This window comes from Rutidosis leptorrhynchoides, chromosome 1, assembly GCF_046630445.1.
Source record: "Rutidosis leptorrhynchoides isolate AG116_Rl617_1_P2 chromosome 1, CSIRO_AGI_Rlap_v1, whole genome shotgun sequence".
Taxonomy (NCBI): Eukaryota; Viridiplantae; Streptophyta; class Magnoliopsida; order Asterales; family Asteraceae; genus Rutidosis; species Rutidosis leptorrhynchoides.
The window spans coordinates 5,334,917-5,407,005 of record NC_092333.1 but is presented as its reverse complement, the minus strand read 5'-3'; the positions used below and the strand labels follow the sequence as shown (position 1 = coordinate 5,407,005).

Below are 72,089 nucleotides of genomic sequence, written 5' to 3'. Positions count from 1 at the left end.
CCATTTTTCAATTTCAATTAAAATTGTATGGTAGAGGTAGTAGTTTATTGGTACTAATGGTACATGTTTGTTTAACATTTATGTTTTCATGTGTGAATTGAGTCTGATCCGATCAATAAAGATGTGTGACTAAGAGCTTTCTTCAGAGGTGGTTAGTTTGATTATAACATTTTGTGTGTTTGTTATGTTATATATGCAGTAGCTTTGTTAGTAGCTTTGTTAAGGATTGGCATATATTCAGTGATAATCATGGTGTTTTGAATGTCACTCAGGCCTCCTTCATCTTACATATTATGCAGGTAGTGAACTCCCTGGTTTCAACATAATAAGGTTTTTAAGTAGATCATTAAAAAGTATGCCAGGGAAATGGGTCAGGTTGGGTCGGTTTGGGTAACCAGTCAAAATGGTTTTAGGTTGAATTGGGTCATAGGTCAAATGGGTCAATTTCTTAAATGGGTCAGGTTGGGTACGTTTAGGTTACGGGTCAAAACGGGTCACATGTCAATTGGGTCAAATGGGTCAAATGTATTTATATTTATAAGTTATACATTTTGGTGAGTTTAGTGATGATATACATCTTTTTAAACCAATAACATATCGAAGTACTTTTTTGACCTTTTATCATAGTTTTAGAGTCACGAGCCATGGAGATGTAGCTTGAAAGCTTCCAATGCATAATAATGTATCATGTACATGTAAATTCAAGCTTAAATGATGGAAAGTCAGACAAATCAGATATTGTTTTTAGATATTAGCCTGTTGGAGAGCTCAAGCTATATCTTATGAATTGGTAGTTTTGGAATGTCTTTTAACTATAATGGGTCAAATGCCATTTATAATGAACTTAACTAAAAGTGTAATGGGTCAAGTGGGTTGTACCTCAGCTTCATACAGTGCTTGCTATTGACAGATATCGATATCCCAAACATAGTTTGCTTATACCGGGATTCTTTATTTGAACTTGTTAACATGGTGGAGTGACCAAAAGTGTAGTAATTATTATAGGGTGATAGCTTTGTACCATAAGTAAATGTATGGTTTTTATATCTTTGTTACTATGGCATAGGTTTTATTTCGCATGCACACAAATTTAGAGGAATCATTAGAAAATAGTTGTTATGAGGAGAAAAAGCTTCAGATAACTACATGGTAATGTACCAACAAATTTTTTTTTAAAAATGTTATTGTATTTTAAGTTGTATGAATTAAATCCAAAGGTTTTGAGAGAATTTGTTATTGGAGCCTAATGTGTGCCTAATTAAATGGATTTCATGTTTAGTCGCATCGTTGGCCAATATGTGGTGAAGGCATGATCCGGAAAGGAACCCTACCACTTCTTCAGATTGGTTTACACTTTATTGTTCTCTATTTAATAATTACAATTGTTGTAAGCATCCTTGTGTCTGCTTATTTATCCATGTGTAAAAACTTAGTTTTCATTATCAATATGTCTTTATGTATAAAGCTACTGACGTATAAAGCTACTTACTTAAATCATCACACTTTCTATAACACTCATAGCATAGTGCTCGCGAAATCGCGGGCAATAATATATAATTTATAAAGCATGTTTAGACTTGCATTTACGGATTTATTTTTTATCATTTGCTCAACAACTATATAACAATATTCTATGATTGTGTTTGTTACTAAAAACCACGCAAATAATATAATGTTTCACATTAAGTACTTTCTAACTAATACTTGTTTGGTCCCATAAAGTAGCCCCGCGAATTCGTGGGAATTAAACTAGTAAATAATTATACCTTAATAAAAATGGGGTGTTACAACTCTTCCCCACTTAAATCGGATCGCGTTGTTGAGATCCAAGCTAAGTGACTAGACGGAAAGTGCTTGATCATAAATTCCTCCGTTTCCCATGTATACTCCGTATCTTTCCCGTACTTTCATTTTACTTTACACAATTTGATAGGATTATTACAAATCTTTCTTATTTGTTCATCAGCAATATCAACCGATTCCTCGATATATCCCAATTTATCATTCACCTCAACTTCTTCTAAGGGCACAATTATAGATTGTGCGGTTAAACACTTCCTTAGATGATAAACATGAAAAGTATTATGAACTACCGATAACTTTTTGGGCAATTCCAAATGATAAGCTATTTCTCCAACCCGCTCTATGATTTTAAAAGGCCCGATGTAACGAGGACCAAGTTTCCCTCGGTTTCTAAACCAAATAATACCTTTCCACGGAGACACATTTAAGATCACCATGTCACCTTCCTTAAACTCAATTGGTCTCCTACGTCTATCCGCATATGATTTTGTCTATCCTGGGCTTCTTTCAAACGTTCTCGAATAACTTCAATCTTTTCATTCGTTTTCAACACAAGGTCGGATCCACCCAATTCTTTTTCACCTATTTCACCCAACAAATCAGAGTGCAACACTTTCTCCTATAAAGCATCTCGTATGGAGGCATTCCAATACTAGTGTGATATCTATTGTTGTATGTGAACTCCACCAATGGTAGATGTGTATCCTAACTTCTGCCAAATTCAATTGCACAAACCCGTAACATATCCTCAAGAGTTTGAATGGTCCTCTCACTTTGACCATCGGTTTGCTGGTGAAAAGCAGTACTTAACCTTAATTGCGTTCCCATATCCTCATGAAATTTTCTCCAAAATCGAGAAGTAAATCGAGTATCCCAGTCCGATACAATAGATATAGGGACACCATGTCTAGCTACAACCTCTTTGATAAAGAGATTAGCTAAGATCTCGGATGTTGATGTCTCTCAAATTGTGTGACAACCCGAAAATTTCTGACCAAATTTAAACTTTATCTTTAAATGATTTAATGTTTCCGACATGATAAGCAAAGTCTGTAATTTTGATTCTCAAAATTTTTGAAATAATGTTATATATTCAGTTAACCTTTGACTATTGACCGACGATTCACGAACATCTATTTATAGATATATATATATATATATATATATATATATATATATATATATATATATATATACAATAAGTTGGAATATTAATTATTAAAATTAATTATAAATAACTTGCAATGTGTATTTAAAAACTGATTTATGTATATTAAATAAAGATATATACATATATATAATTTCAAGTTATTTAGTAAACGACAGTAACATTCGTTTGTTGATTCGATTGATATTTAGATAAGTGAACTAAAACGTTTAAGATGAACAAGTAAAACACTAATTTGCTACAGTATTTTCGAATTGCTACAGTACCCAAAAAGCTACAGTGTTTTTGAAAATTACTATTTGCTACAGTAAAAAACTTGCTACAGTAAAACACTATTTCAAAATGAAAATGTATATATATATATATATATATATATATTTTACATGGTGATAAAATAAAATATTAACTTAATCTTAAAACGATTTGATTTAAAATAATATTATTAAATATATATTAATAAATAACGAGACGTTGATTTATAGAAGCAAATGACCACAACGCTCAAATGTAAAGATTATACTTTGGGTAATATAGTCTATCGATGATTAAGTCTAATTATTGATAAAGGTACACGTCAAGTAATGTAAAGTGCAAGTTTTCTAAGCATAAGAAAGGACGTTCGAAAAACCGGAACTGAGACATTAGTCAAGCGTAAACGTACGAGTCATCGGACCAAAAATTACAAGTCAACTATGCACGTGAATATAATATAATATATAATTAATTAATATAAATTAAATATATTATATATATTATATAATATTATGTCGACAATCAAAACAACAAACGAATGTGAGCTGGAATAAGGGGTCATGCGATCGCATGGCCAGTGGCCTTCGAAATCATGCGATCGCATGAGATGGCTGGGCATGCCAGGTTCTATTAATTCAGTCAAATTCGTTCCGTTTTTCACACACATACATATTACACTCTCTGTATTATTATTATTATTATATTATTATTATTATTATTATTATTATTGTTATTATTATTATTATTATTATTATTATTATTAAGATTAATATTATTATTAATCTTATTATTATTATTATTATTATCAGTTGTATTAATATTATTATTATTAGTATTATACACAAAATACTACGACAAAGTACTGCTCAATTGATTTCAAACCAAGTTTTCAAATGAGTCAAAGCTAAGGAAACTATGGGCTGTAGCTATGGAGGATATGAGTAATATTCATGGTTATTGTTCGCAAGTCAAACCTAGTGTTTATTATCTCCATTGCGTCTACGTACTTTCCTACAATATTGAGTCACAATATTGATACGTGAGCATTCATATCTTATCTTTTATATATTAATAGTGTATCCATGGCTAGTGCTCGAGTATAGATGTTTATGCATGCTTGTATGCTTTAATTTTGTCGTTAGATAGTTTATGATGAATCCCGAATTTGATACATATGCTACTGATATAAAGTATATGATTTGCATTTTTTTGGAAAGCTGGCGAAAAATTATTAACTTTTCATTTAGAAATCGCGTGATTTCGATGAACGGATTAAAAGATATGGTCAACTGAATTATGGTTAACGTTAATTGAAATTGTGTTTAAAACTGTAAATTAATATTTAAACAACTTGTCTATGAGATTGATAAATTGAATTTTCAAATATTACTAATCGAGTAAATAAATTTCTATATAAAGCACGTCTCGTTTTGTTGAACAATTGTCAAAGTTGACTGTCTTAGCATGTTTTAAAGCTTTATAAACACTATAATCTGATTTTACAAGTATTGAAAAGCTATGTGAAATAATAAAATATTTTCGATTGCCATGATAATTCAAATATAATATAGTTCCTGAAATAAATAATATTTTGAGTTTGATAAACTATAAATTCGTTCAATTATCAAGATTTATACTATGATAATAAACATGTATAAATCATAATGGGTCAGGTTGACTTTTGAGATGACTTTTGTTAACTTTTACATGTCGGTCTCAAGCATTAGGATTGTGATACACTATGACCCGACCTAGCTTATTAGACATGTATTGACCAACATATGTTCTCTAGGTTGAGATCTACGGTTATTTTGCATTCCGAGTTTCGGTCACATTTCGGTGAATGAATTTATGTGCTGCTAAGGTGAGTTTCATTTGCTCCCTTTTTATTGCTTTTGCAATCTATATTTTTTGGCTGAGAATACATGCACTTTATTTTAAACGCAATGGACACAAGTACATATTTAATTCTACACTGAGTTTGAACCAAAAATCCCTTAGCTTTGGTAACTAGTAACTGCCGGTTATAAGAACTGGTGGGCGCGAGTAGTTGTATATGGATCCATAGGGCTTGATATCCCCATCCGAGCTAGAGCACTAGCCTTTTAACGGACGTATGCTATTTGAGAAGCGTATACGTTGGTTTGCGTGTATTATTAAAATGATTATACAAAGGGTACTTATTATATAGTCGTTAAAGTTTAGTTACCAGGGTGCTCAATTTCGTAGAATATTTTGATAAATGTTTCTAGATGAAACAACTGAAAACTTGTGATCCACCTTTATATACAGATTATACGCAACATTAAAACTATGAACTCACCAACCTTTGTGTTAACACTTTTAAGCATGTTTATTCTCAGGTTCTTAGAAGTCTTCCGCTGTTTGCTTATACGTTATACAAGCTATGTGCATGGAGTCATACATGCTTTATTCAAGAAAACTTTGCATTCACAAAATCATCACCATGTATCTTATTTTGACTGCATTGTCAACGAATGTAGTATTGTAAACTATTATATACGGTGATTGTCTATTCGTAGAAATCGTCAGACGTCGAAAACCTTGGATTTATATATTCATTTATGGTATGCCTTTTCAAAAGAATGCAATGTTTACAAAACGTATCATTTAGAGGTCAAAACCTCACTACGAAATCAATAAATGATGTATTCGTCCAAGTGGATTTGGACGGGTCATCACAGTTGGTATCAGAGCTTGAGGTCATAGGGAACCAGAAATTGCATTAGTGTGTTTAACTGGTAATTGTTAGGATACATTAGTGAGTCTGGACTATGAACGTATGTGTTTTTACCGAGTTTTTCTTATCATTTCTTGTCAAGAATTACTTGCTTATCATTCTTAAGTCTAGACACGTCTTACTGCATTTACTGCATAGATAGTGTATCGACAAAATTCATATCTTAGCATATCTGTTACTGTGAACTTTTCCTGACATCTTCCGAAAATTTCGCCGTAATTTATGGGATTTTGGTATTATATATACATATGTAAATTATGTGTTGAAGAATACCAATCTAAGTCCTATAATCTATTTCATAATAAAAATCAATACCCTGATTATACAAGATGGATCTCGCATCTAGTTCGAATTCCTCAGATTCCGACAGGTATTCCGATATGGAATTCGACCTAAACTCCGAAAGCAGCGTAACCGGAATGGATCAACCAATTAGCCATCACCTATTCTGGATGAATTGGGGATGGGTTTGTAGCCTACTTAATCATTGGAGACAAGAAGAAGGTGATCCCTTCCATCCACCACATTCACCTCTTGGCGAAGAACCTGAAGCACTTACCGGCGAACCTGTTCGTAATACCATTTTTCTCTCATCTCCAGAGTATCTCGTCATGATTATATACTATCTCAAATTCTGGATCTTATTCATCCGCTCGTTCGAACCGCCAATCATCCCGGTGTAGTAGAAGAAGTCAACGAGCTTCGCGCTCGAGTAGTGGCTTTGGAGAATATGGTGCAAAGGTTACAAGCACCAGCAGCATCACCGGCATCAACAGTACCACCATCATTAACACCAGCAATACTATTACCACCATCAACAACATCCACATCCCATGATTCAACATCACAAGATGTTTCACGAGCATCAATGTCATACGCACCATAGATACCAAGGAGTACCAACAACAATAACCGATGAAGTATTAATTCATAACTTCATTGGAGAAATATTCTACGGCGATTATGTAATATCTAAAATTTTAGAGATTATATATTCTAGTTCTAATCGAAAACCAGATGAGATTAATATTATGTTAACTCATTAAATCCATGATTACATCTAAAGAAAATATATATGTAGGTATATTTTCATAAAGATTGTAATTAAAAATCCTTTTGTACAAACTATTAATGGTGAGAATATTTTAACGGGTAGGTAATACCCGAAAGATATATAAATTCACAATTAATATGTTACATTCTTCGATTCTGATTCAACAAATCATCAACTATACTCACTACTTTCATAACTACATACATTCTTTCATATAAATCAAAACAACCATTCACATTCAAATTTGATTACATATTCTGATTTTGAAAAATCAGAATCCAAGTTAAGATTTAACAGAAAATATCACTCTTAGATTCTTACATCTTTCAAAGCTATACTTTGACTTCAAAACTGTGCTAGAACATCATTTCTATTCATAAAACCCAGAAAAATAATTGTATCATTCAAAATTCTAGAACATCATATGTATCTTGACAATTACAATCTTCATGCAAACCCTTCAAACTTTTGAAAACACCTCGGATTGATAACCGACGATTTGGTTATGATAACTTTGAATGCTGATGAAGCAACAAAAACTGTAAACGGCCTTAACAATCAAAAGTTTGATGATAAAGAATAGTGTGTTGGCAATGTTCAGAAAAATAGAAGGTTTGGAACTGAAAAATGGATTGAACAAACTATGAAGGAGACTGTTGACAAATCACAAAGACTAAATCTACCTTCAAAGAATCCAAATGATTCAGTATCTGCTGAAGCCTTTAGTGAATACCTTGCTCCTGACTCTAAACCTTTACGGACAAATCTTCTTTATCATCTTTCAATATTAGAAATTCTAAGATATCATCGTATCTTTCATTATAAATATCCTCGATATTTCTGAAGATATTTTCGTAACTATTCTTATCTAAAATCATTTATCTCCCCACGTTATCTGTATTACATCATAAAGGAAACTGATTAGTTTCTATATTCGGTAAACCTTCGAGTTTAAATTATGGATATTTTTGAAGTAGTTTTGGGAACTGAAGCATGAGTTAGTATAATATAATGACACTTGATCAACGTGATTATATTACAGAAAATCATGCTGAGTTTTTAATGGAACGTGATAAAGGTTCACAGATCATATCCTCATCATGAACCATGTTACATAACTCTTTCATTCTATTTAACCTCTAAACATATCAAGAAAAATATTTTTCTTGATGATTCGGTCTTTTCTGAATATTCTGGTAATTTGACAAATCAAATCATGCTATTACCTTTCCTTTCTGCTTTGTATATTATGATCATTCGAAACTCCATATCTACGAATTCTGGACCATTATTCGCTTGACTTAAAGTCGGGAAGAAGAAGAAAACAAAAGCATGAAGCTCCGAAATAAAAAATGGGAGTATAAATCGCAGCAAATAGGAGAGAGCATTAACTGTAGATGTCAATGATTATAGAAAGACGGAAGTAGAAACATCGAAATATAAGGGAAAATATAAAGCCTGACAACAACACTTAAATTACAAACCGTGTATATCAATACGTATTGCAACGTAAAGATACGGAAGAATAAAAAACATTATAACCCCAAGGTAATAGTAGAAGAAAATAGATTCTTCCGGCGACAGATGAAAAAGAAGGATGACAGATGTAACGACCTGGATTTTTTCGCTAATATATATATAAGATTAATATTTACATAATTAAATGTTTCCAACATGTTAAGCAATCAAACTCATTAAGACTTGGTTATTTGGAATGAATTTTATACAAACGTTTGGACACCCAGTATGTCTGACGATTCACGAACGTCATATATCGTAATAATTAATTAAAGGAATATATATTTGGATATATATATTTATGATTTGATTAAATGATATTTAAGTATCTCATTAAGTATAATAACAATGAGTTATATATATAAGATGAGACTACTAACTTAAAGACTTCGAAATAATATACATATATGTAACGATTATCGTTGTAATAGTATTTCACACACACACACACACACACATACACACACACACACACACACACACACACACACACACACACACACATATATATATATATATATATATATATATATATATATATATATATATATATATATATATATATATATATATATATATATATATATGATATTAGATATGATAATACACCATGTTAACATATTAACATAACAATTTAACATCTCATTTAAGTGTAATAACAATGGGTCAATTATATTTAACAAGATCGTTAACCTAAAGGTTTCGAAACAACACTTACATGTAACGACTAACGATGACTTAACGACTCAGTTAAATATATATACATGTAATGTATTATGATGTATTTATACACTTTTAAAAGACTTCAAGACACATATCAAAGTACTTATAGTTAACAAAAATGCTTACAATTACATTCTCATTCATTTTCATCAAAAATTCTACTCGTACATGTATGGTATTGTACTCGTATAATACGCAGCTTCTAGATGTATTTACTATTCATCTATACTAATAAAAATATGCTCCTTAGCATCCTTAAATGATTAAGGATCATGTGGGAACCATCATTTGTCAACTTGCATGAATTATTTAGCAAGAAAACAAACTTAAGTATCTTTTTTTCTTTATAAAATGTAAAAAAAACGTATTCATGAATGCACACCATTTCTTCACTCCATTTTCTCAAACTTACACTACAATTTCTCTCTCAAAATACTCCTAACATCATACTTGATCATCTCTAAGCATTTTTACCATCTTTTAGCTTCAATTACAAGCTTTAATCATCATAAAAACAACCATCTTTCAAGAACACTTCAAGAATCATATCAAGTCTTCATGACTACTTCCAAGCTTTCTAATCCATTCCAACTCATCATCTAAGATCAAGAAACCTTTGTTATTTACAGTAGGTTATCTTTCTTATTCAAGGTAATATTCATATTCAAACTTTGATTCAATTTCTATAACTATAACAATCTTATTACAAGTGAAAATCTTACTTGAACTTGTTTTCGTGTCATGATTCTACTTCAAGAACTTTCAAGCTATCCAAGGATCCTTTGAAGCTAGATCTATTTTTCTCATTTCCAGTAGGTTTATCCAGAAAACTTGAGGTAGTAATGATGTTCATAACATCATTCGATTCATCCATATAAAACTATCTTATTCGAAGAGCTAAACTTGTAATCACTAGAACATAGTTTAGTTAATTCTAAACTTGTTCGCAAACAAAGTTAATCCTTCTAACTTAACTTTTAAAATCAAGTAAACACATGTTCTATATCTATATGATATGCTAACTTAATGATTTAAAACATGTAAACACGAAGAACACCGTAAAACCGGATATACGCCGTCGTAGTACAACCGGGGGCTGTTTTGGTTTGGATAATTAAAAACTATGAAAAACTTTGATTTAAAAGCTATACTTCTGGGAAAATGATTTTTCTTATGAATATGAAACTATATCCAAAAATCATGGTTAAACTCAAAGTGAAAGTATGTTTTTGAAAATAGTCATCAAGATGTCGTTCTTTCGACGGAAATGACTACCTCTTTCAAAAACGACTTGTAACTTATATTTCCAACTATAAACCTATACTTTTTCGGTTTAGTTTCATAAATTTAAGTTCAATATGAAACCGTAGCCACTTAAATCACTCAAAACGGATTTGAAACGAAGAAATGACGGGTAAAACAAAATTGGTAAAAACTACTCATTTTAGCTACGTGAAAATTTGTAAGAAATCTATTCCAACCATAACTTAATCAACTTATATTGTATATTATGTAATCTTGAGATACCATAGACATGTATACAATGTTTCGACCTATCATGTCAACCCATCTATATATATATTGCGGAACAACCATAGACACTCTATATGCAAATGTTGGAGTTAACTATACATGGTTGAGGTTGATTCCAAAATATATATATAGTTTGAGTTGTGATCAATACTGAGATATGTATACACTGGGTCGTGGATTGATTTAAGATATATATTAAGTTATTCATGTACGACAAATTATGGACTACTAACATTGGACTGCTAACTGGACAACTAAAATCATCAACACGTAATAAAGAAAATATAGTGAATATATTTCGATCATATTTTAATATATGTATATATTGTTATAGGTTCATAAATCAACCCGTGGCCAAGTCTAATTCTCGACGAATTAGTAATCTGTGAAAGTGAGTTATAGTCCCATTTTTACTATCTAAATTATTTTGGGATGAGAATACATGCAAATTTATAAATGTTTTACAAAATAAGCACAAGTTCACGAAACTACATTCTACGATTGATTTGTTATACCGGATATCTGTACTTATTATTATTATGCTTGGTAACCTAAGAATTAGTTAAAAGCACTAATTGACGCGAATCCTAAAGGTAGATCTACGGGCACCAACCACCCCCATTTTCGAATAGTGGAAATGCTTTAGTACTTCGAAGGGTTCTTGTCATACATTTGAATAGTGGAATGTATGTTGCTAGATATCTTAAGCGCTCTATGTTAAGGTCAGTTACTAGGCGACTCATCGTATGAATGATTTTTGCAGTTGTAATGATCCTGCGCATTTGATTAAATGAAATCTTGCTTATTAAATGTTATGATTATTATATAGAAATTAAACCTATGACTCACCAACATTTTTTGTTGACGTTTTAAGCATGTTTATTCTCAGGTGAATATTAAAAATGCTTCCGCTGTCGTATGCCAACCCAAGGTCAAGATTTGGAGTCGGCATAATTGTTTATATTGTTTAAACTTGCATTCGGAGTATTTGTTGTAATATATTTGATCATATTGTAATGGGTTGTGTAAAAACTTATTTATTTGAGGAGATTGTCTTTGATAGACAATCTAAATTATGTCATTAAGACCTTTATTCAATAATAAAGGTTATGGTTGTTTTTAAAAACGAATGCAAGATTTGAAAAACGTCTCATATAGAGGTCAAAACCTCGCAAAGAAACCAATTAATATGAAACGTTTATAATTAATATGAACGGGGCATTTCAGTTGGTATCCGAGCGTTGGTCTTAGAGAATCAGAAAATTTTTCATTAGTGTGTCTAACTGATTTTTGATGCATTAGTGAGTCTGGAATTCGACCGTAATTATTTTAAAAATGATTGCTTAATATAATTGTTGGAAACATAAGATTATTAACATATAAATATTATAAGATATATCATTCTCTTAACGTGCCTGCTATTATGTGATAGATGACTTCATTCGATCATATAAGCATCTCTAGTGATTCAGATTTCATTTACTTATCAAGTGATTCGGAGGCTGAGTCAAAGCGTACGACTTATGAACCAACGGAAAAGTTAACTTTTGGTGCTACCATTAAAGTGGAAAATTGTTGGGAAAATTGGGAAGATTCACAATTGCCAGTAGAGGTTCCAGAAGAGGATCCAGAAGAAGATCCCGAAGAGGAACCCGAAGAAGAGGATCCTGAAGAAGTTGTGGAAATTACCGAACCACAACGTGATTTGGGAAAATCTTTGGCTGTTATACCCGATCCCAAACCCGATGAACCTATTATGACCCAAAATGTTTGTGATCATCCACCTGAACCACATAAGAGACCAGTTTATAAAATGGCCTCTCGTATAACGACTGTTGGTTTTGCCCCCAAACAATTAGCCGAAAGAACCAATTGGGAGGAATTGGAAAAAGAACTATCCAAACGAAAATCCAAACGTTTGGCCGAGAAAGAAACAACGTCAACATCTAAGAAATCTTGCCGTTATTGACCCATCGGCAGCTATCCTGTATTCCATGCATTGTATAATATGTATTATATTGTGTGTTTAAGTTTGTAAGAAAATCTGCAATGTAATTTTCCTTATGATTGTATAATAATAAGAATAAGCATGGAAGGTTTATTATTATTATTACAACTTATTATTACGTAGTAACGTAATAATTTACCATAGTTTTTCATATTAGAATTTTAGTAGTTAATTTGTGTGTTAGCTGCTAAGTATGAACATTATTATAGTTATAAAACGCTAATATGAAGAAAAAGCTTTTATAATAATAAGTTCATATTAAGCTACAAAATACTTTTTGGCTACTTCTAAAATTCTATATGATTAACTTAGTCGGATATTTTTGAAGGAAATGGCTCCTCCAGCTACTAGACAACAACAATTGAACACAGAAGAACTTCAAGCTTTCGCTACAAATATGGCTGCAGTGGTGAATGCAATGAACAACAATAACCAATCGGGTTCCAGCAGTGGAGGAAACAATGGCAACCGGGTAGGATGTTCCTACAAAGCTTTTATGGCCTGCAAACCCAATGAGTTTGAAGGAACTGAAGGACCCGTTAGACTAAAACGGTAGACAGAGAAGGTCGAAGCTGTGTTCGCAATCAGCAACTGCGCAGAAGAGGATAAAGTTAAATATGCCACACATACTTTCAGGGGTACTACTTTGACATGGTGGAATACCTACATGGATTACGTAGGACAGAATACCGCCTACGCACTTCCATGGTCCGCTTTCAAGCACATGATGACGGAAGAGTACCGTTCCAGAACCGAAATCAACAAGCTCAAGACAGAGCTTAAAGCACTGACAACCCAAGGGTTAGATGTCACTACCTACGAGTGACGTTTCAATGAACTGGCTTTAATGTGTCCTGGAGCATTTGAGGATGAAGAAGCAAAAATTGAAGCATTCATAAAAGGGTTACCGAAACGAATCCAAGAGCATGTAGGTGCTAACGATCCTGCAACAATGCAGAAAGCGAGCCGTATAGCCCACAAATTGATAGGCCAAATTACAGGAAGGATAAAGAAAGAAGCGGCCGAGGAGGCCATAATGAAACAGGGAAAAAGAAAGTGGGAGGAAAGTAGTGATCAGGGTCACCAGTACAACAACAACAATCAAAACAACAACTACAACAACAATCGCAACCACCCCAACAACAACAATAATCGCAACAACAACTACAACAATAATCGCAACAACCATCCCAATAATAATAACAACAACAACAATCCCAATCACAACAATAACAACAACAAACGACTCAACAAAAATAACCCTAACAACAACAACAACAACAATAACAACAACAACAACAACAACAACAACAAAAGGCAAAGAACTATATGCCCCAGGTGTGATACGTTTCATCCGGAATGGTTTTGTAGAGAATTATGTACAAAGTGTAATAGGAATGGCCATATTGCGGCAAAGTGTGAAGTCTACGGACCAAATAGAAACAAAGGAGTAAATAATGCCGGAACAAATAATAACGGCGTTGTTTGCTATGGATGTGGAAAACCGGGCCATACCATAAACCAGTGCAGGAATGGAAATAGGCAAAAGGCCGTGGGAGAGCCTTCAACATTAAGGGGGAGAAAGCACAGGAAGACCAGGAGCTTGTTACGGGTACGTTTCTTATCAATAATACACCTGCTTATGTTTTATTTGATTCGGATGCTGATAGAAGTTATATGAGTAGAGAATTTTGTGCCAAATTAAATTGCCCGTTAATGCCTTTGGATAAAAAGTATATAGTTGGAGTAGCAAACGGTAAACTAATTAAGGTTGATAAAATTTGCCGAAATCGAAAAATTAGTTTAGTTAGTGAAACGTTTGCAATTGATTTGATACCGGTGGAATTGGGAAGCTTCGACGTAATTATTGGAATGGACTAGATGTCCAAGGTGAAAGCCGAAGTTATTTGACATGAGAAGGCAATTCGCATTTCGAGAGAAAATGGGTTACCCTTAATGGTGTACGGAGAAAAGGGTAATGCCAAATTAAATCTTATTAGTAGTTTGAAGGCGCGTAAACTAATAAGAAAAGGTTGCTATTGTAGTGACCCGAACTTTTCCATGTTTATATATATTAATTGAGATTGATATTTACATGATTAAATGTTTCCAACATGTTAAGCAATCAAACTTGTTAAGACTTGATTAATTGAAATATGTTTCATATAGACAATTGACCACCCAAGTTGACCGGCGATTCACGAACGTTAAAACTTGTAAAAATGACATGACGATATATATATATGGATATACATATGGTTAACATGAGATTATGATAAGTAAGTATCTCCATAAGTATATTAACAATGAGTTATATACATATAAACAAGACTACTAACTTAAGGATTTCGAAACGAGACATATATGTAACGATTATCGTTGTAACGACATTTAAATGTATATATATCATATTAAGATATATTAATATATCATAATATCATGATAATATAATAATTTAACATCTCATTAGATATAATAAACAATGGGTTAACAACATTAATTGAGATCGTTAACTTAAAGGTTTCAAAACAACACTTACATGTAACGACTAACGATGACTTAACGACTCAGTTAAAATGTATATACATGTAGTGTATTTAGATGTATTAAAATACTTTTGGAAGACTTCAAGACATATATCAAAACACTCATACTTAACGAAAATGGTTACAGTTACTTTCCCATTCTTTTCTTTCATCAAGAATTCTAGTCGTATTCTTACCCGTATTATACACAGCTTCAAAACGTACTTACTATGGGTATATACCAATAGGAACTAGCATGGGATTCCAATCTTGATTATGTCATGTATGACTAATCAATTTTAACTTCTACCATGAGCTAGTCAACTAACTAGAACTCCTTTTAACCCCACTCACCACTCACCAATTACCACTCATCATTCACTCCATTTCACTTCCAATTCTCTTTCTAATTCTCTCTCAACACACACACACACTATTATGAACGTATTTTTCCAGTAGTTAATCATCATCTTCATCAAAAATCACTTCAAGAATCAAGCTATAATCATCATAGGAAGAACACTTCAAGAACACTTCAAAAATCCCTTCAAGTTTACTAATTTACTTCCAAGCTTTCTAATCCATTCCAAGTAATCATCTAAGATCAAGAAACCTTTGTTATATACAGTAGGTTATCTTTCTTATTCAAGGTAATATTCATATTCAAACTTTGATTCAATTTCTATAACTATAAACTATCTTAATTCGAGTAAAAAAATCTTACTTGAACTTGTTTTGTCATGATCCTACTTCAAGAACTTTCAAGTCATCCAAGATCCTTTGAAGCTAGATCATTTCTTGTCACTTCCAGTAGGTTTACGTACTAAACTTGAGGTAGTAATGATGTTCATAACATCATTCGATTCATATATATAAAACTATCTTATTCGAAGGTTTAAACTCGTAATCACTAGAACATAGTTTAGTTAATTCTAAACTTGTTCGCAAACAAAAGTTAATCCTTCTAACTTGACTTTTAAAATTAACTAAACACATGTTCTATATCTATATGATATGCTAACTTAATGATTTAAAACCTGGAAACACGAAAAACACCGTAAAACCGGATTTACGCCGTCGTAGTAACACCGCGGGCTGTTTTGGGTTAGTTAATTAAAAACTATGATAAACTTTGATTTAAAAGTTGTTATTCTAAGAAAATGATTTTTATTATGAACATGAAACTATATCCAAAAATTATGGTTAAACTCAAAGTGGAAGTATGTTTTCTAAAATGGTCATCTATACGTCGTTCTTTCGACTGAAATGACTACCTTTACAAAAACGACTTGTAACTTATTTTTCCGACTATAAACCTATACTTTTTCTGTTTAGATTCATAAAATAGAGTTCAATATGAAACCATAGCAATTTGATTCACTCAAAACGGATTTAAAATGAAGAAGTTATGGGTAAAACAAGATTGGATAATTTTTCTCATTTTAGCTACGTGAAAATTGGTAACAAATCTATTCCAACCATAACTTAATCAACTTGTATTGTATATTATGTAATCTTGAGATACCATAGACACGTATACAATGTTTCGACCTATCATGTCGACACATCTATATATATTTCGGAACAACCATAGACACTCTATATGTGAATGTTGGAGTTAGCTATACAGGGTTGAGGTTGATTCCAAAATATGTATAGTTTGAGTTGTGATCAATACTGAGATACGTATACACTGGGTCGTGGATTGATTCAAGATAATATTTATCGATTTATTTCTGTATATCTAACTGTGGACAACTAGTTGTAGGTTACTAACGAGGACAGCTGACTTAATAAACTTAAAACATCAAAATATATTAAAAGTGTTGTAAATATATTTTGAACATACTTTGATATATATGTATATATTGTTATAGGTTCGTGAATCAACCAGTGGCCAAGTCTTACTTCCCGACGAAGTAAAAATCTGTGAAAGTGAGTTATAGTCCCACTTTTAAAATCTAATATTTTTGGGATGAGAATACATGCAGGTTTTATAAATGATTTACAAAATAGACACAAGTACGTGAAACTACATTCTATGGTTGAATTATCGAAATCGAATATGCCCCTTTTTATTAAGTCTGGTAATCTAAGAATTAGAGAACAGACACCCTAATTGACGCGAATCCTAAAGATAGATCTATCGGGCCCAACAAGCCCCATCCAAAGTACCGGATGCTTTAGTACTTCAAAATTTATATCATATCCGAAGGGTGTCCCGGAATGATGGGGATATTCTTATATATGCATCTTGTTAATGTCGGTTACCAGGTGTTCACCATATGAATGATTTTTATCTCTATGTATGGGATGTGTATTGAAATATGAAATCTTGTGGTCTATTGTTACGATTTGATATATATAGGTTAAACCTGTAACTCACCAACATTTTTGTTGACGTTTTAAGCATGTTTATTCTCAGGTGATTATTAAGAGCTTCCGCTGTCGCATACTTAAATAAGGACGAGATTTGGAGTCCATGCTTGTATGATATTGTGTAAAAACTGCATTCAAGAAACTTATTTTGTTGTAACATATTTGTATTGTAAACCATTATGTAATGGTCGTGTGTAAACAGGATATTTTAGATTATCATTATTTGATAATCTACGTAAAGCTTTTTAAACCTTTATTGATGAAATAAAGGTTATGGTTTGTTTTAAAATGAATGCAGTCTTTGAAAAACGTCTCATATAGAGGTCAAAACCTCGCAACGAAATCAATTAATATGGAACGTTTTTAATCAATAAGAACGGGATATTTCAGTTGGTATCCGAGCATTGGTCTTAGAGAACCAGAAAATTTGCATTAGTGTGTCTTATCGAGTTTGTTAGGATGCATTAGTGAGTCTGGACTTCGACCGTGTTTTCTTTAAAAATGATTGCTTAACATTTTTGTTGGAAACTATATATTTTTAACATATGAATATTATGTGATATATTAATCTCTTAACGTGTTTGATATTATGTGATAGATGTCTACCTCTAGAACAAGTCCCATTGACTCACCTAATAATAATGAAGAGTCAAATGTAAATTGGAATGATTCGTGGACTGATTCACAAGTTCCCGAAGAGGAACCGGAAGAAGAGTCGGAACCGGAAGAAGAATCGGAACCGGAAGAAGAATCGGAACCGGATGAAGAAATAGAACTGGTGGGGGAAATAATAAAATGGTTAAGTAAAAGAAAATCCTCAACCAACCGACCAAGGTTAATTATGGTCAATGGTGTTTCCGCCAAGGAAGCAAAATATTGGGAGGATTACCAATTCTCCGATGAATCGGATTCCGACGAGAATTCCGATGATGTTATAGAAATTACCCCAACTGAATTTAAAAAGGCAAAAGAAAATAATAAGGGAAAGGGCATAAAAATAGAGAAATCTAATTCCAACCCCGATGAACTTTATATGTATCGTCAACCCCCGAAGTCCTTAAGTTGTAACAATGACCCGGGAACCTCTAAACCACCAGGTTTTTCTAAACCAATGTGGATAACGACGGCTCGTATTAGGGGAACATCATATATCCCTAGAAACATGGCAAAACGAACCAAAACCGAAGAAGAAGAAACAAGCGAGTCGGAATAAGATAGTTGTATTCGTGTGGTGTAATATAAGTAATATAGTGTGCTTATGCTTTATGATATATGTAAAAATTGCTTGTATTAATAAGTATTTTTTTTATGAATCTAACTCTTGTCTATTTTACAGTATAAAAACACAAAATGGATAGACAACCCAATATTTTAAGAGACCTACCCGGAGACATGATTGATGAAATCTTGTCTAGAGTCGGTCAGAATTCTTCGGCACAACTATTTAAGGCGAGATCAGTTTGTAAGACATTCGAAGAACGTTCCAAGAATGCCTTGGTTTATAAAAGGCTTTCGTTCGAAAGATGGGGGATATCACATTGGGAAATCCATAAGTTACGATGTGTTTACTTTGACGCATATATTGCGGGGAACCCAAATGCTATTTTACGCAATGGGTTAAGAAATTATTTTGACTCAATATATCCGAATATTGGACTTCGTGATTTAGAAAAAGCCGCTAACAAGAAAAAGCCGCTAACATGCAACATAAAGAAGCATGTTATGCTTACGGATTAGTAATGTTCGCTTCTCACCAAAGTGAGAACAAGAACATCGGGCTACAACTATTAAACAAAACGTTCCCACAAGTGACGGAGTCGGTAATTGGGGTAAGAAATGAGGTTTTTAGATTGTTACGGGACTGTTGGACATTACGTAACCCTCGTCCCTTTGACGACATTACAACACGCTATCTTATCAACGGCCATAACGGTTATGTTCCACAAGACCAAGGATGGGAAGTAATCCTAGTAAAACCCGAATGCATGACTTGTTTCTGGACGTATGAATTACGTGTCTTTATTGCCTTTGCTGAACGACTTGTGTACTAGCTAGAATTATCTTCACAACCATCTTGTATCAAATTTATTGTGTGCTATATTTCATGCTATATGTAAAATAAGCAGTATTGTAAGTTTGTAAAATATTGTGTAAAAGTTTGAACGTGAAATATTATTATAATCAGTTTTTCATATAGAATTGTAGTAGTTGAATTGTATATTAGCTACTAAGTATGAACTTAACGGGTAGGTACTACCCGAATTTAAACTTATAAAACGCTAATATGAAGAAAAAGCTTTTATAAATGAGTTCATATTATGCTACGAAATACTATTAACTACTCTTAATATTCTGTATGATTAACTTGTTCCATTTGACTATTTTGAAGGAAATGGCACCGACTACTCGACACACCATGAATATGAATGAAGAGGAATTCCGTACTTTTCTAGCTTCAAACATAGCCGCAGTACAGGCTGCGCTACATACCAACAATAACCTTGGATCTAGCAGTACAGGAAATCGTGTAGGATGCACCTACAAAGAATTCACTGCCTGCAAACCTTTGGAATTTGATGGAACCGAAGGACCGATCGGATTGAAACGGTGGACCGAGAAGGTCGAATCGGTGTTTGCCATAAGTATGTGTACTGAAGAGGACAAAGTGAAGTACGCTACGCATACCTTCACAGGTTCTGCGTTAACATGGTGGAATACCTATCTAGAGCAAGTGGGACAAGACGATGCGTACGCACTACCGTGGTCAGCATTCAAGCACTTGATGAACGAGAAGTACCGTCCCAGAATTGAGGTCAATAAGCTCAAGACAGAACTTAGAGGGTTACGAACCCAAGGATTTGATATTACCACGTACGAAAGACAATTCACAGAATTGTGCCTATTGTGTCCGGGAGCATTCGAAGATAAGGAAGAGAAGATCGACGCGTTTGTGAAAGGATTACCGGAAAGAATCCAAGAAGATATAAGTTCACACGAGCCCGCCTCCATACAACAGGCATGTAGAATGGCTCACAAACTAGTGAACCAGATTGAAGAAAGAATTAAAGAACAGACTGCTGAAGAGGCCAATGTGAAGCAAGTCAAAAGAAAGTGGGAGGAAAACGGTGATAAGAATCACCAATACAACAACAACAGCAATTACAACAATAATCTCAACAATTATCCCAACAATCGCAACATCAATCGCAACTACAACAAACGGCCCAACAACAACAACAACAACAACAACAACAGCAACTACAACAATCATCCCAATAACAATAATAACCGCAACAACAACAACAATCAGAAGCAGCTATGCCAAAGGTGTGAAAAGTATCACTCGGGGTTCTGCACGAAATTTTGCAACAAGTGTAAAAGAAATGTTCATAGCGCGGCGAAGTGTGAGGTCTACGGACCAGGGGTTAATAGAACGAAAGAAACAAATGGTGTCGGAATGAGTAATGGCGGAGCAAGTAGTGTCGAGGCAAGTTATGCCAATGTAGTTTGTTATAAATGTGGAAAACGGGGCCACATTATTAGAAATTGCCCGAACCAGGAGAACACGAATGGACAAGGCCGCGGAAGAGTTTTCAATATTAATGCGGCAGAGGCACAGGAAGACCCGGAGCTTGTTACGGGAACGTTTCTTATTGACAATAAATCTGCTTACGTTTTATTTGATTCGGGTGCGGATAGAAGCTATATGAGTAGAGATTTTTGTGCTAAATTAAGTTGTCCATTGACGCCTTTGGATAGTAAATTTTTACTCGAATTAGCAAATGGTAAATTAATTTCAGCAGATAATATATGTCGGAATCGAGAAACTAAACTGGTTAGCGAAACATTTAGGATTGATTTGATACCAGTAGAGTTAGGGAGTTTTGATGTGATAATCGGTATGGACTGGTTGAAAGAAGTGAAAGCAGAGATCGTTTGTTACATAAATGCAATTTGCATTATACGAGAAAAAGGAAAACCCTTAATGGTGTACGGAGAAAAGGGCAACACGAAGCTACATCTTATTAGTAATTTGAAAGCACAAAAACTAATAAGAAAAGGTTGCTATGCTGTTCTAGCACACGTCGAAAAAGTACAAACTGAAGAAAAGAGCATCAATGATGTTCCCATTGCAAAAGAATTTCCCGATGTATTTCCGAAAGAATTACCGGGATTACCCCCACATCGATCCATTGAATTTCAAATAGATCTTGTACCAGGAGCTGCACCAATAGCTCGTGCTCCTTACAGACTCGCACCCAGCGAGATGAAAGAACTGCAAAGCCAATTACAAGAACTTTTAGAGCGTGGTTTCATTCGACCAAGCACATCACCGTGGGGAGCTCCTGTTTTGTTTGTCAAGAATAAAGATGGTACATTCAGGTTGTGTATCGACTACCGAGAGTTGAACAAACTTACCATCAAGAACCGCTACCCACTACCGAGAATCGACGACTTATTTGATCAACTACAAGGCTCGTCTGTTTATTCAAAGATTGACTTACGTTCCGGGTATCATCAAATGCGGGTGAAAGAAGATGATATTCCAAAGACTGCTTTCAGAACACGTTACGGTCATTACGAGTTTATGGTCATGCCGTTTGGTTTAACTAATGCACCAGCTGTGTTCATGGACCTTATGAACCGAGTGTGTGGACCATACCTTGACAAGTTTGTCATTGTTTTCATTGATGACATACTTATTTACTCAAAGAATGACCAAGAACACGGTGAACATTTGAGAAAGGTGTTAGAAGTATTGAGGAAGGAAGAATTGTACGCTAAGTTTTCAAAGTGTGCATTTTGGTTGGAAGAAGTTCAATTCCTCGGTCACATAGTGAACAAAGAAGGTATTAAGGTAGATCCGGCAAAGATAGAAACTGTTGAAAAGTGGGAAACCCCGAAAACTCCGAAACACATACGCCAGTTTTTAGGACTAGCTGGTTACTACAGAAGGTTCATCCAAGACTTTTCCAGAATAGCAAAACCCTTGACTGCATTAACGCATAAAGGGAAGAAATTTGAATGGAAGGATGAACAAGAGAAAGCGTTTCAGTTATTGAAGAAAAAGCTAACTACGGCACCTATATTGTCATTGCCTGAAGGGAATGATGATTTTGTGATTTATTGTGACGCATCAAAGCAAGGTCTCGGTTGTGTATTAATGCAACGAACGAAGGTGATTGCTTATGCGTCTAGACAATTGAAGATTCACGAGCAAAATTATATGACGCATGATTTGGAATTAGGCGCGGTTGTTTTTGCATTAAAGACTTGGAGGCACTACTTATATGGGGTCAAAAGTATTATATATACCGACCACAAAAGTCTTCAACACATATTTAATCAGAAACAACTGAATATGAGGCAGCGTAGGTGGATTGAATTGTTGAATGATTACGACTTTGAGATTCGTTACCACCCGGGGAAGGCATATGTCGTAGCCGACGCCTTGAGCAGAAAGGACAGAGAACCCATTCGAGTAAAATCTATGAATATAATGTTTCACACTAACCTTACTACTCAAATAAAGGAGGCGCAACAAGGAGTTTTAAAAGAGGGAAATTTAAAGGATGAAATACCCAAAGGATCGGAGAAACATCTTAATACTTGGGAAGACGGAACCCGGTATAGGGCTGAAAGAATTTGGGTACCAAAATTTGGAGATATGAGAGAAATGGTACTTAGAGAAGCTCATAAAACCAGATACTCAATACATCCTGGAACGGGGAAGATGTACAAGGATCTTAAGAAACATTTTTGGTGGCCAGGTATGAAAGCCGATATTGCTAAATATGTAGGAGAATGTTTGACGTGTTCTAAGGTCAAAGCTGAACATCAGAAACCATCAGGTCTACTACAACAACCTGAAATCCCGGAATGGAAATGGGAAAACATTACCATGGATTTCATTACTAAATTTCCAAGGACTGCAAGTGGTTTTGATACTATTTGGGTAATAGTTGATCGTCTCACCAAATCAGCACACTTCCTGCCAATAAGAGAAGATGACAAGATGGAGAAGTTAGCACGACTGTATTTGAAGGAAGTCGTCTCCAGACATGGAATACCAATCTCTATTATCTCTGATAGGGATGGCAGATTTATTTCAAGATTCTGGCAGACATTACAGCAAGCATTAGGAACTCGTCTAGACATGAGTACTGCCTATCATCCACAAACTGATGGGCAGAGCGAAAGAACGATACAAACGCTTGAAGACATGCTACGAGCATGTGTTATTGATTTCAGAAATAGTTGGGATCGACATCTACCGTTAGCAGAATTTTCCTACAACAACAGCTACCATTCAAGCATTGAGATGGCGCCGTTTGAAGCACTTTATGGTAGAAAGTGCAGGTCTCCGATTTGTTGGAGTGAAGTGGGGGATAAACAGATTACGGGTCCGGAGATTATACAAGAAACTACCGAGAAGATCATCCAAATTCAACAACGGTTGAAAACCGTCCAAAGTCGACAAAAGAGCTACGCTGACATTAAAAGAAAAGATATAGAATTTGAAATTAGAGAGATGGTCATGCTTAAAGTTGCACCTTGGAAAGGCGTTGTTCAATTTGGCAAACGAGGGAAATTAAATCCAAGGTATATTGGACCATTCAAGATTATTGATCGTGTCGGACCAGTAGCTTACCGACTTGAGTTACCTCAACAACTCGCGGCTGTACATAACACTTTCCACGTCTCGAATTTGAAGAAATGTTTTGCTAAAGAAGATCTCACTATTCCGTTAGATGAAATCCAAATCAACGAAAAACTCCAATTCATCGAAGAACCCGTCGAAATAATGGATCGTGAGGTTAAAAGACTTAAGCAAAACAAGATACCAATTGTTAAGGTTTGATGGAATGCTCGTAGAGGACCCGAGTTCACCTGGGAGCGTGAAGATCAGATGAAGAAGAAATACCCGCATCTATTTCCAGAAGATTCGTCAACACCTTCAACAGCTTAAAATTTCGGGACGAAATTTATTTAACGGGTAGGTACTGTAGTGACCCGAACTTTTCCATGTTTATATATATTAATTGAGATTGATATTTACATGATTAAATGTTTCTAACATGTTAAGCAATCAAACTTGTTAAGACTTGATTAATTGAAATATGTTTCATATAGACAATTGACCACCCAAGTTGACCGGCGATTCACGAACGTTAAAACTTGTAAAAACGACATGACGATATATATATGGATATACATATGGTTGACATGAGATTATGATAAGTAAGTATCTCCATAAGTATATTAACAATGAGTTATATACATATAAACAAGACTACTAACTTAAGGATTTCGAAACGAGACATATATGTAACGATTATCATTGTAACGACATTTAAATGTATATATATATCATATTAAGATATATTAATATATCATAATATCATGATAATATAATAATTTAACATCTCATTAGATATAATAAACAATGGGTTAACAACATTAATTGAGATCGTTAACTTAAAGGTTTCAAAACAACACTTACATGTAACGACTAACGATGACTTAACGACTCAGTTAAAATGTATATACATGTAGTGTATTTAGACGTATTAAAATACTTTTGGAAGACTTCAAGACATATATCAAAACACTCATACTTAACGAAAATGGTTACAGTTACTTTCCCATTCTTTTCTTTCATCAAGAATTCTAGTCGTATTCTTACCCGTATTATACACAGCTTCAAAACGTACTTACTATGGGTATATACCAATAGGAACTAGCATGGGATTCCACTCTTGATTATGTCATGTATGACTAATCAATTTTAACTTCTACCATGAGCTAGTCAACTAACTAGAACTCCTTTTAACCCCACTCACCACTCACCAATTACCACTCATCATTCACTCCATTTCACTTCCAATTCTCTTTCTAATTCTCTCTCAACACACACACACTATTATGAACGTATTTTTCCAGTAGTTAATCATCATCTTCATCAAAAATCACTTCAAGAATCAAGCTATAATCATCATAGGAAGAATACTTCAAGAACACTTCAAAAATCCCTTCAAGTTTACTAATTTACTTCCAAGCTTTCTAATCCATTCCAAGTAATCATCTAAGATCAAGAAACCTTTGTTATATACAGTAGGTTATCTTTCTTATTCAAGGTAATATTCATATTCAAACTTTGATTCAATTTCTATAACTATAAACTATCTTAATTCGTGTAAAGAAATCTTACTTGAACTTGTTTTTGTGTCATGATCCTACTTCAAGAACTTTCAAGTCATCCAAGATCCTTTGAAGCTAGATCATTTCTTGTCACTTCCAGTAGGTTTACCTACTAAACTTGAGGTAGTAATGATGTTCATAACATCATTCGATTCATATATATAAAACTATCTTATTCGAAGGTTTAAACTCGTAATCACTAGAACATAGTTTAGTTAATTCTAAACTTGTTCGCAAATAAAAGTTAATCCTTCTAACTTGACTTTTAAAATTAACTAAACACATGCTCTATATCTATATGATATTCTAACTTAATGATTTAAAACCTGGAAACACGAAAAACACCGTAAAACCGGATTTACGCCGTCGTAGTAACACCGCGGGCTGTTTTGGGTTAGTTAATTAAAAACTATGATAAACTTTGATTTAAAAGTTGTTATTCTAAGAAAATGATTTTTATTATGAACATGAAACTATATCCAAAAATTATGGTTAAACTCAAAGTGGAAGTATGTTTTCTAAAATGGTCATCTAGACGTCGTTCTTTCGACTGAAATGACTACCTTTACAAAAACGACTTGTAACTTATTTTTCCGACTATAAACCTATACTTTTTCTGTTTAGATTCATAAAATAGAGTTCAATATGAAACCATAGCAATTTGATTCACTCAAAACGGATTTAAAATGAAGAAGTTATGGGTAAAACAAGATTGGATAATTTTTCTCATTTTAGCTACGTGAAAATTGGTAACAAATCTATTCCAACCATAACTTAATCAACTTGTATTGTATATTATGTAATCTTGAGATACCATAGACACATATACAATGTTTCGACCTATCATGTCGACACATCTATATATATTTCGGAACAACCATAGACACTCTATATGTGAATGTTGGAGTTAGCTATACAGGGTTGAGGTTGATTCCAAAATATGTATAGTTTGAGTTGTGATCAATACTGAGATACGTATACACTGGGTCGTGGATTGATTCAAGATAATATTTATCGATTTATTTCTGTATATCTAACTGTGGACAACTAGTTGTAGGTTACTAACGAGGACAGCTTACTTAGTAAACTTAAAACATCAAAATATATTAAAAGTGTTGTAAATATATTTTGAACATACTTTGATATATATATGTATATATTGTTATAGGTTCGTGAATCAACCAGTGGCCAAGTCTTACTTCCTGACGAAGTAAAAATATGTGAAAGTGAGTTATAGTCCCACTTTTAAAATCTAATATTTTTGGGACGAGAATACATGCAGGTTTTATAAATGATTTACAAAATAGACACAAGTACGTGAAACTACATTCTATGGTTGAATTATCGAAATCGAATATGCCCCTTTTTATTAAGTCTGGTAATCTAAGAATTAGGGAACAGACACCCTAATTGACGCGAATCCTAAAGATAGATCTTTCGGGCCCAACAAGCCCCATCCAAAGTACCGGATGCTTTAGTACTTCGAAATTTATATCATATCCGAAGGGTGTCCCGGAATGATGGGGATATTCTTATATATGCATCTTGTTAATGTCGGTTACCAGGTGTTCACCATATGAATGATTTTTATCTCTATGTATGGGATGTGTATTGAAATATGAAATCTTGTGGTCTATTGTTACGATTTGATATATATAGGTTAAACCTATAACTCACCAACATTTTTGTTGACGTTTTAAGCATGTTTATTCTCAGGTGATTATTAAGAGCTTCCGCTGTCGCATACTTAAATAAGGACGAGATTTGGAGTCCATGCTTATATGATATTGTGTAAAAACTGCATTCAAGAAACTTATTTTGTTGTAACATATTTGTATTGTAAACCATTATGTAATGGTCGTGTGTAAACAGGATATTTTAGATTATCATTATTTGATAATCTACGTAAAGCTTTTTAAACCTTTATTGATGAAATAAAGGTTATGGTTTGTTTTAAAATGAATGCAGTCTTTGAAAAACGTCTCATATAGAGGTCAAAACCTCGCAACGAAATCAATTAATATGGAACGTTTTTAATCAATAAGAACGGGACATTTCAGCTATGCCATACTAGCACACGTCGAGAAGGTTGAAAAAGAAGAAAAGAAAATCGATGACGTTCCTGTTGCAAGAGAATTTCCTGAGGTGTTTCCGGATGAATTACCGGGACTACCTCCACACCGATCCGTTGAATTTCAAATAGATCTTGTACCAGGAGCCGCACCAATAGCTCGTGCTCCATATAGACTTGCGCCCACCGAAATGAAAGAATTACAAAGTCAGCTACAAGAATTATTAGAACGTGGTTTTATCCGACCGAGTACGTCACCATGGGGAGCTCCAATTTTGTTCGTTAAAAAGAAAGATGGGTCTTTTCGCATGTGTATCGATTACCGTGAGCTGAACAAAGTAACCATCAAAAACTGATACCCTTTACCCCGAATCGACGACCTATTTGATCAACTCCAAGGTTCGAGCGTATACTCCAAAATTGACTTAAGGTCAGGTTATCATCAACTGAGGGTTAAAGAAGCCGATATACCAAAAACAGCCTTTAGAACTCGTTATGGCCATTACGAATTCATGGTTATGCCATTCGGTCTAACCAATGCACCCGCAGTTTTCATGGACCTCATGCACCGAGTATGTAGTCCATATTTAGATAAGTTTGTTATTATCTTTATTGATGACATCCTTATTTATTCGAAGAATAACCAAGAACACAAACAACACTTGAGACTTGTGTTAGAGTTGTTAAGAAAAGAGCAACTTTATGCTAAGTTCTCTAAATGTGCTTTTTGGTTAAATGACGTACAATTTCTTGGTCACGTAGTCAGTAGTAATGGAATCAAAGTTGATCCCGCCAAGATCGAATCCATCAAAAATTGGGAAACCCCGAAAACTCCAACGCAAATACGTCAATTTTTGGGTTTAGCTGGTTATTATAGGAGATTTATTCAAGATTTCTCCCGAATAGCCAAACCTTTAACTGCCTTGACACATAAGGGGAAGAGGTATGAATGGACTTCCGAAAAAGAGGGTGTCTTCCAATTATTGAAAAAGAAGTTGACTACGGCACCTATTTTATCGTTACCTGACGGAATGGAAGATTTCATTATCTACTGCGACGCATCAAGAATGGGTTTTGGGTGTGTTCTTATGCAACGGAAGAAGGTGATTGCATATGCTTCTCAACAACTCAAAATTCATGAACAAAACTACACCACACACGATCTGGAATTGGGCGCCGTTATTTTTGCATTAAAGATGTGGAGGCATTATCTATATGGGGTCAAGTTTATCGTATACACCGACTACAAGAGTCTCCAACATATTTTAAATCAAAAGCAACTAAACATGAGGCAGCGTAGATGGGTTGAGCTGCTAAATGATTATGATTGTGAAATCCGTTACCACCCGGGGAAAGCAAATGTGGTAGCCGATGCCTTGAGTCGAAAGGAAAGAGAACCTATTCGAGTAAAAGCTATGAACATGATTATTCATACTAATCTTACTACTCGAATAAAAGAGGCACAACAGGAGGTTTTGAAGGAAGGAATTTTTGGAAGGGAAATACCCAAAGGATTAGAAAAACAGCTTAATATTTGGAAAGACAGAACCAGGTATTTAGCTGAAAGAATTTGGGTACCAAAGAATGGGGATTTGAGGAAAGTGGTACTAGATGAAGCACATAAAACTAGATATTCAATACATCCCAGAGCGGGGAAAATGTACCAAGACCTCAAGAGAAACTTTTGGTGGCCATGAATGAAGGCCGATATAGCCACATATATAGGAGCATGTTTGACTTGTTGTAAAGTCAAAGCTGAGCATCAGAAACCATCGGGTCTACTCTAACAACCTGAAATCCCAGAATGGAAATGGGAAAACATTACCATGGATTTCATTGCTAAGTTACCAAGAACCGCATGTGGTTATGATATGATTTAAGTAATAGTCGATCGTCTTACTAAGTCAGCACACTTTCTGCCAATAAAATAAGAGGATGGTAAAGAGAAATTAGCACGATTATACCTGAAAGAAGTTGTTTCTAGACATGGTATACCAATCTCTATTATCTCTAATCATGATAGCAGATTTACTTCCAGATTCTGGCAGGCATTACACGAAGCGTTGGGAACTCGTCTAGATTTAAGTACTGCCTATCATCCACAAACTGATGAGCAGAGTGAAAGGACGATTCAGACACTCGAATACATGCTACGAGCATGTGTTATTGATTTTGGAAGCAGTTGTGATCGACATCTACCGTTAGCTGAGTTTTCCTACAACAACAGCTACCATTCTAGTATTGAGGTGGCACCATTCGAGGCACTTTATGGGAGGAAGTGCAGGTCTCCGATTTGTTGGAGTGCTGTGGGGAAAAAACAGATTACAGGTCCGAAAATTATCCAGGAAACTACCGACAAGGTCATTCAGATTCAGCAACGATTGAAAACAGCTCGGAGTCGGCAAAAGAGCTACGCGGATGTTAGAAGGAAACCTTTAGAGTTTGAGGAGGGTGATATGGTTATGCTTAAGGTATCACCTTGGAAAGGGGTTATTCGTTTTGGAAAGCGAGGGAATTTGAGCCCAAGATACATTGGGCCATTCAAGATTGAAAAACGTATTGGGCTAGTGGCCTATCGACTTGAGCTACCTCCACAATTAAAAAAGATTCATAACACCTTTCATGTTTCAAACCTGAAGAAATGCCTAGCTACCGAAGATCTCATTATTCCTTTAGATGAGATTAAAATTGACGAGAAACTAAATTTCGTCGAAGAACCCATTGAAATAATGGATCGTGAGGTCAAACGACTCTAACAAAGTAAGATACCAATCGTTAAGGTTCGGTGAAATGCTCGTAGAGGACCTGAATTCACTTGGGAACGAGTAGACCAAATGAAGCAGAAGTATCCACATCTGTTTACCGATATTGCACGTTAACTAGGTACTATTCCAAATTTCGGGACGAAATTTAATTTAACGGGTGTATAATGTAACGACCCGGATTTTTCCGCTAATATATATAAGATTAATATTTACATAATTAAATATTTCCAACATGTTAAGCAATCAAACTCATTAAGACTTGGTTATTTGGAATGAATTTTATACAAACATTTGGACACCCAGTCTGTCTGACGATTCACGAACGTCATATATCGTAATAATTAATTAAAGGAATATATATTTGGATATATATATTTATGATTTGATTAAATGATATTTAAGTATCTCATTAAGTATAATAACAATGAGTTATATATATATAAGATGAGACTACTAACTTAAAGACTTCGAAACAATATACATATATGTAATGATTATCGTTGTAATAGTATTTCACACACACACACACACACACACACACACACACATATATATATATATATATATATATATATATATATATATATATATATATATATATATATATATATATATATATATATATATATATGATATTAGATATGATAATACACCATGTTAACATATTAACATAACAATTTAACATCTCATTTAAGTGTAATAACAATGGGTCAATTATATTTAACAAGATCGTTAACCTAAAGGTTTCGAAACAACACTTACATGTAACGACTAACGATGACTTAACGACTCAGTTAAATATATATACATGTAATGTATTATGATGTATTTATACACTTTTGAAAGACTTCAAGACACATATCAAAGTACTTCTAGTTAACAAAAATGCTTACAATTACATTCTCATTCATTTTCATCAAAAATTCTACTCGTACATGTATGGTATTGTACTCGTATAATACGCAGCTTCTAGATGTATTTACTATTCATCTATACTAATAAAAATCTGCTCCTTAGCAGCCTTAAATGATTAAAGATCATGTGGGAACCATCATTTGTCAACTTGCATGAATTATTTAGCAAGAAAACAAACTTAAGTATCTTTTTTTCTTTATAAAATGTAAAAAAACGTATTCATGAATGCACACCATTTCTTCACTCCATTTTCTCATACTTACACTCCAATTTCTCTCTCAAAATACTCCTAACATCATACTTGATCATCTCCAAGCATTTTCACCATCTTTTAGCTTCAATTACAAGCTTTAATCATCATAAAAACAACCATCTTTCAAGAACACTTCAAGAATCATATCAAGTCTTCATGACTACTTCCAAGCTTTCTAATCCATTCCAACTCATCATCTAAGATCAAGAAACCTTTGTTAGTTACAGTAGGTTATCTTTCTTATTCAAGGTAATATTCATATTCAAACTTTGATTCAATTTCTATAACTATAACAATCTTATTACAAGTGGAAATCTTACTTGAACTTGTTTTCGTGTCATGATTCTACTTCAAGAACTTTCAAGCTATCCAAGGATCCTTTGAAGCTAGACCTATTTTTCTCATTTCCAGTAGGTTTATCCAGAAAACTTGAGGTAGTAATGATGTTCATAACATCATTCGATTCATCCATATAAAACTATCTTATTCAAAGAGCTAAACTTGTAATCACTAGAACATAGTTTAGTTAATTCTAAACTTGTTCGCAAACAAAGTTAATCCTTCTAACTTAACTTTTAAAATCAATTAAACACATGTTCTATATCTATATGATATGCTAACTTAATGATTTAAAAACTGTAAACACGAAGAACACCGTAAAATCGGATATACGCCGTCGTAGTACAACCGGGGGCTGTTTTGGTTTGGATAATTAAAAACTATGAAAAACTTTGATTTAAAAGCTATACTTCTGGGAAAATAATTTTTCTTATGAATATGAAACTATATCCAAAAATCATGGTTAAACTCAAAGTGAAAGTATGTTTTTCAAAATAGTCATCAAGATGTCGTTCTTTCGACGGAAATGACTACCTCTTTCAAAAACGACTTGTAACTTATATTTACAACTATAAACCTATACTTTTTCTATTTAGTTTCATAAAGTTAAGTTCAATATGAAACCGTAGCTGCTTAAATCACTCAAAACGGATTTGAAACGAAGAAATGACGGGTAAAACAAAATTGGTAAAAACTACTCATTTTAGCTATGTGAAAATTTGTAAGAAATCTATTCCAGCCATAACTTAATCAACTTATATTGTATATTATGTAATCTTGAGATACCATATACACGTATACAATGTTTCGACCTATCATGTCGACCCATCTATATATATATTGCGGAACAACCATAGACACTCTATATGCAAATGTTGGAGTTAGCTATACAGGGTTGAGGTTGATTCCAAAATATATATATAGTTTGAGTTGTGATCAATACTGAGATATGTATACACTGGGTCGTGGATTGATTCAAGATATATATTAAGTTATTCATGTACAATAAATTATGGACTACTAACATTGGACTGCTAACTGGACAACTAAAATCATCAACACGTAATAAAGAAAATATTGTGAATATATTTCGATCATATTTTAATATATGTATATATTGTTATAGGTTCATAAATCAACCCGTGGCCAAGTCTAATTCTCGACGAATTAGTAATCTGTGAAAGTGAGTTATAGTCCCATTTTTACTATCTAAATTATTTTGGGATGAGAATACATGCAAATTTATAAATGTTTTACAAAATAAGCACAAGTTCATGAAATTACATTCTACGATTGATTTGTTATACCGGATATCTGTACTTATTATTAGTATGCTTGGTAACCTAAGAATTAGTGAAAAGCACTAATTGACGCGAATCCTAAAGGTAGATCTACGGGCACCAACCACCCCCATTTTCGAATAGTGGAAATGCTTTAGTACTTCGAAGGGTTCTTGTCATACATTTGAATAGTGGAATGTATGATGCCAGATATCTTAAGCGCTCTATGTTAAGGTCGGTTACCATGCGACTCATCGTATGAATGATTTTTGCAGTTGTAATGATCTTGCGCATTTGATTAAATGAAATCATGTGGCTTATTAAATGTTATGATTATTATATAGAAATTAAACCTATGACTCACCAACATTTTTTGTTGACGTTTTAAGCATGTTTATTCTCAGTGAATATTAAAAATGCTTCCGCTATCGTATGCCAACCCAAGGTCAAGATTTGGAGTCGGCATAATTGTTTATATTGTTTAAACTTGCATTCGGAGTATTTGTTGTAATATATTTGATCATATTGTAATGGGTTGTGCAAAAACTTATTTGTTTGAGGAGATTGTCTTTGATAGACAATCTAAATTATGTCATTAAGACCTTTATTCAATAATAAAGGTTATGGTTGTTTTTAAAAACGAATGTAAGATTTGAAAAACGTCTCATATAGAGGTCAAAACCTCACAAAGAAACCAATTAATATGAAACGTTTATAATTAATATGAACGGGGCATTTCAACAGATATGAAGGTTAGGAGTATATCAAGAATTAGAATCGAATGGAGCATAATGACGAATGTTTTAGAAATATGAATTGAGAGAGAAAGAATAGAAGATGGGAGGTGTGAAAATAAGGAAACGAAGGGGGTAGATTTATAGTATAATATCAGACTGGAAAATCGAGACAGATCATCGCATTAAATTGAAGAGGATCATAATTTCCTTAATTACCGAAGAATCAAATCTTATTACGAAGATTTTCTCCAAACCTCTTGAACTCCGGAAATCAAAAGATATGACGAAACTTACTTTTTCTCATTTCACTCTTTTGTGATAACTTCACTCTTACACTTCGCATAAACAATTTGTTTTATCCATATTACTCAATGATGATAAAACTTTAATTTTCAACTCGAGTAAGTCATGAAAACATACTTATTGTCATCCATGACCATCCCAACCAAATTTCGGGACGAAATTTCTTTAACGGGTATGTACTGTGACAACCCGGAAATTTCTGACCAAATTTAAACTTTATCTTTAAATGATTTAATGTTTCCGACACGATAAGCAAAGTCTGTAATTTTGATTCTCAAAATTTTTGAACTAATGTTATATATTCAGTTAACCTTTGACTATTGACCGACGATTCACGAACATTTATTTGTGTGTGTGTATATATATATATATATATATATATATATATATATATATATATATATATATATATAAGATATATATATATATATATACAATAAGTTAGAATATTAATTATTAAAATTAATTATAAATAACTTGCAATGTGTATTTAAAAAACTGATTTATGTATATTAAATAAAGATATATACATATATATAATTTCAAGTTATTTAGTAAATGATAGTAACATTCGTTTGTTGATTCGATTGATATTTAGATAAGTGAACTAAAACGTTTAAGATGAACAAGTAAAACATTAATTTGCTACAGTATTTTCGAATTGCTACAGTACCTAAAAAGCTACAGTGTTTTCGAAAATCACTATTTGCTACACTAAAAAAAACTTGCTACAGTAAAATACTATTTCAAAATGAAAATGTATATATATATATATATATGTATATATATATATATATATATATATATATATATATATATATATATATATATATATATTACATGGTGATAAAATAAAATATTAACTTAATCTTAAAACGATTTAATTTAAAATAATATTATTATATATATATTAATAAATAACGAGACGTTGATTTATAGAAGCAAATGACCACAACGCTCAAATGTAAAGATTATACTTTGGGTAATATAGTCTATCGATGATTAAGTCTAATTATTGATAAAGGTACACGTCAAGTAACGTAAAGTGCAAGTTTTCTAAGTATACGAAAGGACGTTCGAAAAACCGGAACTGAGACATTAGTCAAGCGTAAACGTACGAGTCATCGGACCAAAAATTACAAGTTAACTATGCACGTGAATATAATATAATATATAATTAATTAATATAAATTAAATATATTATATATATATTATATAATATTATGTCGACGAGCAAAACAACAAACGAATGTGAGCTGGAATAAGGGGTCATGCGATCGCATGGCCAGTGGCCTTCGAAACCATGCGATCACATGGGATGGCTAGGCATGTCAGGTTCTATAAATTCAGTCGAATTCGTTCCGTTTTCACACACATACATATTACACTCTCTGTATTATTATTATTATTATTATTATTATTATTATTATTATTATTATTATTATTATTATTATTATTATTATTATTATTATTATTAAGATTAATATTATTATTAATCTTATTATTATTATCAGTAGTATTAATATTATTATTAGTATTATACATAAAATACTACGACAAAGTACTGTTCAAATGATTTCAAACCAAGTTTTCAAATGAGTCAAAGCTAAGGAAACTATGGGTTGTAGCTATGGAGGATATGGGTAATATTCATGGATATTGTTTGCAAGTCAAACCAAGTATTTATTATCTCCGTTGCATCTACGTACTTTCCTACAATATTGAATCACAATATTGATACGTGAGCATTCATATCTTATCTTTTATATATTAATAGTGTATCCATGGCTAGTGCTCGAGTATAGATGTTTATGCATGCTTGTATGCTTTAATTTTGTCGTTAGATAGTTTATGATGAATCACGAATTTGATACATACGCTACTGATATAAAGTATACGATATGCATTTTTTTGGAAAGCTGGCGAAAAATTATTAACTTTTCATTTAGAAATCGCGTGATTTTGATGAACGGATTAAAATATATGGTCAACTGAATTATGGTTAACGTTAATTGAAATTGTGTTTAAAACTGTAAATTAATATTTAAACAACTTGTCTATGAGATTGATAAATTGAATTTTCAAATATTACTAATCGAGTAAATGAATTTCTATATAAAGCATGTATCGTTTTGTTGAACAATTCTCAAAGTTGACTGTCTTAGCATGTTTTAAAGCTTTATAAACACTATAATCTGATTTTACAAGTATTGGAAAGCTATGTGAAATAATAAAATATTTTCGATTGCCATGATAATTTAAATATAATATAGTCCCTGAAATAAATAATATTTTGAGTTTGATAAACTATAAATTCGTTCAATTATCAAGACTTATACTATGATAATAAACATGTATAGATCATATTGGGTCAGGTTGACTTTTGAGATGACTTTTGTTAACTTTTGCATGTCGGTCTCGAGCGTTAGGATTGTGATAAACTATGACCCGACCTAGCTTATTAGACATGTGTTGACCAACATATGTTCTCTAGGTTGAGATCTACATTTATTTTGCATTCCGAGTTTCGGTCACATTTTGGTGAATGAATTTATGTGCTGCTAAGGTGAGTTTCATTTGCTCCCTTTTTAATTGCTTTTGCAATCTATATTTTTGGGCTGAGAATACATGCACTTTATTTTAAACGCAATGGACACAAGTACATACTTAATTCTACACTGAGTTTGAACCGAAAATCCCTTAGCTTGGGTAACTAGTAACTGCCGGTTATAAGAACTGGTGGGCGCGAGTAGTTGTATATGGATCCATAGGGCTTGATATCCCCGTTCGAGCTAGAGCACTAGCCTTTTAATGGACGTATGCTATTTGAGAAGCGTATACGTTGGTTTGTGTGTATTATTAAGATGATTATACAAAGGGTACTTATTATATAGACGTTAAAGTTTAGTTACCAGGGTGCTCAATTTCGTAGAATATTTTGATAAACGTTTCTGGATGAAACAATGGAAAACTTGTGATCCACATTTATACACAGATTATACGCAACATTAAAACTATAAACTCACCAACCTTTGTGTTGACACTTTTAAGCATGTTAATTCTCAAGTTCCTAGAAGTCTTCCGCTGTTTGCTTATACGTTATACAAGCTATGTGCATGGAGTCATACATGCTTTACTCAAGAAAACTTTGCATTCACAAAATCATCACCATGTATCTTATTTTGACTGCATTGTCAACGGATGTAATATTGTAAACTATTATATACGGTGATTGTCTATACGTAGAAATCATCAGACGTCGAAAACCTTGGATTTATATATTCATTTATGGTATGCCTTTTCAAAAGAATGCAATGTTTACAAAACGTATCATATAGAGGTCAAAACATCACTATGAAATCAATAAATGATGTATTCGTCCAAGTGGATTTATACGGGTCATCACAAATTGGAAGAAACAATGCGCTCTTATTCAATCTATTCACAATCACCCATATAGTATCAAACTGAATTCTTGCCGTTCTTGGTAATTTTGTAATAAAATCCATTGTAATATGCTCCCATTTCCAATTCAGGATTTCTGGTGGTTGCAATTTACCGTACGGATTTTGGTGTTAGACTTTCACTTGTAAACAAGTGATACTTTACTCTACATATTTCACAATATCTTGTTTCATATTGGGCCACCAATACTCTTCTTTCAAATCATGGTACATTTTAGTCGCACCGGGATGAATGGAATACTTTGATTTATGCGCTTCATCAAGTAATAATTGTCTAGCACCTCTGTGCTTTGAAACCCAAAGTCTACCATAACGGGTCAATAATCCTAGCTAATCTTGCTCAAGAAAGTTTACTTGCCCTTTCATTCGCTCTTCATGAGACAATTCTATAATCGCTTCTACTTGAGCCCTAGATTCTTTGAAGAAAGTCGTTTGTAATGGTCATCTATAAGGACTCAATTTGAATCTCCGGACGTCGGTTCTTTCTACTTAACGCATCCGCCACTACATTAGCTTTACCCGAATGGTAAAGTATCTCTCAATCATAATACTTTAAGAGATCGATCCATCTTCGTTGTCGATTATTTAGATCTCTTTGATCAAATAAGTACTTCAGGTTTTTGTGGTCCGTATAAATGGTACATATAACGCCATACAAATAATGACGCTAAATTTTTAAAGCATGGACCATAACCACCAATTCAAGATCATGAACAAGGTGTTACAACTCTTCCCCACTTAAATCGGATCACGTCGTCGAGATCCAAGCTAAGTGACTAGACGGAAAGTGCTTGATCATAAATTCCTCTGTTTCCCATGTATACTCCGTATCTTTCCCGTACTTCCATCTTACTTTAAACAATTTGATAGGATTATTACGAATCTTTCTTATTTGTTCATCAGCAATATCAACCGATTCCTCGATATATCCCAATTTATCATTCACCTCAACTTCTTCTAAGGGCACAATTGTAGATTGTGCTGTTAAACACTTCCTTAGATGATAAACATCGAAAGTATTATGAATTACCGATAACTTTTCGGGCAATTCCAAATGATAAGCTATTTCGCCAACCCGCTCTATGATTTTAAAAGGCCCGATGTAACGAGGACCAAGTTTCCCTCGGTTTCTAAACCAAATAATACCTTTCCACGGAGATACTTTTAAGATCACCATGTCACCTTCCTTAAACTCAATTGGTCTCCTACGTCTATCCGCATATGATTTTGTCTATCCTGGGCTTCTTTCAAACGTTCTCGAATAACTTCAATCTTTTCATTCGTTTTCAACACAAGGTCGGATCCACCCAATTCTTTTTCACCTATTTCACCCCAACAAATCAGAGTGCAACACTTTCTCCTATAAAGCATCTCGTATGGAGGCATTCTAATACTAGTGTGATAGCTATTGTTGTATGTGAACTCCACCAATGGTAGATGTGTATCCCAACTTTTGCCAAATTCAATTGCACAAGCCCGTAACATATCCTCAAGAGTTTGAATGGTCCTCTCACTTTGACCATCGGTTTGCTAGTGAAAAGCAGTACTTAACCTTAATTGCGTTCCCATATCCTCATGAAATTTTCTCCAAAATCGAGAAGTAAATCGAGTATCCCGATCCGATACAATAGATACAGGGACACCATGTCTAGCTATAACCTCTTTGATAAAGAGATTAGCTAAGATCTCGGATGTTGATGTCTCTCAAATTGGAAGAAACAATGTGCTCTTAGTCAATCTATTCACAATCACCCATATAGTATCAAACTGAATTCTTGCCGTTCTTGGTAATTTTGTAATAAAATCCATTGTAATATGCTCCCATTTCCAATTCAAGATTTCTGGTGGTTGCAATTTACCGTACGAATTTTGGTGTTAGACTTTCACTTGTAAACAAGTGATACATTACTCTACATATTTCACAATATCTTATTTCATACCAGGCCACCAATACTCTTCTTTCAAATCATGGTACATTTTAGTCACACCGGGATGAATGGAATACTTTGATTTATGCGCTTCATCAAGTAATAATTGTCTAGCACCTCCGTGCTTTGAAACCCAAAGTCTACCATAACGGGTCAGTAATCCCAGCTAATCTTGCTCAAGAAAGTCTACTTGCCCTTTCATTCGCTCTTCATGAGACAATTCTACAATCACTTCTACTTGAGCCCTAGATTCTTTGAAGAAAGTCGTTTGTAATAGTCATCTAAAAGGAATCAATTTAAATCCCCGTACGTCGGTTCTTTCTACTTAATGCATCTGCCACTACATTAGCTTTACCCGGATGGTAAAGTATCTCTCAATCATAATACTTTAAGAGACCTATCCATCTTCGTTGTCGATTATTTAGATCTCTTTGATCAAATAAGTACTTCAGGTTTTTGTGGTCCATATAAATGGTACATATAATGCCATACAAATAATGACGCTAAAATTTTAAAGCATGGACCACAGCCGCCAATTCAAGATCATGAACAAGGTGTTACAACTCTTCCCCACTTAAATCGGATCGCGTCGTCGAGATCCAAGCTAAGTGACTAGACTGAAAGTGCTTGATCATAAATTCCTCCATTTCCCATGTATACTCTGTATCTTTCCCATACTTCCAATTTACTTTAAACAATTTGATGGATTATTACGAATCTTTCTTTTTTGTTCAACAGCAATATCAACCGATTCCTCGATATATCCCAATTTATCATTCACCTCAACTTCTTCTAAGGGCATAATTGTAGATTGTGCGGTTAAACACTTCCTTAGATGATAAACATGGAAAGTATTATGAATTACCGATAACTTTTTAGGCAATTCCAAAAGATAAGCTATTTCGCCAACCCGCTCTATGATTTTAAAAGGCCCGATGTAACGAAGACCAAGTTTCCCTCGATTTCTAAAGCAAATAATACCTTTCCACAGAGACACTTTTAAGATCACCATGTCACCTTCCTTAAACTCAATTGGTCTCCTACGTCTATCCGCATATGATTTTGTCTATCTTGGGCTTCTTTCAAACGTTCTCGAATAACTTCAATCTTTTCATTTGTTTTCAACACAAGGTCGGATCCACCCAATTCTTTTTCACTTATTTCACCCCAACAAATCAGAGTGCAACACTTTCTCCCATAAAGCATCTCGTATGGAGGCATTTCAATACTAGTGTGATAGCTATTGTTGTATGTGAACTCCACCAATGGTAGATGTGTATCCCAACTTCTGCCAAATTCAATTGCACAAGCCCGTAACATATCCTCAAGAGTTTGAATGGTCCTCTCACTTTGACCATCGGTTTGCTGGTGAAAAGCAGTACTTAACCTTAATTGTGTTCCCATATCCACATGAAATTTTCTCCAAAATCGAGAAGTAAATCGAGTATCCCGATCCGATACAATAGATACAGGGATACCATGTCTAGCTACAACCTCTTTGATAAAGAGATTAGCTAAGATCTCGGATGTTGATGTCTCTCAAATTGGAAGAAACATTGCGCTCTTAGACAATCTATTCACAATCACCCATATAGTATCAAATTAAATTCTTGCCGTTCTTGGTAATTTTGTAATAAAATCCATTATAATATGCTCCCATTTCCAATTCAGGATTTCTGGTGGTTGCAATTTACCGTACGGATTTTGGTGTTAGACTTTCACTTGTAAACAAGTGACACTTTACTCTACATATTTCACAATATCTTGTTTTATACCGGGCCAACAATACTCTTCTTTCAAATCATGGTACATTTTAGTCGCACCGGGATGAATGGAATACTTTGATTTATGCGCTTCATCAAGTAATAATTGTCTAGTACCTCCGTGCTTTGAAACCCAAAGTCTACCATAACGGGCCAATAATCCCAGCTAATCTTGCTCAAGAAAGTCTACTTGCCATTTCATTCGCTCTTCATGAGACAATTCTACAATCGCTTCTACTTGAGCCCTAGGTTCTTTGAAGAAAGTCATTTGTAATGGTCATCTATAAGGACTCAATTTAAATCCTCGGACTTCGGTTCTTTCTACTTAACGCATCCGCCACTACATTAGCTTTACCCGGATGGTAAAGTATCTCTCAATCATAATACTTTAAGAGATCCATCCATCTTCGTTGTCGGTTATTTAGATCTCTTTGATCAAATAAGTACTTCAGGTTTTTGTGGTCCGTATAAATGGTACATATAACGCCATACAAATAATGACGCTAAATTTTTAAAGCATGGACCACAGCCGCAAATTCAAGATCATGAACAAGGTAATTATTCTCATGCTCTTTCAATTGCCTTGAAGCATAAGCAATAACTGTAGTGACCCGAACTTTTCCATGTTTATATATATATTAAATGAAATTGTTATTTACATGATTAAGTGTTTCCAACATGTTAAGCAATCAAACTTGTTAAGACTTGATTAATTGAAATAGGTTTCATATAGACATTTGACCACCCAAGTTGACCGGTGATTCACGAACGTTAAAACTTGTAAAAACTATATGATGACATATATATGATTATATATATAGTTAACATGATATTATGATAAGTAGGTATCTCATTAGGTATTTTAACAATGAGTTATATACATAAAATTGAGTTTATTGAATTAAGAAACTCGAAATGATATATATAACGATTATCGTTATAACAACTTCTTACTAAATACATATGAATCATATTAAGATATTGATACACTATGTTTAATCATGATAAATGATAAGTAAACATGTCATTAAGTGTATTAACAATGAACTACATATGTAAAAACAAGACTACTAACTTAATGATTTCGAAACGAGACATATATGTAACGATTATCGTTGTATCGACACTTAAATGTATATATATCATATTAAGATATATTAATATATCATAATATCATGATAATATAATAATTTAACATGTCATTAGATATCATAAACATTGGGTTAACAACATTTAACAAGATCGTTAACTTAAAGGTTTCAAATCAACATTTACATGTAACGACTAACGATGACTCAACGACTCAGTTAAAATGTATATACATGTAGTGTTTTAATTTGTATTCATACACTTTTGAAAGACTTCAAGACACTTATCAAAATACTTCTACTTAACAAAAATACTTACAATTACATCCTCGTTCAGTTTCATCAATAATTCTACTCGTATGCACCCGTATTCGTACTCATAAAATACACAGCTTTTAGATGTATGTACTATTGGTATATACACTCCAATGATCAGCTCTTAGCAGCCCATGTGAGTCACCTAACACATGTGGGAACCATCATTTGACAACTAGCATGAAATATCTCATAAAATTACAAAAATATGAGTAATCATTCATGACTTATTTACATGTAAACAAAATTACACATCCTTTATATCTAATCAATATACCAACGACCAAAAACACCTACAAACACTTTCATTCTTCAATTTTATTCATCTAATTGATCTCTCTCAAGTTCTATCTTCAAGTTCTAAGTGTTCTTCATAAATTCTACAAGTTCTAGTTTCATAAAATCAAGAATACTTCCAAGTTTGCTAGCTTACTTCCAATCTTGTAGAGTGATCATCCAACCTTAAGAAATCTTTCTTATTTACAGTAAGATATCTTTCTAATACAAGGTAATACTCATATTTAAACTTTGATTCAATTTCTATAACTATAACAATCTTATTTCGAGTGGAAATCTTACTTGAACTTGTTTTCGTGTCATGATTCTACTTCATGAACTTTCAAGCCATCCAAGATCCTTTGAAGCTAGATCCATTTGTCTCTTTTCCAGTAGGCTTATCCACAAAACTTGAGGTAGTAATGATGTTCATAACTGTAGTGACCCGAACTTTTCCATGTATATATATATTAATTGAGATTGATATTTACATGATTAAATGTTTCCAACATGTTAAGAAATCAAACTTGTTAAGACTTGATTAATTGAAATATGTTTCATATAGACAATTGACCACCCAAGTTGACCGGTGATTCACGAACGTTAAAACTTGTAAAAACTATATGATGACATATATATGGATATATATATAGTTAACATGATACTATGATAAGTAAACATATCATTAAGTATATTAACAATGAACTACATATGTAAAAACAAGACTACATATAATAATTTAAAATCTCATTTGATATTATAAACATTGGGTTAACAATATTTAACAAGATCGTTAACCTAAAGGTTTCAAAACAACACTTACATGTAACGACTAACGATGACTTAACGACTCAGTTAAAATGTATATACATGTAATGTTTTAATATGTATTTATACACTTTTGAAAGACTTCAATACACTTATCAAAATACTTCTACTTAACAAAAATGCTTACAATTACATCCTCGTTCAGTTTCATCAACAATTCTACTCGTATGCACCCGTATTCGTACTCGTACAATACACAGCTTTTAGATGTATGTACTCTTGGTATATACACTCCAATGATCAGCTCTTAGCAGCCCATTTGAGTCACCTAACACATGTGGGAACCATCATTTGGCAAATAGCATGAAATATCTCATAAAATAACAAAAATATGAGTAATCATTCATGACTTATTTACATGAAAATAAAATTACATATCCTTTATATCTAATCCATACACCAATGACCAAAAACACCTACAAACACTTTCATTCTTCAATTTTCTTCATCTAATTGATCTCTCTCAAGTTCTATCTTCAAGTTCTAAGTGTTCTTCATAAATTCTACAAGTTCTAGTTACATAAAATCAAGAATACTTGCAAGTTTGCTAGCTCACTTCCAATCTTGTAAGGTGATCATCCAACCTTAAGAAATCTTTGTTTCTTACAGTAGGTTATCATTCTAATACAAGGTAATAATCATATTCAAACTTTGGTTCAATTTCTATAACTATAACAATCTTATTTCAAGTGATGATCTTACTTGAACTTGTTTTCGTGTCATAATTCTGCTTCAAGAACTTCGAGCCATCCAAGGATCCGTTGAAGCTAGATCCATTTTTCTATTTTCCTGTAGGTTTATCCAAGGAACTTAAGGTAGTAATGATGTTCATAACATCATTCGATTCATACATATAAAGCTATCTTATTCGAAGGTTTAAACTTGTAATCACTAGAACATAGTTTAGTTAATTCTAAACTTGTTCGCAAACAAAAGTTAATCCTTCTAACTTGACTTTTAAAATCAACTAAACACATGTTCTATATCTATATGATATGCTAACTTAATGATTTAAAACCTGGAAACACGAAAAACACCGTAAAACCGGATTTACGCCGTCGTAGTAACACCGCGGGCTGTTTTGGGTTAGTTAATTAAAAACTATGATAAACTTTGATTTAAAAGTTTTTATTCTGAGAAAATGATTTTTATTATGAACATGAAACTATATCCAAAAATTATGGTTAAACTCAAAGTGGAAGTATGTTTTCTAAAATGGTCATCTAGACGTCGTTCTTTCGACTGAAATGACTACCTTTACAAAAACGACTTGTAACTTATTTTTCGGACTATAAACCTATCTTTTTCTGTTTAGATTCATAAAATAGAGTTCAATATGAAACCATAGCAATTTGATTCACTCAAAACGGATTTAAAATGAAGAAGTTATGGGTAAAACAAGATTGGATAATTTTTCTCATTTTAGCTACGTGAAAATTGGTAACAAATCTATTCCAACCATAACTTAATCAACTTGTATTGTATATTATGTAATCTTGAGATACCATAGACACGTATACAATGTTTCGACCTATCATATCGACACATCTATATATATTTCGGAACAACCATAGACACTCTATATGTGAATGTTGGAGTTAGCTATACAGGGTTGAGGTTGATTCCAAAATATATATAGTTTGAGTTGTGATCAATACTGAGATACGTATACACTGGGTCGTGGATTGATTCAAGATAATATTTATCGATTTATTTCTATACATCTAACTGTGAACAACTAGTTGTAGGTTACTAACGAGGACAGCTGACTTAATAAATTTAAAACATCAAAATATATTAAAAGTGTTGTAAATATATTTTGAACATACTTTGATATATATGTATATATTGTTATAGGTTCGTGAATCAACCAGTGGCCAAGTCTTACTTCCCGACGAAGTAAAAATCTGTGAAAGTGAGTTATAGTCCCACTTTTAAAATCTAATATTTTTGGGATGAGAATACATGCAGGTTTTATAAATGATTTACAAAATAGACACAAGTACGTGAAACTACATTCTATGGTTGAATTATCGAAATCGAATATGCCCCTTTTTATTAAGTCTGGTAATCTAAGAATTAGGGAACAGACACCCTAATTGACGCGAATCCTAAAGATAGATCTATTGGGCCTAACAAACCCCATCCAAAGTACGGATGCTTTAGTACTTCGAAATTTATATCATATCCGAAGGGTGTCCCGGAATGATGGGGATATTCTTATATATGCATCTTGTTAATGTCGGTTACCAGGTGTTCACCATATGAATGATTTTTATCTCTATGTATGGAATGTGTATTGAAATATGAAATCTTGTGGTCTATTATTATGATTTGATATATAAAGGTTAAACCTATAACTCACCAACATTTTTGTTGACGTTTTAAGCATGTTTATTCTCAGGTGATTATTAAGAGCTTCCGCTGTCGCATACTTAAATAAGGACGAGATTTGGAGTCCATGCTTGTATGATATTGTGTAAAAACTGCATTCGAGAAACTTATTTTGTTGTAACATATTTGTATTGTAAACCATTATGTAATGGTCGTGTGTAAAAGGATATTTTAGATTATCATTATTTGATAATCTACGTAAAGCTTTTTAAACCTTTATTGATGAAATAAAGGTTATGGTTTGTTTTAAAATGAATGCAGTCTTTGAAAAACGTCTCATATAGAGGTCAAAACCTCGTAACGAAATCAATTAATATGGAACGTTTTTAATCAATAAGAACGGGACATTTCAGTTGGTATCCGAGCGTTGGTCTTAGAGAACCAGAATTTTGCATTAGTGTGTCTTATCGAGTTTGTTAGGATGCATTAGTGAGTCTGGACTTCGACCGTGTTTACTTGAAAAATGATTGCTTAACAAATTTTGTTGGAAACTATATATTTTTAACATGTGAATATTATGTGATATATTAATCTCTTAACGCGTTTGATATTATGTGATAGATGTCTACCTCTAGAACAAGTCCCATTGACTCACCTAATAATAATGAAGAGTCAAATGTAAATTGGAATGATTCGTGGACTGATTCACAAGTTCCGGAAGAGGAACCGGAAGAAGAGTCGGAACCGGAAGAAGAATCGGAACCGGAAGAAGAATCAGAACCGGATGAAGAAATAGAACCGGTGGGGGAAATAATAAAACGGTTAAGTAAAAGAAAATCCTCAACCAACCGACCAAGGTTAATTATGGTCAATGGTGTTTCCGCCAAGGAAGCAAAATATTGGGAGGATTACCAATTCTCCGATGAATCGGATTCCGACGAGAATTCCGACGATGTTATAGAAATTACCCCAACTGAATTTAAAAAGGCAAAAGAAAATAATAAGGGAAAGGGCATAAAAATAGAGAAATCTAATTCCAACCCCGATGAACTTTATATGTATCGTCAACCCCCGAAGTCCTTAAGTTGTAACAATGACCCGGGAACCTCTAAACCACCAGGTTTTTCTAAACCAATGTGGAAAACGACGGCTCGTATTAGGGGAACATCATATATCCCTAGAAACTTGGCAAAACGAACCAAAACTGAAGAAGAAGAAACAAGCGAGTCGGAATAAGATAGTTGTACTCGTGTGGTGTAACATATGTAATATAGTGTGCTTATGCTTTATGATATATGTAAAAAAATTGCTTGTATTAATAAGTATTTTTTTTATGAATCTAACTCTTGTCTATTTTACAGTATAAAAACACAAAATGGATAGACAACCCAATATTTTAAGAGACCTACCCGGAGACATGATTGATGGAATCTTGTCTAGAGTCGGTCAGAATTCTTCGGCACAACTATTTAAGGCGAGATCAGTTTGTAACACATTCGAAGAACGTTCCAAGAATGCCTTGGTTTATAAAAGGCTTTCGTTCGAATGATGGGGGATATCACATTGGGAAATCCATAAGTTACGATGTGTTTACTTTGACGCATATATTGCGGGGAACCCAAATGCTATTTTACGCAATGGGTTAAGAAATTATTTTGACTCAATATATCCGAATATTGGACTTCGTGATTTAGAAAAAGCGGCTAACATGCAACATAAAGAAGCATGTTATGCTTACGGATTAGTAATGTTCGCTTCTCACCAAAGTGAGAACAAGAACATCGGGCTACAACTATTAAACAAAACGTTCCCACAAGTGACGGAGTCGGTAATTGGGGTAAGAAATGAGGTTTTAAGATTGTTACGGGACTGTTGGACATTACGTAACCCTCGTCCCTTTGACGACGTTACAACACGCTATCTTATCAACGGCCATAACGGTTATGTTCCACAAGACCAAGGATGGGAAGTAATCCTAGTAAAACCAGAATGCATGACTTGTTTCTGGACGTATGAATTACGTGTCTTTATTGCCTTTGTTGAACGACTTGTGTACTAGCTAGAATTATCTTCACAACCATCTTGTATCAAATTTATTGTGTGCTATATTTCATGCTATATGTAAAATAAGCGGTATTGTTAGTTTGTAAAATATTGTGTAAAAGTTTGAACGCGAAATATTATTATAATCAGTTTTTCATATAGAATTGTAGTAGTTGAATTGTATATTAGCTACTAAGTATGAACTTAACGGGTAGGTACTACTCGAATTTAAACTTATAAAACGCTAATATGAAGAAAAAGCTTTTATAAATGAGTTCATATTATGCTATGAAATACTATTAACTACTCTTAATATTCTGTATGATTAAGTTGTTCCATTTGACTATTTTGAAGGAAATGGCACCGACTACTCGACACACCGTGAATATGAATGAAGAGGAATTCCGTACTTTTCTAGCTTCAAACATAGCCGCAGTACAGGCTGCGCTACATACCAACAATAACCTTGGATCTAGCAGTACAGGAAATCGTGTAGGATGCACCTACAAAGAATTCACTGCCTGCAAACCTTTGGAATTTGATGGAACCGAAGGACCGATCGGATTGAAACGGTGGACCGAGAAGGTCGAATCGGTGTTTGCCATAAGTAAGTGTACTGAAGAGGACAAAGTGAAGTATGCTACACATACCTTCACAGGTTCTGCGTTAACATGGTGGAATACCTATCTAGAGCAAGTGGGACAAGACGATGCGTACGCACTACCGTGGTCAGCATTCAAGCACTTGATGAACGAGAAGTACCATCCCAGAACCGAGGTCAATAAGCTCAAGACAGAACTTAGAGGGTTACGAACCCAAGGATTTGATATTACCACGTACGAAATACGATTCACAGAATTGTGCCTATTGTGTCCGGGAGCATTCGAAGATGAGGAAGAGAAGATCGACGCGTTTGTGAAAGGATTACCGGAAAGGATCCAAGAAGATATAAGTTCACACGAGCCCACCTCCATACAACAGGCATGTAGAATGGCTCACAAACTAGTGAACCAGATTGAAGAAAGAATTAAAGAACAGACTGCTGAAGAGGCCAATGTGAAGCAAGTCAAAAGAAAGTGGGAGGAAAACGGTGATAAGAATCACCAATACAACAACAACAGCAATTACAACAATAATCGCAACAATTATCCCAACAATCGCAACATCAATCGCAACTACAACAAACGGCCCAACAATAACAACAACAACAACAACAACAGCAACTACAACAATCATCCCAACAACAATAATAACCGCAACAACAACAACAATCAGAAGCAGCTATGCCAAAGGTGTGAAAAGTATCACTCGGGGTTCTGCACCAAATTTTGCAACAAGTGTAAAAGAAATGGTCATAGCGCAGCGAAGTGTGAGGTCTACGGACCAGGGGTTAATACAACGAAAGGAACAAATGGTGTCGGAACGAGTAATGGCGGAGAAAATAGTGTCGGAGCAAGTTATGCCAATGTAGTTTGTTATAAATGTGGAAAACCGGGCCACATTATTAGAAATTGCCCGAACCAGGAGAACACGAATGGACAAGGCCGCGGAAGAGTTTTCAATATTAATGCGGTAGAGGCATAGGAAGACCCGGAGCTTGTTACAGGTACGTTTCTTATTGACAATAAATCTGCTTACGTTTTATTTGATTCGGGTGCGGATAGAAGCTATATGAGTAGAGATTTTTGTGCTAAATTAAGTTATCCATTGACGCCTTTGGATAGTAAATTTTTACTCGAATTAGCAAATGGCAAATTAATTTCAGCAGATAATATATGTCGGAATCGAGAAATTAAACTGGTTAGCGAAACATTTAAGATTGATTTGATACCAGTAGAGTTAGGGAGTTTTGATGTGATAATCGGTATGGATTGGTTGAAAGAAGTGAAAGCAGAGATCGTTTGTTACAAAAATGCAATTCGTATTATACGAGAAAAAGGAAAAACCTTAATGGTGTACGGAGAAAAGGGCAACACGAAGCTACATCTTATTAGTAATTTGAAGGCACAAAAACTAATAAGAAAAGGTTGCTATGCTGTTTGATAATGCTAAAAACGAACATATATTTCATAGCATTATTCCTCAAGAAAGACAAGCTTTTAGTTGCAATTGTTCTATTTACAAGTGATATTCGTTTAAATAATAAAAGGTGAAGACAAAAGACAGATTCGACGAATTGAAGACGCAAACGACCAAAAAGCTCAAAAGTACAAAATACAATCAAAGAGGTTCCGATTATTGATAAGAAACGTCTCGAAATTACAAGAGTACAAGATTCAAAACGCAAAGTACAAGATATTAAATTATACGCAAGGACGTTCGAAAATCCGGAACCGGGACATGAGTCAACTCTCAACGCTCGACGCAACGGACTAAAAATTACAAGTCAACTATGCACATAAATATAATATAATATTTAAATAATTCTTATAATTATTTAATATATTATATTATTTATAAAACCGTCGGCAGAAGAAAACAACCAAATATGAGCCTCTCCAGCTGGCCATGCGATCGCATGGCCTGGAAAGTATAAATCCATGCGATCGCATGAGCCCCAGTTCCAGCCCACATGCCTATAAAAATCGAGCTTTGGTGCACCACAAATCCATCTATCTTTCTCTTCTCTCCATATATACGTAAAATATATATTTATAATTTATATTTTAATTTTAATTTTAATTCTAATAATAAGGGTATGTTAGCGAATATTGTAAGGGTGTAAGTCAAAATTCTGTCCGTGTAACGCTACGCTATTTTTAATCATTGTAAGTTATGTTCAACCTTTTTACATTAATGTCTCGTAGCTAAGTTATTATTATGCTTATTTAATCCGAAGTAATCATGATGTTGGGCTAATTACTAAAATTGGGTAATTAGGCTTTGTACCATAATTGGGGTTTGGACAAAAGAACGACACTTGTGGAAATTAGACTATGAGCTATTAATGGGCTTTATATTTGTTTAACTAAATGATAGTTTGTTAATGTTAATATAAAGATTTACAATTGGGCGTCCCTATAAATTACCATATACACTCAATCGGACACGATGGGCGGGGTATTTATATGTACGAATAATCGTTCATTTAACCGGACACGGGAATGGATTAATAGCCACTAGAATAATTAAAACAGGGGTGAAATTATGTACAAGGACACTTGGTATAATTGATAACAAAATATTAAAACCTTGGGTTACACTCAGTCGACATCCTGGTGTAATTATTAAACAAAGTATTAAAATCTTGTTACAGTTTAAGTCCCCAATTAGTTGGAATATTTAACTTCGGGTATAAGGATAATTTGATGAGGACACTCGCACTTTATATTTATGACTGATGGACTGTTATGGACAAAAACCAGACGGACATATTAAATAATCCAGGACAAAGGACAATTAACCCATGGGCATAAAACTAAAATCAACACGTCAAACATCATGATTACGGAAGTTTAAATAAGCATAATTCTTTTATTTCATATTTAATTTCCTTTATTTTATATTTAATTGCACTTCTAATTATCGCATTTTTATTGTTATTTTATTTAATTGCATTTTTAATTATCGTACTTTTTAATTATCGCAAGTTTATTTTATCGCACTTTTATTATTCGCAATTTCATTATTGTTATTTACTTTACGCTTTAATTTAAGTCTTGTATTTATTTTTAATACTTTACATTTGGTTTTAACTGCGACTAAAGTTTTAAAATCGACAAACCGGTCATTAAACGGTAAAAACCCCCTTTTTATAATAATAATATTACTTATATATATATTTGTATTTTTATAAAAGTAAACTAATATAGCGTTAAGCTTTGTTTAAAAAGATTCCCTGTGGAACGAACCGGACTTACTAAAAACTACACTACTGTACGATTAGGTACACTGCCTATAAGTGTTGTAGCAAGGTTTAAGTATATCCATTCTATAAATAAATAAATATCTTGTGTAAAAATGTATCGTATTTAATAGTATTTCCTGCTAAAATTAATAGTATTTTATACCACTCCGCTACCACATCAAGTATTTTTGGCGCCGCTGTCGGGGAACATCATTCTAGCTTAAAAGCCGGAAGCGCAACGCTAATATAAAAAAAAAAAAATTTATTTTTAGTACGCTTTTGTAAAAATACGTTTTAAATATTCAAAAATATTAAAAGAAAAACAAAAATATAAATATTTTTTTTTAAGAGTTTGGTAAATATTTAAGTTTTATAAAGTTTCTTTATTTCTATTTTTTTTATTTTGTAAAAATATAAGTTTTATTTAATTAATAAATATATTTTATATTTTACAGCAAAAACAGAAAAAAAAAATTAAATTTCGGCCTGTACTGTAGCAGCCCACTCTATGGCCCGAAACCCTAGCCCATGCGATCGCATGGCTGGGCAACTGAGGACTCATGCGATCGCATGAGCCCATCTGACACGCCAGATTAGACTGCAGCCAGCAATCATTACGGAGTATAATTATTAATTATAATTAATTATAACCCTAATTAGGGTTTAGGTTATTATATTAATTAATTTTAGATATTAATTAATTTGTATTTAAAATTTAATTAGTTTTTATAAATTACAAAATTGATAGTTTAATAAAATAAATAATATAAAAATAATATTTTTATAAAAATTGTACTTTTTACAACTTTTTGTATATTTTTATATTTTGTCCCTTTTTAATCGTTTTAGCGTAACTTTTGTATTTTTCGCTCATATTTAGTTTTAATTCATAGTCTTTGCCATAGTTATTTTTACTTCTAAATTTTTAGGCTTTGCCGTAGAATTCCTTAAGTGCTTTTTCTTTAGACTAAGATTTAAGTGCTTTAGAATTTTGCGACGCCTTTTTAAGTTTTAGTTTCTTTTTAAGTTATTTCCATTTGGGATTTAGTTTTTCTTGTAAGCTTTAATATTTTTAGACGACTTTTACCTATGTATCAATTATCATTCCAATTAGTAATTTCAATTTGCGATTATAATTTTAAGTTAGTTGTAGTAATAAGGTTAGGTTAGTCAAGTATTTTTAAGTTTTATAAGTTTCTTTTATTTTTCCGTCACCTTTTATTTTTCAACCATTTTTCTTTTTCGACCTTTTTCGACGAACTCTTTTTCTTTCTTATTTCTCGCTTTTCTAGTTTTAGGACATAGATTTTTATTCTACTTCTTATCTAAAATTCTTAAAATTATGAAAATTTATTTTAAGTGGTTAAATTGATAGACATCAAAATTTTCTGGTTCGTAGTAATAGTTGGATTTGTACGTGGACCGGGTTATTGGAGCCAAACAGTCCTCAATTATATTGAGACCAAACGAATCCTGCCCCTCTGCTGCATCTTTTGGCTATTCGAAACGTGGGCAAAATCAGAAAAGTCTATTGATTGGATAACTTATTATAATTTTTCTTTCTTTTTTAAAACTAATAGGATATTCAGTGAATGCACCGAGCAAGACGTTCACCACCTTTTGTACGTTCACCACCTGTAACTAGATCAAGACATTTAGCAAATATAACCGCCGTTGATTTTTCTTTAGAATCGTCATCCAGTCGACCAAGTACTTCAGTTCAAATTTCCGATAATCCATTTTTTGAACCCGACCTCACAATTGAGAATCCGGAGAATATTCAGGAACGGTTCGTAGATCCTGAACCATTAAACTTTCCTCCGGAACCACCAATCATTCAAACAGAGATTGTTGAGGAACGAACCATTAAATCAAAATCCTCTAGTGATTCTGATTCAACAAATTCAATTATGGAGAATCTGGAACCTTTAAGTATGGAAGACCGAATGAGAGCTAAACGCACTGGACAAGGTCACGCAATTACTCATCCATAAATTAATGCGCCAGATTATGAAATCAAAGGACAAATTCTACACATGGTGACTAATCAATGTCAATTTAGTGGTGCGCCGAAGGAAGATCCAAATGAACATCTACGTACCTTTAATAGGATCTGCACACTATTTAAAATCCGAGAAGTGGAGGATGAACAGATATATCTCATGTTATTTCCCTGGACTTTAAAGGGAGAAGCCAAAGATTGGTTGGAATCGTTACCTGAAGGGGCAATCGATACATGGGATGTTTTAGTTGACAAATTTCTTAAACAATTCTTTCCTGCATCTAAAGCCGTAAGACTTCAAGCAGAAATTGTTACGTTTACACAGAAACCAAATGAAACTCTATATGAGGCGTGGACTAGATATGGAAAGTTATTAAGAGGATGTCCGCAACATGGTTTAGACACCTGTCAAATAGTACAAATATTCTACCAAGGATGTGACATCACTACAAGAAAAGACATAGATATAGCAGCTGGTGGTTCTATTATGAAGAAAACCGAAACTGATGCTTACAAAATTATTGATAACACTGCTTCCCACTCACATGAGTGGCACCAAGAAAAAGATATCATTAGATCATCTAAAGCAGCTAGAGCCGATTCTAGCCATGACTTAGATTCCATTTCCGCAAAGATAGATGCTGTGGAGAGACGAATGGAAAAGATGACTAAAGATATTCACTCAATACGAATTAGTTGTGAGCAGTGTGGAGGACCACATTTGACAAAAGATTGTCTCAGTATTGAATTAACAATGGAACAAAGAGAGAATATTTCATACATAAACCAAAGGCCTGGAAATAATTATCAGAATAATTATCAACTGCCAAGACCAATTTACAATCAAAACCAGAATTATAACCGAAATATTCCATACAACAACCAACAAGGTCCTAGCAATCAACAAGTATCCAATAATAATTACAATCAGCAAAGACCGAATTTTCAAAACAAACCACCACAACAAACCGATGATAAAAAGCCGAATTTAGAAGATATGATGACGAAGCTAGTTGAAACTCAAACGCAGTTTTTCACCTCTCAGAAACAAACCAATGAACAAAATGCTCAAGCATTTAGAAATCAACAAGCTTCTATTCAAAATCTGGAACAAGAAGTAAGTAACCTAGCAAGGTTAATAGGTGAAAGAAAACTGGGAACTCTACCTAGTGATACAAATGCTAACCCCCGGAATGAAACAGCTAAAGCCATTACCACAAGAAGTGGTACAACACTTAAACCACCGGAAATACCTGTAACTTCTGATGAAACTATTCCTACTCCACAAGAACCACAACCTGATCAAGATAAGGAAAAAGAACCGGTAGTTGAAAAGGTTAATGAAGATAACACAGTTAAGGATAAACCTTATGTTAAACCATACCAACCACCACTTCCTTACCCGAGTAAAATGAAGAAAGAGAAACTTGAAGCCGAGCAATCCAAATTCTTGGATATGTTTAAACAGATAAATGTAAATCTTCCTTTCATTGATGTGATTTCAGGAATGCCTAGATATGCTAAATTCTTGAAAGATCTAATCTCAAATAGAAAGAAAATGGAAGAGCTCTCGGCTGTTACTATGAATGCTAATTGTTCAGCAGTGCTGTTGAATAAGATACCAGAAAAATTATCTGATCCAGGAAGTTTCACAATTCCATGTTTTCTGGGTAGTCTTAGTTCAATAGAAGCATTGGCAGACTTAGGTGCTAGTATAAATTTAATGCCGTATTCACTATACACTAAACTAGACCTTGGAGAATTGAAACCAACCAGAATAAGCATACAACTAGCCGATAGATCAACAAAATATCCTAGAGGGATAATGGAGAACATGCTAGTTAAAGTTGGTACTTTAGTATTTCCAGTAGATTTTGTTGTTTTGGACATGGAAGAAGATTCTCAAGTTCCTCTCATATTAGAAAGACCATTCTTAAACACGGCTAAAGCAATGATAGACGTATTCGGTAAGAAATTGACCCTAAGTATAGAGGATGAGAGTGTTACCTTTTCAGTTGATAGAGCAATGCAACAACCACAATCTGCAGATGATACATGTTATTATATTCAAACTATAGATGCACATGCAGAATTATTAGAAGAATTTCCAGAATTACAAGGAACAGGAGAATGTTCTTTAGGAGAAGGTAATGAACCAATTGATGAAGCTGAAATGTTAGCTACACTAATAGCTAATGGATATGAACCAACAACAGAAGAAATTCAAATGCTAAAAGAAAAAGACAGATATCGATACAAATCATCGATAGAAGAACCTCCGAAATTAGAGTTAAAGCCACTTCCAAACCATTTGGAATACGCTTATTTACATGGTGAATCTGAATTACCTGTAATAATATCGTCTTCTCTTAATGAAAATGAGAAATCACAACTCATTTCTGTGTTGAAAGCTCATAAACCAGCCATTGCATGGAAAATTCATGATATTAAAGGAATAAGTCCTTCGTATTACACACATAAAATCCTTATGGAAGAAGGTCATAAAACGTATGTGCAACGCCAACGAAGACTAAATCCTAATATGCAAGATGTAGTTAAGAAAGAGATTATTAAACTGCTAGATGCAGGTCTAATTTATCCAATCTCTGATAGTCCATGGGTAAGCCCAGTTCAATGCGTGCCTAAGAAGGGTGGCATGACTGTCATTACAAATGAGAAATATGAGCTTATTCCTACTAGGACTGTAACAGGATGGCGTGTGTGTATTGATTATAGAAAATTAAATGACGCCACCAAAAAAGATCACTTTCCCTTACCCTTCATAGATCAAATGTTGGAAAGATTAGCCGGAAATAGTTACTATTGTTTTCTAGATGGATTTTCCGGATATTTTCAAATTCCAATAGCACCTGAAGATCAAGAGAAAACCACATTCACATGCCCTTATGGTACTTTTGCTTACAAACGCATGCCATTTGGACTTTGCAACGCCCCTGCAACCTTTCAAAGGTGTATGATGGCGATTTTTCACGACATGATAGAAGAATGCATGGAAGTTTTCATGGATGACTTTTCAGTCTTCGGTGATACATTTGAATCATGTCTAGTTAATCTGGAACGAATGCTTATTAGATGCGAATAATCAAACCTAGTTCTTAATTGGGAGAAATGCCATTTCATGGTTAAAGAAGGCATCGTTCTTGGACATAAAATTTCAAAAGAAGGAATTGAAGTGGATAGAGCTAAAGTAGATGTAATTGCTAAACTTCCACATCCCACCAATGTTAGAGGAATTAGGAGTTTTCTAGGGCATGCCGGTTTTTACCGACGTTTCATAAAAGATTTTTCTAAAATTGCCACTCCTATGAATAAACTCCTAGAAAAGGATGCTCCATTCATCTTTTCAGATGAGTGTATCAAATCTTTTAATATTCTTAAAGAAAAACTCACTAATGCGCCGATCATGATAACACCAAATTGGAATCTACCATTTGAACTAATGTGCGATGCAAGTGATTTTGCAATGGGAGCCGTTTTAGGACAAAGGATTGAAAAACGATTTCAACCTATATATTATGCTAGTAAGACGTTACAAGGAGCACAAACGAACTATACAACTACTGAAAAAGAACTCCTTGCTATTGTCTTTGCTTTTGACAAATTTCGATCATATCTCGTTCTAGCAAAAACGGTGGTCTATACCGACCATTCTGCTCTTAGATACCTATTTTCAAAACAAGATGCTAAACCAAGATTAATCCGTTGGATCTTACTCTTACAAGAGTTTGATATTGAAATCCGAGATAAAAGAGGAGCAGAAAATCTCGCCGCTGATCATCTTTCACGTCTTGAAAATCCTGAGTTAGAAGTTCTAAATGAATCGGCCATACAAGACAACTTTCCTGATGAATATCTATTGAAGATAGATTATAAAGAAATCCCATGGTTTGCAGACTATGCAAACTACTTAGTTTGTGGATTCCTTGAAAAAGGATTATCGTACCAAAAACGAAAGAAATTCTTCAGTGATATAAAACACTATTTCTGGGAAGATCCACATTTGTTTAAAAGTTGTCCCGATGGAATAATACGCCGATGTGTATTTGGAGATGAAGCTAGTAAAATATTAAACCATTGTCACACAGGACCAACAGGAGGGCATTATGGGCCTCAACTAACAGCAAGAAAAGTTTATGATGCTGGATTCTATTGGCCTACAATTTACAAAGATGCACACCTTCTTTGTAAATCCTGTGATGCTTGTCAGAGGGCCGGAAAAATAAGTCAACGTGATGAAATGCCACAAAATGTCATCCAAGTATGTGAAGTATTTGACATTTGGGGTATTGACTTTATGGGTCCATTTCCAAAATCACATAATAATCTATACATACTCGTAGCCATTGTTTATGTATCTAAATGGGCGGAAGCACAAGCTCTCCCAACTAACGATGCACGAGTTGTAGTCAACTTTTTAAAACGTCTTTTTGCAAGGTTTGGAACACCAAAAACTTTAATAAGTGATCGGGGTACTCATTTCTGTAATAATCAACTTGAGAAAGTTCTTAAAAGATATGGAGTAACTCATAAAATCTCCACCGCATATCATCCACAAACAAGTGGACAAGTTGAAAATACCAACCGAGCCTTAAAACGTATTCTAGAGAAAACCGTAGGATCAAATCCGAAGGAATGGTCCATTAAATTGGAGGATGCACTCTGGGCTTTTAGAACAGCCTACAAAACTCCAATTGGAACCACACCTTTTCGACTTGTTTATGGAAAAGCATGTCATCTTCCAGTAGAAATTGAACACAAAGCATTTTGGGCTTTGAAAACATGTAATCTTGATTTACATGAAGCTGGACATCTACGATTAAGTCAACTAAACGAATTAGAAGAATTAAGACATGAAGCATACGAAAATTCGTTAATCTATAAGGAAAGAACGAAGAAATGGCATGATAAAAGAATCAGAAGTTCAAAAGAATTTAAGGAAGGAGACAGAGTTCTTCTTTTCAATTCACGATTCAAGCTATTTCCTGGAAAATTGAAATCAAGATGGTCTGGACCATTCATAGTCAAAAGAGTTTTTCCATACGGAACGATAGAATTAATAAATTCAAATGGGATTGAATTTAAAGTTAATGGTCACAGAGTTAAACACTACATAGATAGTCCGATGGAAGTCGACAACGAAGTTAATCACAATTTCGACACCACAGCTAACTAAGTGTGGGGAGAATCAAGTCTTTAAAGGATAATATGTATTTCTGTTAGAGTTAGATTGTCTGTTTTCGTGTAGTTCTCGAAAATAGAATCCGAATGGTCTTTCCCTAGCAGACCCTAAAGAACTAGTCTTCTCCCCCCATTCTGAATTTTTTTTTTTTTCGGTTTTTACGAAATGAAGACTACCTGTGAACTAAACCATGGTCTAATGCTACACGCTTTGAGCACTAAACGTAATAATGACATACTTCCGAGTGAATTAGTATCTTTAATCAGAGAAAGAATGGACGGAGTTAGAAAAGAATCCAGATGCGAAGATAATAAGTTACAATTTGGTAAAGGAAAATCAAAATCCGCAGCAAAAAGAAGAGCACGACACCTAGAAAGATGTCACAAATGCGTAAAATGGTCACATGGAGGTAAATGTTCAAATAATCAAACCTATTCAAACACCGAATTTATTACTTTATGCAGAGACGGACCGTTCATATGTTTAGAAGAAAAGACACTGAATGCTCGAGGTTACGCCTATGTAGCTATGGAAAACCAATTAAACCGACTATCTTATGAATGGGATAGATCATATAACTAAGAAATCTATTTCACATGTATGTTTGTACAGTTTTTTTTTTATTTTTTTTATTTTTAACCTTTTGATAATAAACGCTAATTTGTTCGCTATAAAGTATTAAATTGGTATTGAATAAAATTAGGTTTGGCGACCGAAATTATTGATATCATTCAAAAATTTATTACATCACTGCGAAATTTAACGTTTATTCTTAAGGTATAAATATCTTTAATCAATCAACCCAAAATATTTCAAAAATTCGTCATGAGTTAAATTAGGTCTTGGAACCGAAATTACTTTACCGAAAAGAGGGGCGAATATTTTTGATAATATTTGATTGATTAAAGTGGGATAAAAAGCCAAAAAGATTTTTAATTTTATTTTTACCATGTTTTTAAAATTAATATTTAAATCTTAAATTAATATTGTAAACTTTGTAAAAACAATATTTTTAAAAAATTGTAAATATTTGAATTTTTAAATTAAGTTTGGTGTGAATTTTTAATTTTTAAAATATGAATTTTATATTTAAGTTGTGTGAATTTAAAAACAAAAATTTACTTTATCTCATTAAGTTAAAAATATGATTTTTAAAATTCGTCGTAAGTTGAAGACTAGGTCTTTGAACCGAAATTGCTTTACCCGAGGGAGGGACGAGAACTTTTATTATCATTATTTTTAATCTTATTAAACTAAAGTATGCCAAAAATATAAAAAATAAAAATAAAAAAAAAAAGCTGAAAACACTGTACCCGGACCCCCATGCGATCGCATGGGTTTTACACTTCAACTCCATGCGATCGCATGGAGCTGAAATCCAGGCCTGATACACACAGCTGCCTGTTCTGTCTTCCTCACCACAACACACACACATTCACGAAACTCACCCAAAAATTCACCAATTTTCGCCATTTTTCCACCGTAATTCGTCATTTTTCTTACTCTAATCATGCCTAGATTCTCATTCTTCAGCAAATTGGTAAAAATTACACCCCTAAACTCTATAAATTCCTAGTTTTTGTGATAATTACCAATTTTTTACCTAATGCAATTTTGTTAATTTTTAGTGTAATTAGTGTTAAATTGTTAGTATTTTATGCATGTATAACCTAGATTGATGCTATTTAACATGATTTGAAGCCAAAAACTTCAAAATTTTTAGAAATCTAGGGTTTGTGTTCTTGAGCAATTTGGGGCTTTTTGATATAAACAGGTTATGGCCGATTTTTGTCATGAATTATTGCTAAATTGAGTAGTGTAACATGTTTAGATAGTTAAATGATCCAAACAATGATCCTAAACATGATTTTTGGAGATTAAAGTGGACTTTTTAAGACCAAAAGTCATGAACTTGATTTATTTGATATATTTGCCATTTGAGACTTGTTAAATTATTAGTAATGAATATTTTGACATGTTATTTGAGTTAAATGCTTATGAATTTTGTATACATTTTCATATGTGCTTATTTGAAAAATGTAGAATTGTGAAAAATTGTGAAAATGTGTATAAGTTTAATTTTGATTTAACATGTTATAGTGATTGTTTTAAGTTGTTATTTTGCTAACACTAATGCATATTTGGATGCACAAATTTTGTGTTTAATGTATTTTACAGAGAGCCGACACTGGAGGTTCAGGAGCATCATCATCTAGACGACCAGTACCAGCACCAGAACCAGAACCAGAAATGCAACACGAACAAGAACCGCAACAGGAACAACAACAGCCTGATCAGCACATACCTTATTATGATCCGGTACAGTTTGTTGATGAATTCATAGTATTCCCAATGAGGCCGCCAGTAGAATTCCCAACGATTCCTGAGCACACTCTACATCCTAATCTGAGATTGGATAGAAGATGGAGAGATTACGAGACATATCAAAGGAACAAATTCAAATTGGTAACAAAAAATGTAGAGGTGCCAAGGGTAATTGATTGGGCCCCTTTGGAAACGGTCCATCTAGCTGACCGTATTAGACAGCTTTTAGTTTAAAGGTATGGCAGTTCTTCTTTTACAGATTGGGAATGTCTTTTCACCATTCGTAGACCTGTATATAAGGAATGGTGTGTTGAGTTGATGAGTACTGTATCACTTGATACAAATATAGTTAGAATAGATGATAGAAGATTTCTTAGGTTTATCCTTGGCGGTAGGATGTACAGAATGTCCATGCTGGACATGGCCAGGGCCTTACAGATATATACTCCTGGTGAGTTGCTATTACCCGATTGTACAAACTTGATTCATTATGGTGAACGGGTAGATAGTAACTTTGACGCTGACGCCATTTGGAGGCGTATGTCACATTTTGATGTTTTTACACGAGCAGGAGGACACTCCTATACACATATTGACAGAGCCGAGCTTCGTATTATTCATAGATTTTTGGCTAACTCGATTACACAAAGAGGTCATAATAAAGAAAAAATTACCTTATATGATTTATTCTACCTAAAGTGTATTCGGGATCCTAGAAGCTTTGTCAATATCCCTTACTGTGTTGCTTTTTATTTATCTAAAATGGTAGAGGGATTGCAGGACGGGAGTATAATAGGAGGAGGTATTTTTGTTACTCTCATTGGAGAGTATTTAGGTGTTGATAGGAACCAAGGGGGTCCATTACAGATTTGTAGAGAACAGGTTGAGCCCTTAGGATTGAAAGTTTATGTGGGTGCTAAGGTATTGAAAAGTAGACGTAACCAGACAGTACCCTATGAGGGATCTCATCCTCAGGTAGAGAGAGGCTCAGACGAGGAAATGGAGGAGGCAGAAGACATTAGGGATGTCTTTCGAGATGCTATTCTTGACGTCCACGTTCGTATAGATGAGGAAGCAATGACGAACGCGGCAAGACATAGTATGTATGAGCAGTGGAACTCCGAGCGAGTATACGAGGATTATAGGCGACGCCAACACGATAGCTGGTTAGTTCATCAGCACCAAATCATGAGCCAGCTATCATATCAGGTACCAAATAACTATGTACCTACTCGACCTTCTCATTTTCCGCCACATAGCCCCGATATCCGACCACCCTTTAACCGGTATGACTATAACCAAGCCTATCATAACACCTATAACCAACAATGGAACCCACCCGATGAGATGAACTGGAACCCCTATCCAGACTGATTTAGTTCCATTTGGTTATTTTTATGATTATTATGTTTTTATCTTTTGACTTTTTCATGTTTAAACTTATGTTATTGGATAAATTTGTGTAATTTTTATTATTTTATTATTATTGTGTACTAATATTTCATATTTAGAATTTGAAAGTGGGATATTAAGTCCCATTTCAAATTGCCATGCATGATTATACTTGTATGTATGTATATTGTCGATTGTTCAAAACAGGGTAAAACAGCGCATTTTCAAAGACTGGCATTAAATTCAGCAAAAGCTACTAATTTTGACGACAAGATGACAAATAAATGTGATGTAACAACAGACGAAATGAACAAATGCTATGCATCATTTATCATTCAGCAAACAAACGCCAATATGTTTGGAAACTTTGGTAAAATTTAATCATTTCTACGCTAATCACCCTCAATAATTTAAATTGTACTGATTTCTTGCAAATGAGGGCATTGCAAGATCTTAAGTGTGGGAAGGGGTTAAATTCTTTCGGATTTTAAAATTTTTATCTTAAACACTTGGTTACCATTAAAAATACTAGTAAAGCAGTAGTTGTATTAGAATCTAGTGCTCTCTGATAATAAAGAACAGCCCTAGTCTTATATACTGACTACCCAATTCTAGTAAAATTTTTCAAAATTTTCAATTAAATGAACTCAAAATCATGTTTATACATATTTATGAACGATAAAACTAGGTTTTAACACCGAAATTATTGTTACCTCGGAAAGGACATAAATTGAGAAACAAACCAAAATGTTAAAATTCATTTAAAATGGAATAGAGGACGATAAAAAGGAAAATAAAAGCCAAGTGTGGGAAAATTCTCCAAGTTATTCAAAACATATATCACATATTTTTGTACAAATAACTGAAAATACTTTTGCTTTGGACTAAACTAAACTGTTTTACCCGATGAAAGAAAAGAAGAGATGGATCTACACGATGAATCAATTCCATCATTAAAAGGAAGTAAAGTCTTCCGAAAAAGACACGCGCTTCTTGATTTAGGTCAAGAAGTTGTCGTCCAGACCAGCTGTAGGTTGACGAAAAATCTAGAAAAGTCATTACTAAAATCAGCAGAAAATCCACGGACCTCAGCATTAAACAGGGTCGCCAAGTGGTCAGATTTATCCTAACCATGAGAAGGATTTATCTCGTACAATGGGGGGGCACCATGCAAATTAGCTTGATAAGACTAATGAATCAGATCCCCAGAAAGGATAATCTCCTTAAAGATTAAAAATCAGCTTTTAAGCCTGATATTACTCAATCCTAGAGATTGACCTTAAAGATTGAGAATTCAAACTCATGGAATTCAATGATATCTAAACTCGAGCTTGAACGAGAAAATATTTTGATCAAATTAAAACCGATTTGTTTTCTGAAAACCCATTTTCAATGCGTTCATTACCATTGAACGTAAAATCCTAGGAATTCACCTGGAATTCATTAGGTCACCTGAACCAAATCGGGTGTCAACGGTGGTTGCATAGTGGTCAAAGACAGGACCTTGTGCCAGACCGAAAAATCATAAGGGTGAGCTTTACTATTGCTCCTACCAAGGATAGTAATTGCATCCGACACGTTATAGACCATAATTAAAAGCATGTCAGGGGACATTGCCTTAACAGTTGCTTGTTCAACGCTTTCCTTTACAACCGGACGGTAGTTTATCGAAAGGTAATATACGGGACAAGTAAACTGGATGTGTTGCTTTCCAAAAACAAGGTTAGCAAGTGGGTGACACAAAACCGCAAGTTTTGAGCTAAAATTTTCAAATCTGAAACCCACCAAACCCACAAAAATATTTTGCAAACACCGGTGAAGGGTTATTCCGGAAAACTTATCTAGGGTAAAAGCTAGATTGAATTTTCAAAAGATCAAATATTTTCATAAAGATCCAATTTCCTTAAGGATCTACATTTTCATAGTCATGTGGGACTGTAAACCGCCTTTCAAATGTGCACTTTGCTTTGGAAACCGAAAGTAAATCGGCTATTTGATTGCAAGTGTCGTTGACCTAAACCCGAGGCAACTGTGGATGACACACCCACCTTTAACCATGGTTCTATCGTTACTATCATTGTTTATACCGCCGTATAGAAATCACTGATGTACAAAGTGTGAAGAATAAAGAAGTGATTCTTGTATTTCAAGACGATATTGCTTGAGGACAAGCAACGCTCAAGTGTGGGAATATTTGATAATGCTAAAAACGAACATATATTTCATAGCATTATTCCTCAAGAAAGACAAGCTTTTAGTTGCAATTGTTCTATTTACAAGTGATATTCGTTTAAATAATAAAAGGTGAAGACAAAAGACAGATTCGACGAATTGAAGACGCAAATGACCAAAAAGCTCAAAAGTACAAAATACAATCAAAGAGGTTCCAATTATTGATAAGAAACGTCTCGAAATTACAAGAGTACAAGATTCAAAACGCAAAGTATAAGAAATTAAATTATACGCAAGGACGTTCGAAAATCCGGAACCGGGACATGAGTCAACTCTCAACGCTCGACGCAACGGACTAAAAATTACAAGTCAACTATGCACATAAATATAATATAATATTTAAATAATTCTTATAATTATTTAATATATTATATTATTTATAAAACCGTCGGCAGAAGAAAACAACCAAATATGAGCCTCCCCAGCTGGCCATGCGATCGCATGGCCTGGAAGGCATAAATCCATGCGATCGCATGAGCCCCAGTTCCAGCCCACATGCCTATAAAAATCGAGCTTTGGTGCACCACAAATCCATCTATCTTTCTCTTCTCTCCATATATACGTAAAATATATATTTATAATTTATATTTTAATTTTAATTTTAATTCTAATAATAAGGGTATGTTAGCGAATATTGTAAGGGTGTAAGTCGAAATTCTGTCCGTGTAACGCTACGCTATTTTTAATCATTGTAAGTTATGTTCAACCTTTTTACATTAATGTCTCGTAGCTAAGTTATTATTATGCTTATTTAATCCGAAGTAATCATGATGTTGGGCTAATTACTAAAATTGGGTAATTGGGCTTTGTACCATAATTGGGGTTTGGACAAAAGAACGACACTTGTGGAAATTAGACTATGAGCTATTAATGGGCTTTATATTTGTTTAACTAAATGATAGTTTGTTAATGTTAATATAAAGATTTACAATTGGGCGTCCCTATAAATTACCATATACACTCAATCGGACACGATGGGCGGGGTATTTATATGTACGAATAATCGTTCATTTAACCGGACACGGGAATGGATTAATAGCCACTAGAATAATTAAAACAGGGGTGAAATTATGTACAAGGACACTTGGTATAATTGATAACAAAATATTAAAACCTTGGGTTACACTCAGTCGACATCCTGGTGTAATTATTAAACAAAGTATTAAAATCTTGTTACAGTTTAAGTCCCCAATTAGTTGGACTATTTAACTTCGGGTATAAGAATAATTTGACGAGGACACTCGCACTATATATTTATGACTGATGGACTATTATGGACAAAAACCAGACGGACATATTAAATAATCCAGGACAAAGGACAATTAACCCATGGGCATAAAACTAAAATCAACACGTCAAACATCATGATTACGGAAGTTTAAATAAGCATAATTCTTTTATTTCATATTTAATTTCCTTTATTTTATATTTAATTGCACTTCTAATTATCGCATTTTTATTGTTATTTTATTTAATTGCATTTTTAATTATCGTACTTTTTAATTATCGCAAGTTTATTTTATCGCACTTTTATTATTCGCAATTTCATTATTGTTATTTACTTTACGCTTTAATTTAAGTATTGTATTTATTTTTAATACTTTACATTTGGTTTTAACTGCGACTAAAGTTTTAAAATCGACAAACCGGTCATTAAACGGTAAAAACCCCCTTTTTATAATAATAATATTACTTATATATATATTTGTATTTTTATAAAAGTAAACTAATATAGCGTTAAGCTTTGTTTAAAAAGATTCCCTGTGGAACGAACCGGACTTACTAAAAACTACACTACTGTACGATTAGGTACACTGCCTATAAGTGTTGTAGCAAGGTTTAAGTATATCCATTCTATAAATAAATAAATATCTTGTGTAAAAATGTATCGTATTTAATAGTATTTCCTGCTAAAATTAATAGTATTTTATACCACTCCGCTACCACATCACTGTTCTAGCACACGTCGAGAAAGTACAAACCGAAGAAAAGAGCATCAATGATGTTCCCATTGCAAAAGAATTTCCCGATGTATTTCCGAAAGAATTACCGGGATTACCCCCACATCGATCCGTTGAATTTCAAATAGATCTTGTACCAGGAGCTACACCAATAGCTCGTGCTTCTTACAGACTCGTACCCAGCGAGATGAAAGAACTGCAAAGCCAATTACAAGAACTTTTAGAGCGTGGTTTCATTCGACCAAGCACATCACCGTGGGGAGCTCCTGTTTTGTTTGTCAAGAAGAAAGATGGTACATTCAGGTTGTGTATCGACTACCGAGAGTTGAACAAACTTACCATCAAGAACCGCTACCCACTACCGAGAATCGACGACTTATTTGATCAACTACAAGGCTCTTCTGTTTATTCAAAGATTGACTTACGTTCCGGGTATCATCAAATGCGGGTGAAAGAAGATGATATTCCAAAGACTGCTTTCAGAACACGTTACGGTCATTACGAGTTTATGGTCATGCCGTTTGGTTTAACTAATGCACCAGCTGTGTTCATGGACCTTATGAACCGAGTGTGTGGACCATACCTTGACAAGTTTGTCATTGTTTTCATTGATGACATACTTATTTACTCAAAGAATGACCAAGAACACGGTGAACATTTGAGAAAGGTGTTAGAAGTATTGAGGAAGGAAGAATTGTACGCTAAGTTTTCAAAGTGTGCATTTTGGTTGGAAGAAGTTCAATTCCTCGGTCACATAGTGAACAAAGAAGGTATTAAGGTGGATCCGACAAAGATAGAAACTGTTGAAAAGTGGGAAACCCCGAAAACTCCGAAACACATACGCCAGTTTTTAGGACTAGCTGGTTACTACAGAAGGTTCATCCAAGACTTTTCCAGAATAGCAAAACCCTTGACTGCATTAACGCATAAAGGGAAGAAATTTGAATGGAATGATGAACAAGAGAAAGCGTTTCAGTTATTGAAGAAAAAGCTAACTACGGCACCTATATTGTCATTGCCTGAAGGGAATGATGATTTTGTGATTTATTGTGACGCATCAAAGCAAGGTCTCGGTTGTGTATTAATGCAACGAACGAAGGTGATTGCTTATGCGTCTAGACAATTGAAGATTCACGAACAAAATTATACGACGCATGATTTGGAATTAGGCGCGGTTGTTTTTGCATTAAAGACTTGGAGGCACTACTTATATGGGGTCAAAAGTATTATATATACCGACCACAAAAGTCTTCAACACATATTTAATCAGAAATAACTGAATATGAGGCAGCGTAGGTGGATTGAATTGTTGAATGATTACGACTTTGAGATTCGTTACCACCCGGGGAAGGCAAATGTGGTAGCCGATGCCTTGAGCAGGAAGGATAGAGAACCCATTCGAGTAAAATCTATGAATATAATGATTCATAATAACCTTACTACTCAAATAAAGGAGGCACAACAAGGAGTTTTAAAAGTGGAAAATTTAAAGGATGAAATACCCAAAGGATCGGAGAAGCATCTTAATATTCGGGAAGACGGAACCCGGTATAGGGCTGAAAGGATTTGGGTACCAAAATTTGGAGATATGAGAGAAATGGTACTTAGAGAAGCTCATAAAACCAGATACTCAATACATCCTGGAACGGGGAAGATGTACAAGGATCTCAAGAAACATTTTTGGTGGCCGGGTATGAAAGCCGATATTGCTAAATATGTAGGAGAATGTTTGACATGTTCTAAGGTCAAAGCTGAGCATCAGAAACCATCAGGTCTACTTCAACAACCCGAAATCCCGGAATAGAAATGGGAAAACATTACCATGGATTTCATCACTAAATTGCCAAGGACTGCAAGTGGTTTTGATACTATTTGGGTAATAGTTGATCGTCTCACCAAATCAGCACACTTCCTGCCAATAAGAGAAGATGACAAGATGGAGAAGTTAGCACGACTGTATTTGAAGGAAGTCGTCTCCAGACATGGAATACCAATCTCTATTATCTCTGATAGGGATGGCAGATTTATTTCAAGATTCTGGCAGACATTACAGCAAGCATTAGGAACTCGTCTAGACATGAGTACTGCCTATCATCCACAAACTGATGGGCAGAGCGAAAGGACGATACAAATGCTTGAAGACATGCTACGAGCATGTGTTATTGATTTCAGAAACAGTTGGGATCGACATCTACCGTTAGCAGAATTTTCCTACAACAACAGCTACCATTCAAGCATTGAGATGGCGCCGTTTGAAGCACTTTATGGTAGAAAGTGCAGGTCTCCGATTTGTTGGAGTGAAGTGGGGGATAGACAGATTACGGTCCGGAGATTATACAAGAAACTACCGAGAAGATCATCCAAATTCAACAACGGTTGAAAACCGCCCAAAGTCGACAAAAGAGCTACGCTGACATTAAAAGAAAAGATATAGAATTTGAAATTGGAGAGATGGTCATGCTTAAAGTTGCACCTTGGAAAGGCGTTGTTCGATTTGGTAAACGAGGGAAATTAAATCCAAGGTATATTGGACCATTCAAGATTATTGATCGTGTCGGACCAGTAGCTTACCGACTTGAGTTACCTCAACAACTCGCGGCTGTACATAACACTTTCCACGTCTCGAATTTGAAGAAATGTTTTGCTAAAGAAGATCTCACTATTCCGTTAGATGAAATCCAAATCAACAAAAAACTTCAATTCATCGAAGAACCCGTCGAAATAATGGATCGTGAGGTTAAAAGACTTAAGCAAAATAAGATACCAATTGTTAAGGTTCGATGGAATGCTCGTAGAGGACCCGAGTTCACCTGGGAGTGTGAAGATCAGATGAAGAAGAAATACCCGCTTCTATTTCCAGAAGATTCGTCAACACCTTCAACAGCTTAAAATTTCGGGACGAAATTTATTTAACGGGTAGGTACTGTAGTGACCCGAACTTTTCCATGTATATATATATTAATTTAGATTGATATTTACATGATTAAATGTTTCCAACATGTTAAGAAATCAAACTTGTTAAGACTTGATTAATTGAAATATGTTTCATATAGACAATTGACCACCCAAGTTGACCGGTGATTCACGAACGTTAAAATTTGTAAAAACTATATGATGACATATATATGGAAATATATATAGTTAACATGATACTATGATAAGTAAACATATCTTAAGTATATTAACAATGAACTACATATGTAAAAACAAGACTACTAACTTAATGATTTTTAAACGAGACATATATGTAACGATTATCGTTGTAAAGACATTTAATGTATATATATCATATTAAGAGATATTCATACATGATAATATCATGATAATATAATAATTTAAAATCTCATTTGATATTATAAACATTGGGTTAACAACATTTAACAAGATCGTTAACCTAAAGGTTTCAAAACAACACTTACATGTAACGACTAACGATGACTTAACGACTCAGTTAAAATGTATATACATGTAGTGTTTTAATATGTATTTATACACTTTTGAAAGACTTCAATACACTTATCAAAATACTTCTACTTAACAAAAATGCTTACAATTACATCCTCGTTCAGTTTCATCAACAATTCTACTCGTATGCACCCGTATTCGTACTCGTACAATACACAGCTTTTAGATGTATGTACTATTGGTATATACACTTCAATGATCAGCTCTTAGCAGCCCATGTGAGTCACCTAACACATGTGGGAACCATCATTTGGCAACTAGCATGAAATATCTCATAAAATAACAAAAATATGAGTAATCATTCATGACTTATTTACATGAAAACAAAATTACATATCCTTTATATCTAATCCATACACCAACGACCAAAAACACCTACAAACACTTTCATTCTTCAATTTTCTTCATCTAATTGATCTCTCTCAAGTTCTATCTTCAAGTTCTAAGTGTTCTTCATAAATTCTACAAGTTCTAGTTACATAAAATCAAGAATACTTTCAAGTTTGCTAGCTCACTTCCAATCTTGTAAGGTGATCATCCAACCTCAAGAAATCTTTGTTTCTTACAGTAGGTTATCATTCTAATACAAGGTAATAATCATATTCAAACTTTGGTTCAATTTCTATAACTATAACAATCTTATTTCAAGTGATGATCTTACTTGAACTTGTTTTCGTGTCATGATTCTGCTTCAAGAACTTCTAGCCATCCAAGGATCCGTTGAAGCTAGATCCATTTTTCTATTTTCCAGTAGGTTTATCCAAGGACCTTAAGGTAGTAATGATGTTCATAACATCATTCGATTCATACATATAAAGCTATCTTATTCGAAGGTTTAAACTTGTAATCACTAGAACATAGTTTAGTTAATTCTAAACTTGTTCACAAATAAAAGTTAATCCTTCTAACTTGACTTTTAAAATCAACTAAACACATGTTCTATATCTATATGATATGCTAACTTAATGATTTAAAACCTGGAAACACGAAAAACACCGTAAAATCGGATTTACGCCGTCGTAGTAACACCGCGGGCT

General features: G+C 33.7%; 2 protein-coding genes across 2 annotated transcripts; both read right to left on the bottom strand.

Annotated features, from left to right (window-relative positions):
• Nucleotides 1-38,801: 38,801 nt before the first annotated feature.
• On the bottom strand, nt 38,802-39,538 carry LOC139900658 (uncharacterized). Its single transcript, XM_071883443.1, has 2 exons — nt 39,228-39,538; nt 38,802-39,048 (listed from the first exon to the last, which is right to left on the bottom strand). The coding sequence occupies exons 1-2, from the start codon at nt 39,536-39,538 to the stop codon at nt 38,802-38,804; spliced, it is 558 nt and encodes a 185-aa protein (XP_071739544.1).
• A 1,128-nt stretch (nt 39,539-40,666) lies between these two features.
• On the bottom strand, nt 40,667-41,202 carry LOC139900592 (uncharacterized). The gene is made up of 2 exons (XM_071883378.1): nt 40,991-41,202; nt 40,667-40,811 (listed from the first exon to the last, which is right to left on the bottom strand). The coding sequence occupies exons 1-2, from the start codon at nt 41,200-41,202 to the stop codon at nt 40,667-40,669; spliced, it is 357 nt and encodes a 118-aa protein (XP_071739479.1).
• Nucleotides 41,203-72,089: the final 30,887 nt, after the last annotated feature.

Bases quoted from the DNA above. Each gene is read 5' to 3' on its own strand.
- LOC139900658 (XM_071883443.1), bottom strand. From the start codon at position 39,538: ATGTTACGGGCTTGTGCAATTGAATTTGGCAAAAGTTGGGATACACAT. The intron at 39,049-39,227 runs GTGATCTTAAAA...TTATCATCTAAG, and splicing joins AGTTTAAGGAAGGTGACATG to GAAGTGTTTAACAGCACAAT.
- LOC139900592 (XM_071883378.1), bottom strand. From the start codon at position 41,202: ATGCCTCCATACGAGATGCTTTATGGGAGAAAGTGTTGCACTCTGATT. The intron at 40,812-40,990 runs GTGATCTTAAAA...TTATCATCTAAG, and splicing joins AGTTTAAGGAAGGTGACATG to GAAGTGTTTAACCGCACAAT.